The 60,948-nt window shown below is 48.8% G+C and overlaps 2 protein-coding genes across 2 annotated transcripts; one reads left to right on the top strand and one right to left on the bottom strand.

The window, feature by feature from the left end:
- Positions 1-318: 318 nt before the first annotated feature.
- Stard5 (StAR related lipid transfer domain containing 5) lies at positions 319-11,935 on the top strand. Its single transcript, XM_059253287.1, has 6 exons — positions 319-459; positions 1,060-1,109; positions 1,456-1,588; positions 5,507-5,624; positions 6,355-6,448; positions 9,897-11,935. The coding sequence occupies exons 1-6, from the start codon at positions 361-363 to the stop codon at positions 10,042-10,044; spliced, it is 642 nt and encodes a 213-aa protein (XP_059109270.1). The 5' UTR covers positions 319-360; the 3' UTR covers positions 10,045-11,935.
- A 1,104-nt stretch (positions 11,936-13,039) lies between these two features.
- Positions 13,040-32,129, bottom strand: Il16 (interleukin 16). Its single transcript, XM_059253285.1, has 8 exons — positions 31,992-32,129; positions 26,134-26,278; positions 22,767-23,868; positions 21,907-22,075; positions 19,540-19,641; positions 16,679-16,937; positions 16,249-16,371; positions 13,040-13,489 (listed from the first exon to the last, which is right to left on the bottom strand). The coding sequence occupies exons 1-8, from the start codon at positions 32,127-32,129 to the stop codon at positions 13,302-13,304; spliced, it is 2,226 nt and encodes a 741-aa protein (XP_059109268.1). The 3' UTR covers positions 13,040-13,301.
- Positions 32,130-60,948: the final 28,819 nt, after the last annotated feature.

Raw genomic sequence — 60,948 nt, 5'->3', positions numbered from 1 at the left:
CCCAAGGGAGTTGTTTGCTATGAAACCTGCATGGTCTCGGTGGAGGCCAAAAGCCTCCGAGCACTCAGGGAAAACACACCACTCCATACTCCAGCCTGTGAGTGGTTCCTGGCCCTGCTCAGAGCCCGCAGATGCGGCGCAGGGTTCCCGAGACCCGCCCAGAGAAGACGCCTACGGCAGGGCTGGACTCCATCTCCAGACCTGCCAATTTCCAGGAGGGGCGGAATTGTCTGAAAGCAAAGACCAATTCTGAGAGTGGGGAGGCGGAGCCCAGGGGCGGGGCTCCAGGCTCCGCCCAAGGCCCGGTTTTCCGCCTAGCAGAACCGGTGCTGCACAGCTGGGTCACTGCACGCCGGCGCAATGGACGTGTCGTGGGCCACGCAAGAGAGTGAGGCGGTGGCGGAGAAGGTGCTCCGGTACCGGCGGGACGAGTCGGGCTGGAAGAAGTGCCGGGAAGGCGTGAGTGAGGGACTGGGCGGGAAAGCGGGTTTGGAGACTGCTCCTTGGGGCTGGAGTCCTCCGAGCTCCCAGGCTTCTCCTCTCCCTGGGATTTTCTGCACCGCAGACCCCGGAGGAGGATTGAGAGAGCTATTCCACCGAGGGTGGCTGCTCTCTGGGACTCCTGGAAACTCCTACACCTTTCAATGAGAAGCACACTCAAGGTCACCTGACTGGTATGAGGTTAGGATTGGACCTGAAACTCCAGCTGCCAAGTCTTTCCTCCTTACATTATAATACAATCGCTTCTAGGAAGTGCCAGGGAAACAAGTTTTCTTCCTTGACGCTTCTGATTTTATTTAAACAAATACTCCTAAATTTGCTTAAGGAAACAAAAGTTCTTGGTGGCGTTTAAGGCGATTGGAGAACCTCCCACAACTCCTGGAGTCAGCCAGCCAGCCATCTCTTTGCTCATCACCTGCTGTGGGGGACAGCTACATCCATGATGAATCCCAGCTGTGCCAGGAACGGGTTGGGTGACCTTGGAGAATCATGTCTTGAGATCTCATCTCCAAGACTTCCTCTAGCTCTAAAATTCTACGATTCTGTGCCTTTTGACAGAATGGAGTTTCAGTTTCCTGGAGGCCATCTGAGGAGTTTCCAGGGAATCTGTAAGTGCACACTTTCAACAAAGCTTGTCAGAGCCTCCACTCCTTCCTGGTTTCTCTGGGGTTACCTCATGAAAGATTCAAACCCACCCTGGCCCTCTGTGATTACCAGTCATCTTCCAGAAAAGCATTAGGTTGTGTTTTGAATTGTTTCTAGCAAGCTGAGTTTGATGAGGTCTTAGTACCTGTTTGTGCAGCCTGGAGGGGAGGTGGGCTAGCATATTTTAGCTCCTTTTCTGTCAGCCAGCCCTAGAACTAGGACAGACATGTAATAGACTTGAGGTAAAATCCTAAGATAAATGAATTTAATTGATGCCTTGGGTCACATTCCTCTCTCTCTATGTTCCAGGTACCGAGGAGAAGGGGTTCTGTGTGGGACACCGGCAGAGGTGTGGGATTGCATAAAGCCAGTGGCCGGAGGCCTCCGGGAGAAGTGGGATGACAACGTGACCAGCTTTGAAATTGTCCAAAGCATCACGGATGTAAGTTTCTCTGGGTGCGTTATCTGTAGTGTCTTGTCCTGCCGCAGCACCCTGACCCTATCTCCTCCGAAGAGGAATCTGTAACACCTATAGGCAAGAGGAGTGCCCTACACACCATCCCAGCCTTGGCCCTCTGGAAAGAGTGTGACTCTGAGAGGCCAGAAACCCTCAGAGAGCCAGGGGGCTATAGATGAGGAAGTCCCGGGCAAGTCTGGGCTCCCCCAATACTGAGGCAGGCCTGGATTTAGACCACCAGATCTAGTTTGAAGCCTTGTCCCTAGACAGAGCCATTTCAGTCCTTTGCCCATGGTAGGACCACCGCAAGCGGCCACTTCTGAGTTGCAGTGTCTCCTTTAAGAATGTGTACCCGCACACCAGCCCTGCCCGTCAGGAAGCCTTGCTATATGGCAGCATTGTTCTGCAACTGCCCTGTCTAGTGTGGGAGCCTCAAGTTCCCATGGGGCCACAGAGCATGAAAAGGTGGCTGGTTTGAGGAAATGAATTATTCATTTTAACAAATCTAAATGGAAATTTAAATAGCCACATGAGCTAGGGGCTGTTACAGGAGACAGCTCCAGTCTTGATGAGCCTGCCCTGGCGTCATCTATCACTTTAAGATTTTGTTTCATTTTGATCATAGAGGCTCCGAAGAATAGGAAATCATGGTGAAAACACATACACAAGCAACCTTGGGGAGGCCGACCTGTGTGATTTGAATGGCATCTTAGTATTGCTGTCTAGGACCTCTGGCATTGGCTGGGGCTTACATAAGCAGGGAGCATTGTGAACCTCACAGTGTTTTGCAGCTGGCCAAGCTGTGACTCCAGGTGTCTTTGTCCCAACCTCATTTCAGTTCAGTCTGTTCGTGGGAGTTTTTGGTCAGGGTTGTCTGAAGGATGGGGCAGTAATTTGCAGTTGCCTTTAACTTATGACAAATGGCTCATTCTTCTTTCTTTCTCTTTTCATTTCTAAGAGTGAAATAGCTTCCTTTAGAACCATAATAAATAGGTAAGATTTTTCCTGTTCTGGTTTAAGTGACACCCGCCCAAGAAAAGAAGAGAATGCAGTGAGAGAATGCAAAGTATTGTGCACAAATGGGTAGAGTTGAGCAACCCTTGCTTAATGCCTTTTGTGTATAATACAAATGCCATAACAGAAGGACTTGCATATATGTGGGGGGGTGTACATGTGTGTATGCATGCATGTTTATGTGTGTATGGAGCCCCAAAAAGTGTCTCCCACAGTCATTCTCCACTTTATACACTGAGGCAGAATCTCCTGCTGAATCTGGAGCTTGCAGTTCTAGCCAGCTTGTGCCAGGGACTACCTGCCTCTATCTCCCTTCTGGGATTACAGCCTAACTACCACTGCTATCCAGCTTGTATGTGGGTTCTAGGGAATCTAAGTTCCAGTCCTCACGCTTGCACAGCAACATTACCCACTGCACACCGTCTTTTAGAATCAACAGTAGCCCCATCTCTTCAGCATATTCGCACCTCTCCGTCTCAGCACAGTGGCTGGTGGGACTAAGAGAATGAAGGGCTAGGAAAGCCATAGGCTGACAGCTGAGCAGCCATAATGATGGTTAACCCGTCGGTGCTGTCAAGTTATTGGGTGTCTATTCCTAGCTACAAGCTCCTATCCTGAGCCCCGGGGGAAGGGAACGGTCTGGCTGAGGTAAGGCGAAATTGCCAAGTGCACACAGGTAAAGGAGCCAAGCAAGAGTTGGCTCCCAACTGTCACAGTGCCACCTCTCAAAGGGAACCAAAATGACTTTCTGACTCTTCCCCCTTCACCTCAGCTCCAGATCTGGGTCCCAGTGGTGTTATCTCTCAGCTCCTTCCCGGGGGATGTTTTTCTTTTCTCTAGCGCTGCTTTCTAGGCACCTCAAGCTCCCAGCACACCTGGCACGCACACGCACGCACCCACGCACGCATGCAGCACATAGAATTCTCCTCAGTGCGTGTAGTTGTTTCCTTCTTTGTCGCCTCCCCAGCATGGCTGAATGGTTGGTGCTAGCAGGGCTTTCGGACTCCTCTGGGGACCCTGACTTGTCCCTGGCTATGCTGTGTCCCTGTGTGGGACTGATGCTGCAGACAACTCAGAGCTCCTCATCCTGGTGCATCCATTTCCCTCAACGCTGGCTGGGCCAATGTCAGTCCTCAGCAGCCCCATATCCCCTGCCTGAGCCCAGTTAGCCTTCTGGGGCATGAATCTTCCAACTTTTGGGTTGTGTCTCCTCTAACGGATTTTTGAAAAATGATGTCTCATCCCAACACCTGTCGTTATCTGACATTCAGTTCACAGCTTAATTTTCATGCAGTGTGGAGCATCGATTTTTGACATGTACTGTTTGTTAGTTTTGATCAAAGCAATGGCACTATTCTTTTAGTTCCGTCTAAATAATATGGGCTTTTATTTATTACGTCCCATTTTTAAAATGGCACATACCTGTAATCCCAGCATCCAGGAAGTGAAGGCATGGAGATCAAGGGGCTGGGGACAGCCAGACTACTTAGGAGCTCCAGGCTAGGCAGGGTCACATTTCAATTTAATAAACAAAGCAAGCCACCAACTACAAGAAGTAAATGTTTCTTAATCAGAATGTAATTATTTTTCCTTGAACTCTGTTTTACACAGCCCGCTGATTTTTTTATTTTATTTTATTTTTTTAAAAACAAGGTATTTTTCTATAGCCCCAGCGGGCCTGGAACTCGATGTATATAGATCAAGCTGACCTTGAACTCACAGAGATCCACCTGCTTCTGCTTACCAAGTGCTGAGATTGTAGGCTTATACCACGAGGCCCAACATCCCACTCCATTTTATCCCTCACATAATGCATGTGTTTCTTTGGACATCACCAAGTTTTATTAGAGATAGTCATGCATATTGGGAGAAAAAAAAACTTTTTTAATCATGTATTTCTTTTGATAACAAAAACAAAAAAATGAAAGAACTGGACTGAGGTATGAGTGTAATTTATTAAGGCAACATGATTACATTTGGAAATTTGAACGAAGAATGATTAAACACAAAGAGAAAAAGTATTTTTCATCTCTGCATGAAATGTGTGGGAACTCTTTGTTCTCATTAATTCATGTGTCCATGGGAAGATTTGTCTTGTTGCCAGAGAGACACAGCCTTCAGCAGACACTAGACACAGAAGGAGAAAAAGCACAGGCTGCTGGGGAACTTAGGCACCCCGAAAAGCAGAGAAGCCAGTGACAAGTGGGGGTCTTGTTCATTAGGAGAAACTGCCGATAAGGGGCAAAGACCCTTTCAGGTGGCATTCATCAGCATGATTTGGACAGCTCACAAACATCCTGATTCTTAAAAGATAACAGGTAAAGGATGTGTGGATGAGACATGAACCTGGAGTGAACTTGTATCCGTAACAAGTGACTCTGTCTTCAGCATTCTTAAAAATAGACTCTTCCCTCGGGCTCTAGATGGAATCAGAAGCAGATGTTATGGTTGTCAAAAATAACAATTACTTCTAACTGTGCCTGCTACAAGATATGGGAATTCAGAAATGGACTTGTTTCTTGGACTATGCATAGGGGAAACTGACATTCTGAGTCCAATATGGGGCACCATGACCAAATATTGCAGTCAGCATTCCTGCAGTTCTTTAGCACTGCGAGGGATTGTACCCTGGGCAATGCAAGTTAGGATGATACTGGATGGGTGGGGGAAAAAACCCTTTTTGCAGACACACACTGTCCTCATGTGAGGTGTTTTGTTTTGTTTTGTCTTTTAAGACATGGAGATGAAATCATTTGGCCTCGGTGCACGCACTAGAAGTGCCCAAGTGCCCCCAGGCTTCCTTTGGGTTCTCCTGCTTACAGCTCCCCATGCTGCTGTGTCTGAGATGGACTTGTCTTCAGTAGACCTGAGCCCACTTTGTCTCGGCAGATGCTGTGTGTGAGCCGAACCTCCACACCCTCGGCTGCCATGAAGCTTATTTCTCCCCGGGACTTTGTGGACTTGGTGTTAGTGAAGAAATATGAGGATGGCACCATCAGTTCCAATGGTAAGTGACGGTAGGTGTCATCCAGCTGTCATAGATGCACCCCTAAATCTTTGAGGAAGGCTGGGCGATCAGAAACCATTAGCAAGCTCATGCGTTCCATCTTCTTCCCTCGTAGAGTTGAGGAAAATTTGTACCAGAGGGTCTGAAATGGGGAGACCATACACCTGGGCTTTATTATGTCCGATATCTCGTCAGCACTGTGTTTATTCCTGCTGAGCTCAGAGTTCATGCCGTCAATGTGCAGATTGATCTCTTTGTATGTCAGTGTGTAGAGTCCACAGGAGCATCCTAATCATGTGGCTGCTTTCTGCCCCATTCCTGCCCTGTGGGAAACAGAGCCCCACGATTCCTCTGCATCTGCCTCTGGGGAAGATGGGGGGGGCACATCCTCACTTCTGTGGACTGAAATTTGAGAGAGGAATCTTTCTCCTCCTACTCTGAGCCTTATATATTGGAGTGTTCTTTCTTCTGAAATTCTCAAAGGGTTGGAGAAAACTGTGTGTGGGAGTGAATGCAAGTGTGTTTGTGAGTGTGTGTGGTGGGGGGTAAGGACGCATGTGTGTGTGAACTGGAGTGGGTGTAAGCATTAAGGAAGTTGGCTAGTAGCAAACCCTTTGCTGGCCTGCTGGACTTCGGTCATTGGGCCTGTGCAGATGGCGGATCTTCATTGCTGGTGGCGGTGACCCTGCTGCCTCAAGGTGAGTTCACTGACCTCATGAATGTCTTCCAGCTACCCACGTGGAACATCCATCGTGTCCCCCAAAGCCAGGTTTTGTGCGAGGATTTAACCATCCATGCGGGTGCTTCTGTGAACCACTGCCAGGGTAAGGAAAGTGGGTGGAGGACTTTGTCTCAGACCTGACCATGACACCTTCAGGAACTCAAAAAAAGGCACTTTGACTGTATAACCCACAAAAATAATAGTGATGTTACAAAATGCATCGTCACACACAGGTACTCAGCGACATGATGTGCCATTGTAGGTGGCTCCTGGGGAAGCTGTAGGGAGGTGTTACTCGGATTAATTTTGATGCAAGAATTCCTCTCTCCAGCCCCACTGGACAGGTCAGGCAAATGTCCCAGTCACATTGAGCAAATAAGGAAACCGAGGCTTAGCATAGGTCAGAGATGTGTCCATAGCCAAAGGCCAGTGCCGTGCCTGAGCTCTGGATCTCCTATGCTCTCGGAGGATACAGACAAGAGTAGCTACAGGAACCAATTCCCCATCCTATGTTGTATACAGCAACCATCCCTCTTTTACAAGAAATGGGGCAGAGCTCAGGGCCTCAGGGACAGTTCCGAGGCCAGGTTGTAAATCAGGAGCAGGAGAGCCCTGAATGCACCCACAGACACAGCCAGGATCTTGCCAAGAGCTCTCTGGGTAATGAGTTACCTGAAGGGCACAGGTTTATTATGAGTACCACCCAAGTTAACGAGGAAAGGGATTGCACCTGCTGATGCAGCCCTGTGTTTCCCACAGACAGCCGGAGGGAACGGCGTGGGCTTCCCCACGCAGTCCCAGGAGGCAGGTCTCCGTGCCTAGGGTATTACTAAAACCCAGACAGAGCACCCCCGCAGCACCCCCGCAGAACACCGTGTCTGCTAAGCTGGCTCTCCAAACATCTTTTGGAGGCTTTTCTTAAATGTCTCGACATTTTGAGTTTGACAATAGTAAAGCCATGCTTCAGCACGCACACATGCACACAGCTTTAGTCTTAGTACTGAGGAAACCACATCCTCTGGCTTAGGTCTGGAAAACTGCTCTGGACCACTTTCCCCTGCTCTCTTCCCAGCAGTCAGGTGCTGCTGAGGCCTGCCTTGCCTTTCCAGGTTGCCAGGCACATTGCAGCGGAGTGTCCAGAGTAAGAACAGAGCCCTTTCTCCTTGAGGCTGAATCTCAGGGCTGGCTTAGGGAACACACAGTCTGCAAGCTTTAGATCATGTAGCAGTGGTGTGGCCCAGGTTCTATAGAAGGATTAGGTAGGACAGAGAGGTTGTATAACTAGCCCAACATCACAAGCCAAGCAAATGATAAAGCCGCAGCTTAAACCCAGCCATCTGTCTTCTCTGTTGACTGTATTTTTTTTTTCTGTGTTTAAAAAACATCTGTTCACTGAGGGCTTAATTCTGATGGGGCAGGGGAAGATAAACAAGACACAAATGAAAGTAATGATGTTATATGTACACTAGGAATTGCTGCACGTGAAGTCCTGTGTAGAAAACTAAAAGATGATGAACGAACCTGGGCTCGGGTGGGCGTGAGTCACCCAGGAGGTCAGCAAAAGTCTCCTTGATAGGAGCCTCCCATATCACAGTGGCCTGTGTGGGTGCAGGCTTCCTCTGGGTGGAAGCAGGTGTGGGTACAAGGGAAACTGTGGAAGGAAGCCCTGCGCTGGATCAGGGGAGAGGCCAGGAAGTACAGTCATTGTGGAAGCGGCACCAAACACTTGCCTCAGCGACTGGGAGCATTAGAGAGGTCTGAGCGGCCATGCCAGGACGTCAGTGTGAGCTGCTCTGATGTGCCCAGAGTAGATGGAGCTGTGAATCAGAGCAAGAGGCCACACTGGGGAGTGAGGCTGTGTCCGACGGCTCGGACCATGAGAGGGAGAGCCGTCTCAGAGGGCAGGGGGTGTGATTGGAGGAGGCAGCATCAGAGCGGCTTTTGTGGTGCACCTACAGTGTGTGCAGGGAACATTCTCTATGCTGCACGTGTGTTCTGATGAGAGTGTCAGGACACACTCCCGCCTCTGTGAGGACAGTCATGATGCCCCTGAGCCCCCTTCCAGCCACTGTGGCTTTCCCCATGGGTCTCTCCCCGTGTAGCTTGTCCCCTCCTGTGAGGCTGTCCTATCAAGCCCAGGGCTCCCCAGAGAGGAATGTGGTCACTAACTCTGATTTCTTACTTACCTGTTCAAGTTCCCAGAGAGAACACAGCAGAGTGAAGAAGAGGGATAGCCTGAGCTCAGGGGAGGAGGCGCAGAGAAAGGGCCCCAGAATCGGTAGGAGGTGCTGAGGGAAGGGAGAGTGGAATCTTACAGTGCTGAGGATTTGAGATCCAAAGGGAGCCACACCCCCAGAGTGTGCTTGCTCTCTCTCTCTCTCTCTCTCTCTCTCTCTCTCTCTCTCTCTCTCTCTCTCTGCACAGGGGTAAAGAAATGCCAGTCTAGAGCAGTCCATGCTCTCCTACACTGCTCATCTGCTTGCCCTGTCCTCCTGAGGCCTCAGTAGATGTCTATACAGCTGGGGAGGGGGGTTTAGTCTCCAATACCAGAAGTTCCATGTCCGAGAACCTCTGAGGTGCGGTGTTCTGTGGAGTTTCTGATGAGACCAAAGCTGTGGACAGCAATCACTGAAATAAAATGCCACATGGTGGGGGAGGGGAAAACGCCCCATGCTTTCTCCAGACCTGGCCACGGCAGAGTTTGTGACCATGAGGACCCCTCCAGGCTCCTGTTTGGTCATGCCCCACTTCCTCTTCTGTGTGGAATCTGATTTTAGCTTCTGGATTAATCTAACCCCCTGTTGCTGCTTCACCAGCAGACGGGACCCTGCATTTGGGCTTCTGCCACCCCATGCCAGAGTCTCTTCACATACAGAAATTAACCCCCAGTTCTCTAAAATAATCTAAGGTTCCATTTGCCTCCTAAAATATGGTTGAGGGTTTCACAAGACTCTAGTCCATCTAAATTGTAGTTACCATTACGTGGTATGTTTTAAATTAAGATTGAGCAACCTAAAAAAAATTCTGTTCACACAATAGTAGTAAGTGAATTGCATGCTAAGTGACATTATAGAGAATAATCAGCTTTTCTAAATAAAAACTGAGAAGAAAGACACTGTTTTCCAGTTTCACAAACTTCTTTCCTGTCAGACTTAATAAACACATCCGTGACAGGGTGTGTTGTGGGGTCACAAATCACACAGGCTGAAAACTCTACCGTATGTTCATAGGAAGCCTTGGCATGGAAGGAGTTTTAACCTTGCTGACCTCTGGAAAGGGCCATCGGAAACAGCTGTGAATAGCCACAAGGAACATCTGTATGTGTCCAGGGCATGGCCCCAGCTCCCCAGTGTATTTCCAGTGGGCTGGGGAGTGTGTCTCCTAGAAGATACGTTATTATCCAGAACAAGGAGTCTGAGAGGAGCCCTGGGCACTGGGTCTGGAGCAGCAGGGAAATGAACACCCTGCCTGGGCCGCGTCTGCTGGTCGTGACTCTGTGCGAGATGCTTCTGTGGTACATAGCTAACCCACCGCTCCTGTTTCCTTCTCAGGGAGCCCAACAAAACCAATCTGGTCACCTTCTTCCAGACAGACCTGAGCGGCTACCTCCCTCAGAGCGTGGTAGACTCCTTCTTCCCTCGCAGCATGGCTGAGTTCTACCCCAACCTTCAGAAGGCCGTGAGGAAGTTCCATCACTGACACAGTGGCCTGTTGGCAAGAGACGCCCTTCAGGAGCTCCAGCTGGTGATCCTCAAAGACCACGGAAGAACTACTGTGGCCTTTGGAGGTGCCCTGGTGAACAGGAAGTCTCGGGGTGCCAGTCCAGGACAGCAGCCCCTCCCCCTCTCCCCTCTACCCCACACCTCCTTCCTCGTGGGGCTGGTGTGGAAGGAGCTGTCCATCAGCTTGCGGTTGTACACACCTGGCAGGCAGGGCAGATACTGCTGTGGCCACCAGACAAAGACATGGCTCAGGCACCCTTTGATTCCTTGTGGTCCAGGGCCCTGTGCGCTGTTGCCACACACCTGTCTCTGTGCTGGTCTTAGGTAACCGTCTTCTATCATCCTGGTCACTAAGTCCTGCTTCCTCTGGCATCTGGAGTTTCCAGGCTTTTCTCCCAGACTCCTGTGTTGATTTTCTGATGCAGTTTTATATACCAATTTTTAACACAAGACTTCTCCCCGCCCTTACAAAGATGCCCAACTTGGAAAATACGTTTTAAAGCCCAGAATAAGCCTTAAGGAAAAACACTTTCTACCTAATATTTGTTGTATCTTGTGTCAGAATCATCTTTTCCTAAATGTTCGTCCCTTCATGAGTTGATATTAGCTCACGTCCCCATGAAACCAGTTTGAATCTGACCCAGGCCAAATTGTATCTTTGGGAGGGAGTGGGAGTTCTTGTGACTTGTGTACTTGATTCTGTGTGGGGCCAGCCGCCCCCGTGTGCGTGGAGGAGTCTGGAAAGAGCCCCCTGGTGTATACCTCACTATGTCCATAGTCATGGGGGTGAGGCAAGAGTGTTCTGGTCCCCTGGCCCCATCAGGCCTTGCTGCCATTAGGAAGGAAGGAAGCACAAGCCCACGGTGTCTAACAATTGCCACAAAACCTGCCATTCCAATAGGGACAAATGCTGTCTCCTTAGCTTTTCAAATACATTTAGAGTCCTGCTTTTCGTATGAAGAAAGGAGAGATCTCTGGCGGCTGACACTGTGACTGCTTGAAAACTCTTCAGAGACTTGATGCTTCTCCCAGACCAGGCGGCTTCTCCCCTTTAGTAGATTTTAATAATCCCTCTACTCCTCCGTTTGTTCTTCACATCATGGGGGGCGGGCTCTAGTCCAAGGGCTCATTTGGACACATTTGCATTTTGATGAGGCTGGTTCAGACATTCTGCCTAGATCTATCTGGTTTTCTTGCTGCGGCTCTGTTCCCTGGGGTTGGGATACTGACTGTTGATCTCTCTCTCTGTCGTCTCTCTCTGGTTTTGTCTCCGTGTTAAGCCTACTTGCCGTACCGTTCTTTGGGATGTGATCCACCTTGGGTTTTGAGACAGGCTTTCTCATTGACCAAATAGGCTAGGCTGGATGCCCAGCGAGTTCAGGGAGCTGTGTCTTTCAGCTCCCTCGGGTCTGTGATTGCGAGCAAATGCTACCACACCTGGTTCTTTTGTTTCCATGTGTCTGGTTGGCTGTTTGGCTTTATTTGTTTTTATTTCTCTGGTCTCTGGGGATTGAATTCAAGTCACCATACTTGTATGGCAAGCACCTTACTGACCGCTGTCTCCCCAGCCCCACACCTTTTGCTGTTGGATCAAATTTAGCTTCTGTTAGATCTAAAAGGCTGATACAAATGGTGTCTTGGATTCTTCATCTACTTGTCTGCTTATAGGACAAAATTCAAAGTGGGCTGGAGAAATAAGCATGCCAGCTCCAGTAATAGGCTGTCATTTCTCAGAGTAGGTGAGACCAGGATCTGCAAGGGTCACTGAAGGGCTTTGCATGAAGAGCAGAAGTCTTGGCTTCAGATTCTGGAGAGGCCAGCAGGTTACCCTGGCCGGCAAGCTCCCATCGGCAGGGCCCTGAAATAAATGGTCTCTGGTGTCCTGTCTGTGGTCCTTGCCAGGCCTTGCCCATGTCATCCTTATTTCATGGGAACAGAGGACTAGGGATGAGGATCTGAACCCCTGGCCCAGACCTAATAAACCGTACTTGCTGTGGATCATCAAGATTCACACTGAGTTGTCCTGAGCTTGGCTTACAGATATTCAAAACTGACCAAAGCAAATATTCTACTGGCCATACCCATGCTCCGAACAGGCTGGTGGGGGTGGGGTTGTTTTCCCCAGGTGTGCTGTGTTTTAAAGCTCTGGGCCTGCTCATGTCTACCAGGTCACAGAAGCAATGACAGTCTCTGCCCCACCATACCCCAGGCAGACAAGCCAGTCATTGTCCTGAGGCTCAGTACCTCCCAATACACTGTCACAGGACCACCATTGGTGAAGTGGCTGTGATCACAGATGACTGCCATTTAACATCAAGCAGAATGCCTGACGTGACAGGTGGGACATCGGTAGTCATTTCTATTTTATGCTCATATCCATGCTGGTTCATCCTGTGAGCACATCTGTCCACATCTTAACTCACACTACACTCCTCTATCGTGGTCCCACCCTTTCTAGGATCGCTTCTCAACCCAACCAAAAGCGGTCTTTTAAGTGTTTGAAAGTGTTCTTGATGACAGGCTACATCTTACAAAAATGTTCCTGACAACATATCCCCTTTCCTTGAACCCAGGCAGATTTTTGCCTGCTCTCAGTGGGAGTATAGTGCAAGCAATGCTATGCGTCTTCAAAGGCAGAACATTAAAAAGATGCAGCTCCTGCCTGGCTGTGGTGTGTGTACCAGGCAGCCTGGCTTCGTGGTGCAGAAGTCCAGGCCATGAAAAGACTTCTCAGTCATCACTTAGCACCAGCAACCAGAGGCACAAGCAGTGACCCTTCATAGGACACCAGCCTAGCCTTGAGTTGCTCTCTATGATGCTTCATGGGGCCCAAAGGTGCTGTCCTGCAAGACCTGCCTGTCCTGCAGATTCCTAAGAGAAAACTTGCTGCCGTGGGGCGGCTTTCATTGTACTTGGGTGATGTTCAAATCAGGCCATGGGTTTCATAGCAAACTGCAACACATCCACTTTATTATGGCACCAGAATATTATCACTAAGCTGTTTATATACATACACTCTACGCTTTGTATCGGCCACCTCTGTGTGACTCTGTCCTGACATTTAGAACAACCCTCCTGATGGGCAGTGTCCCAGAAGGTCCAAACCTGAGCAGCAGCTACCAGAAGCACACCCGGGCTTTCCCCAGCCTGGGTGAGGTGGGTAGCAGAGACCCTGAGAATCGGCAGTGACGGGAGCTTCATGCTCCTGCCTTGTCTTAGCGTCGGCATCCTGTCTTAGGAGTCTCCAGACGCTGTCATCTGCTGGCATTGGAGGCCTTTCCTTCTGATGACTACAGTGACAGGTCCGTCAGGCAATGCCTTGATGACATTCCAAGCTTCAAACCGAGAAAGACCTTGCACGGCAGTGCCAGCAAGCTGCAGGATTTCGTCTCCTGGCTGGACTGTCTCACTCTGTTCAGTCCCTGTGAAGAAGAAGACGACAGGTGATCCTGGGCTTCGCAGGCAACAGAAAGAATAAAAGGTGCTTTCTGAGGAACCAGGACAGCTCAGATGTGGATTGCCACCCACCTCTGGGAGCTTGTCAGTGGTTCTAAAGTGAGCTGTTTCACAGCGTGGTAGCTCAGAGCTTGGACACCAGACTCAGCTCTGTTTTCAAGTGAAGAGATGGCAGTCAGCCCCAAGCCAGAGCCCAGGTAGAGACTTCCACAATTTCTAGAGAGCCCCTGGGGCTCTGGGTCCTTCCTAACAACCCCTATCTATCCTACTTTGTATTGACTCCCTTCTTCTGGTAATACTACCAGCCATGGGTCGGAAAGGGTGTGAGCTGGAGAAACATTCCCGAAGTGATCTTCAAAGGGCTGCTGGCTTGGTTGGCTTGGGAAGAGCTCTGTGTCTACTCAGAAAGACATATCCCTGCATGGCACCCACTCAGTCAAAGATGCATACAGAAACCATGACATCTTTTACTGCTTATACCGAAGGTAACCCTCTCATTCATCTGACACCACGGCCTTTACCAACAGTGAGTAAGAGTATAGAATAGTAATGAAAATACAAGGAGGGATATTGAGCAAGCCCAACAGGCTTGTGCTGGTGCTCTGCACTCCTGGCAGCGTCCCCTGGGGGTACACACCAGTAGATTCCCTTTTACAGGAGTGGAAACCAAAGATGGAGAACTTCACTCAGAGCTTGAAAGTGGCTCAGTTTTAGGGTCTAGGCTTGAACTCTGACCTTCAGGCTCTAGCATCCACATCCCATGGTACCACACCTGCCCATGGCTGGAGGCTTATTCCCATGTGTGCACATGAGCCCAGAATAGTGAAGTGACTTGCCCAAGGTCATGCCACTGTACATGGCGAAATTAACATTAGAACCCAGGTCTCTCAGGTTTGGTTTCCTTGAAAGCTAAAGGCATCTTTTCCCAGAACTGCAGTTAACATGGAAACTTGGGTTTAATTACCACACATGACTCAGTCTACCCACTTAGTTTCCACGATGCTGCAGAACTTAAAATCTGCTAGCTATAAAGGCTCATAAGGACAGATAATAGGGATTGGATGCCTTTGGGATTCCAGTTCTAAAAGTTCCCAGACACACACCCATACTTTTTACATCTTCTTGTGGATAAGGAACCTCTAGGGTGGTAAAGAATGGTCACCTGGTGAGTTAGCGACAGGGCTGGACTACACCCAGAGCCTGGCATCTAACCAATGTTTTTTCCCTCCACATCCCTTGTTCCCTTGCCCAAGGCTTCCACCTAAGAAGTGACAAGGAGTTGAGGATAGATTTGCATGGTAGCGACAAGGTGTTCACAGTTTTCTCAGGAAAATCCATATCCAGCAGATCCACATGTCAGATTGCCTGGCAACCCGATTCATAATGAATAAGACATCCAATGAAAAATGAACACAAGAATCAATGAATCCAAGGCTAGAGTAAAGCTAGCTAGGCTGTGAGACAAGTGCCAGCCTCTGGCTTTACTCAAAATGCTCCCATCTGGGGCTGGAGAGATGGCTCAGTGGTAGGAGCACTTGACTGCTCTTCCAGAGGCCCTGAGTTCAATTCCCGGCAACCACATGGTGGCTTACAACCATCTGTAATGGGATCAGATTCCTTCTCCTGGTACGCATGGAGATGGAACACTCATGTACATAAAATACATGAATAAATGTGTCTTTTAAAAAATGTTGCCATCTTATGCATCATGGATTGTTTGGCTGGTTGGTTGGAGACAGACTCACATAACCCAGGCTGACCTTTTAGTCGCTATGTAGCAAGGATGACCTTGAATTCCTGAGTGTCTTGCCTTCACCTCAATGCTATCACAGCTGTTTGCTTTTAAGGTTAACGTTTGTTTCTAAGTACATTGCACAGAAATAGTATTGATCTTTCTCAATGCATCTTTTGGCGCCCCTCAACTCTGTGCCTCAAGCCAGAGCCTTACTTGCCTCTTTCTATCCCTGGTCCTGCCAAGCTGAGCAAAGCCTGTTGTGGGATATTTGTACACTGTGTGAACAGCCAATAGCTAGGCAGGACGTATAGGCGGGACTTCCAGGCAGAGCGAGGAAATAGGAGGAGATAATCGAGGCACAGGGGAGATACCAGGAGACATGGAGAGGAAACAGAGATGCAAGATGGAAGAGCAGAAGCCGGGCAGTGGTGGCGCATGCCTTTAATCTCAGCACTTGGGAGGAAAAGGCAGGCGGATCTCTGTGAGTTCGAGGCCAGCCTGGTCTACAGAGCGAGATCCAGGACAGGCACCAAAACTACACAGAGAAACCCTGTCTCAAAAAACCAAAAAAAAAAAAAAAAAAAAAAGATGGAAGAGCGGTAATGCCATGTGATAGAACATAGATTATATAAATGGGTTAATTTAAGTTATAAGAGCTAGTTAGGAACAAGCCTAAGCAATAGGCCGAGCTTTCATAATTAATAGTAAGTCTCTGTGTCGTTATTTGGGAGTTGGCTGGTGGGACAGAAAAAGACTCGTTACACAAGCCTAGGGCTCAGTCACGTGAGAGGACCCAGCAAAAGGAGAAGTAAGGGCATGGCTGAGCAAGGGCACTAGGCCAGAAAAGCAGAACTGAGCACACAGGGGTCAACACGTGACTCAAAGGGCGTGGGAATCCACGGGGGCCCAGAGGGGTCTCGGGAGTTTGGGGTTTGAGGTGCCTCCTGCATGCCCACAACTGGAGAGGATGTAGAGGGAAAAGGGACCCACCTTTGAAAATCCTGTTGATGGTGAGAGGCTTGTCTCCATGAAGGGAGCCCTTTCCTCCCTCCAGGCTGAAGCCTAGCCCTGCAGAGGTCTTCTCCAGAGTCACTGTGCAGACAGTGGCCTCCACTGCAGGGGAAAGCACGTGGGCGTGGTCAGCGATCTGCTCTTCTCCCAGGCCCAGCTGCCCAGGCTGATGCCAGCCGTTTAAACACACACACACACACACACACACACACACACACACACACACACAGGGAAACACAGACTCACATCTCTGCAGCACACCAGGCAAGCTGGAAAGGTGTGGGGCGGTCACACATTCCCACACAGTGCCACCAAGGGTGGATCTAATTGGCCAAAGGCAGGCAGTATGTGGCTCACAAGGGGCCTTTCCCCACACCAGTCCCCATCCCACTGCACTGGGAACACTTACTAGATTCCGTCGAAATGTCGCTGGCTGCTGAAGCCGATGCTGCAGAGTCAGTAGAGGAGTTCAAGTCGTGAGTGGCCTCCACAGTGGCTCTCCTGGTGACAATGACAGCTTGCCTGGGGTCCCGAGCTTGCCGGAGGATAGCCAGGGCATCATTGTGGGTAGCCCCCTTGAGAGATTTGCCATTGATGGAAAGGACCTCATTGCCCTTTTGAATTGTGCCTTCCTGGGAAGCCAGGCCATTTGGAAACACTCTGTGGACCTAAAGAAGCCAAAGGAATCACAACCCACACACCACCCAAATCAGATCCCCGTTTGTGCTGACAGAGGACTCCAAGCCAAAGGAATCACAACCCACACACCACCCAAATCAGATCCCCGTTTGTGCTGACAGAGGACAAACCAGGTATCCAACCAACCCCGGAGGAGGTTAGGGCAAAGACAACATCAATTGACTCTATCTCAGGTCAGAGCAACAGGCCCGGGCCAGCTTCTAGTCAAGGCAGAAACCACCAAAGGGGATGGCCAGAGAGTCCCCAGCACTCTTCCCACACGATACCCTTGACTGATCACTCCAGCCCCGTCCACTCCCAGAGAACGTCTTCTGCCTTATCTACCCCAGATCACATTTCTAAGAATGCTTTCCTGGCAAAAAAACTGGGTCTCTGGCTTATGGAGGGGTATTTATAAGAACAGGTTTCTAAGATCAAAGAAATTTGGAGACACCAGGTTAAACAAAATCTCCCAAAATGTTCATTGTTTAAAGATCCCAGCAACCCTCCGATGCCAGTTTACATCTCGGTTCTCTGAGTAAGCAATGTAATAACATGGTAGCTCTCTAAACACATTTTAAGGGAGCTTATCCCTTCTGGAGATACACTCAGGTCCCATTTCTACAGGAAGAACTTGAGGTGCACTATCCTAGGCTGTCTAGACATTGTCATTCTTTATCTGGCCCCTTTCTTCTTTCTGCATGATATGCAGGAAAAAAGAAAAACCTATCTTACGGCCAGAAAGAAAGATGACTCAGTGGGTAAAGGTCCTTTCCACCACACCCAGAGGCCCGAGTTTGAGCCCCAGATCCCATGCCACACAGCCTGGATCATGAAGTTAGGGGGTCTGAGAATATTCGAGTTGGCAACTGGTGACTTGAACTTGTGGGTGAGGACATGCTGGTCAGATCAACAAGACCAGGATTGACTGCGGGTCCACAGGGAAAGATGCCTAGAATGCAGACCTGCTGCTCTCCCCATGCTGTTCCAGACTTTAGGTCCCACAAAACAGGAGGCTCGCCACAGGCTCTGCAGCCTGGGTGAACACTGTGGTGTGTGTGGCCTGTGCACAGCACAGGAATCACCCCACCCTTCGGCTGGATCCCACTGAGCTCAGCCACCCAACAGGTCATCTTCACAACTGTCCACTTGAACATTTGCCTTTCACAAGTGGATGAAAGCAGGGTGGCCCCTTCCTTTGCAAGGATTTGCCTTCCATGGGCTCCTCTTTACACGATATGGAAAAGTCTACAGTCCTAGTCCAGAAATTTTTTAAAATGCTCTGTGGCTATAAGTGGTACCTATCTAAATCCTAGTGACCATCATAATCTACATTTCCAAAGGAAATTATGTGATAAAGTTGGCCCCAATTCATGTGTGCATAAGCACACACACACATGTGTATGCACATTTGTATGTGTTTGCAGCAGCGTATGTGTGCACATATATTTGGAGACCACAGGACAACCTCAGCTGTCACACCTTAGGCATCATTCTCTTTGTTTTTTTAAGACAGGGTCTCTCAGTAGCCTGGAATTCACTGAGTAGCCTAGGCTGGTTGAGCAGCTGGGAATCTGCTTGTCTTAGCTTCCCCGGCTCTGGAATTAGAAATGCACCTCTGTTCCCACCTTTCCTTTAACATGAGTTCTGGGAATCAAGCCAAGCTTCCCATGCTTGCAAGGCAAGTGATTTGTTGACTGAGATATCTCCCTGATTCTGGTCTCCATTTTTAATGTATCTTCCACATATTTTCAAAAATTTGAGTATTGGGGCTTTAAACCATGCAAACTTTCCATTCAGATGTTCTGGTGTAGAACATATGCATGCATACACATGTGTGCATGTATGCACATATACTTACACATACACACAGTATATTGTTATGCTCCACGTGTCTTTAGTGTTTGTTTGTTTTTTGTTTTGTTTTGTTTTGTTTTGTTTTGTTTTGTTTTTGGTGTACTGGTGCTGTGGGATGGTCTGTATGTCAAGTGTGTTGCTGATTGGTCAGTAAATAAATCACTGATTGGCCATTGGCTAGGCAGGAAGTATAGGCGGGACAAGGAGAAGAATTCTGGGAAGTGGAAGGCTGGGGGAGAGACACTGCCAGCCGCCATCATGACAAGCCGCATGGGAAGATCCCGGTAAGCCACGAGCCATGTGGCAAAGTAAAGATTAATAGAAATGGGCTAAATATAAGAGTAAGAGCTAGACAATGACAGGTCTGAGCTAATGGCCAAGCAGTTTAAATAATGTAAGAATTTATATGTTTATTTTATAAGTGGGCTCTGGGACTGGCGGGACTTGGTGGCGGGAGCTGGAGAGAAATTCTCCAGCTACATACTGGGGCTGTTTAGGGTGCACAGAGACCTTCTTCATTGAAAGGGATATAATGTCAAAGAGTTAAATCTGCATCAGACAGGAGCCCACACTGTGCCTCTTGAGAAGAACGGTCCCAATGACTTTCCTTTAAAACCCCTGTTCTTACCCTGCCCAGTGGCCTGGTGTTTCCCAGCACAAGACCCTTTCCAGGCAAGTCTTCTCACCCCCAGCAACCCACTCTGGCTCTGGCATGCCGATTCCTGGGCCACTCACCGTGATCACCTTGTTTTCCAGATCCGCCCCTCCTGCCAAGCTGAACCCAAGGCCAGCACCTTCTTCCTTGTGTAAGATGGTGACGTGAATGCTGTCTAATTGCTGTGGATGAAAATACATACATTCACAACACTGTACTGCCGCAGCGTGAACAATTTAACACATGCTTCAGCACCATGCTGGTTTGTTTTATTAAACACCAGCTGGGCCAGGACTGCCACCTCCTCAGACTTCGGTTTCATCCCACAGGAATTACAGGAAGCTGAGGAGGGGAAACGAATATATGTAAAGCAGCAAGCCCAGCCTTTTCACTCTCGTACCCATCCACACCCAACTCCCACAGACTGGCTGCATATCGCTAAGTCAGCTAGAAATCTGTCTAGGCTGGAAGATGCTGCTTTATTGTGACATTTGGGACAACGGCAGGTGGTAGGATTTGGGTCAGACTCTCAGAGGCCAGTGCTGGTTCACAATTGCTAGCTGCTCCTTCTCCCACAGGCACAGCAGCAGGAAGGGGCCCAGCTGACATCACGCTCCATCATACATGCATGTACACATATGTACACACACACACAGGCACACACAGAAACTCCCAGTCAGGAGCCAAGACAGCCTTACGGCACTATCCAGAAGCAGGGAATCCCATTCTAGTCTAGAGCTGGAACCTGGCGCTCCAGTGCCCACAAGAGCCATAAAGGTGGCAGACATGGGCATGAGTGACAGGCACAGAGGGAGAGCCAATCACATCTAATTCGAAGGGAGGCAGATCCAGTGCTACTGGCTTATTCCTTTAAACAAAACAGTCAGCAGGCTCAGGACTTACGACCTCTGGAATCTGATAACTTTAAAACATCAAGTAAAAGTTAGTCTCAAGGCCATGGTTCCTGGGCCACTAGTTTGTACATGGTACTAGGAAAGAAAAACCTGACAAAGCAGTCCCTTGGTCATGGGCTACCGGAGCCCCTGACTTGCAGGTCTTCTAATGGGGAGTCCCCAGGACAGAGGAGTAACCTAAGTGTAAAAGCCCCATTGACCCAAGCTGTCGCACACCTTTGGGATTATTTGCAGGCTTTATTTCTTGGTCCTGTGGGTGCCTGCCATGCTAGGGAAAAAAAAGTCTTCTGGTAACACTTAGATAGTCAGCTCTGAAGTTGAAGTTTTACTTCCAGCATATTATTTGCATTAAACCAGGCTCCGGGGACGGGTGGCTCATGCAGGCTACAAGTGATTGGTGAGAACCAAAGAGGAGAAACCACAGCCCAGAGGCATCTCGGAACCACCGGTCTTAACTGCACCCTTGACCTCAGAAGGGCAGCTATGACTCTTCCAATAGCAAAGGAGAGTCCTTCCTTCCCAGTCTGCAGGATCTCAGTGCAGGGATGGGCATGGGCCCTCACAAGCTTGCAGAGGGTGAGAGCCATGAGCCTGGCTCCTGACTGCTGGCTCCAGCTCTGGCTGGGCCACTTCCTCTCTACACACCATCAACTGTGTTCAGCACCTACGGAGGGTGGGGGGTGGGGTGGGGGGGAGCGGGGCTTTCAGAATGACGTGGCTAGGTGCGGAGGCCCTCCTGAGCTCGCCTTGATGTGTGCAGCGGAAACAATGAAAGCATCGAGGCGAGAGCTTACCTCACCTATGCTGTTTCCCACTGACAGTGCTATGCCATGACGCTTCTCTCTGGACTCTGATGCCAGGTCAGCAGCCCATGGCATGTTGGCACAGCACTGGACTTGAGCTCAGAGACAGAGCACCCTGGCTCTGTGATCACGAACCTCTCTTCTCATTCATAAAATGGTAAAAAAGATGCCAGGACAAGGGACCTGGTCACATTTCCCCTCCACCTCCAAACACACACACACACACCTACACACACACACACACACACACCCCTACACACACACACACACACACACACACACACCCCTACACACACACACACACCCCTACACACACACACACACACACCCCTACATACACACACACACACCCCTACACACACACACACACACCCCTACACACACACACACACCCCTACACACACACACATACACACACACCCCTACACACACACACACACACCCCTACACACACACACACACACACACCTACACACACACACACAAACACACAAACACACACACACACACACACACACTTCCCATGCCAGCTAAGGTCAGGTCTTGACACTTGTTTGTGTCTTGTGTCACAGGTTGTCCCTCTAACACAGACAGGACAAAACCTGGACCTGATGCCAGCACCATGACAAGCCTTGAGCTTCTTTAGCTACTTCTCCCCGGCCCAGCTGAGGTGACCACAACAGCCCACAGGGAGTTCTTGTCACTGCAGATGTGCACATAGGAAACCCACCTTCAATGTCGCCTCGTCTAGAACTCTCACTTCCTCGATGAGCTTTTTCAGTTCTTCTGAGCTCAGCAGGGAGATGACTGACTGGCCTGGCTGAGAAGAACAGTGGTCCCTGTCCTCAGTTTCCCCGGGGTTGGCGAGGCCTTCTGAATATTCTCTGAGCTCTGAAAGGCTTTCACAAACAGAGATAACACAGTGTGTGATTCTTGAATTACTCCATCCTGCAAGGGGCGCAGTGCTTTGGGAACTCTATTGTTTGATGTAACATATCCTTTCTCTGCAGCATGAACAATAAATAAATCACAGCTGACTCAAGAGGGATAGACCCAGACCCAGGCCTGCAGGAGAAGGCCTCAGATCCCCCTAGTAAGCCACACATCTGTGAAGCAGGTCTCATCCACCCCCGAGTTCCAGCTAAAGAGAGTGCACAGGACAGGACTCTGCTCATGGCCAGAGTAAGGCCTGGAGGGAAACAGGACTAAATGTCCATACTCCCTGTCTAGGTCCTGGGCTCAAGTGAAAAGCAAAATGGGTCCTTGTTGGAGAGTATCTCCTAGCCTCACCCACAGCTCCTTAAGTTGAGAGTGGACCTTTCAGTATGCATCAGCCTTGTGTGTGTTTGTGGGCAGTTTCCTAGGGGTCTGGTCGGTCCCCCCACTTCCTATCCCAGCTGAGGTCAGGTGTGTGTAAACTACTCCTTAACATGGAAGACAGAGCTACAGTGCACATCTGTACACACACTGACAGGAGGTGAGATGATTTTTTTTGACTGGTATAACTGAGAAACGTTTAACTGCTATATAACGTTAAAAAAAAAAAGAAGGATGGGGACAGTGGAGAGGAAGCAGGGTGCACACACTCACTTGAGGGAGAACCCTGTGTCCGAGGCAACGGCTTCACCAAGACCTTCTGTAGCTGTGTTGTTGCTGTTGTTGGGAGACAGCTTTGGAGAAACCCTTTCCCTGGGGACACAGGTGACCTGGCCACAGGAGCCTGAACACGGAAGGCACAGCAGGGACTTCATGACAGCTGACGACAACTGGCTGCTGATGGAGTAAAGCTTACTGGCCTTTTCATCCAGCAGCTTGGTCTCACAGGACTGGGTCCTGGTCAGGGGGAAGCTCCGGGCCCGCTGACTTGGCATCTTGAGGCCTGGGCCTTGAGTGTCCTCAGTCTGTGTCGTCAGAAGTCTCAGGAGAGGGTCTGGGGAGAGAGCTTTTGGGCTGGGTCGCTGCCCTGGGGGTGGGGACTCAGACATACCTGGGTCCCTGACCTCCGAGGTGTTAGGAAGGCCTGTGGCTATGGGCTCTGTTTCCACCTGCCTGTGCTTAACAGAGACTGTAGCCCCTCGCCCCAGGAGACCAGAAAATCGTCCTCCGTCCTGTTTTCCTGGAAGTTTGGTGGTCTCCCCGGAGCTGGGCTGCAGGCTCAGTCTCTGGACTCCTCTCTCTGGCAGTTGTGAGGAGCCAAAGTTTTCAAAGGAGCTGATTCTCTGCCTGATGGAGGAGGAGGAGGAGGAGGAGGAGGAGGAGGCCTGTGAGTGTGGCCCTGATGACTCCCTGGAAACAGGTGCTGGCTGAGAGGCTGAGGCTACTTCCGAGGGTCTTCTGGGGTCTGGGACACGATTTCTCAGACCCTTCAGGCTCTGACGAAACCAGGCTGGCTTGGGGGCCACTGGGGGCCCTTTCTTCACAGTACAGCCATCGGCTGGCTTGTGAACTCTGGGAGCACCGTTGGCCGTGTCCACTTTTGACAGGACCCCCTCTGGGTGGCCCTGCGTCCCATCCTCTTCACCTAGGCTGGCGTTGGGCTGTAGTGGCATGTGGCTGTGGTTCTCGCTCATGATAGGGCTAAATAAGTTTTTGATGCAGTCGGAAATTCTAACCCAAGGGTCTTCAGTGGTGGTATCAAAGCTATAGTCCATCCGCGCCTGCCTCTTCAGCAGCGGGTGTTTTCCCGGTGACGCTGGCGGGCAGAAACAGAGCCAGACCTGAGCATGACACCTCATTGGGGATTTTCTTTCTAAATTCAAGTTACACTGTTGAAGGGCTCTGGAGCAGAAACAATGAGCACACTGGGGACCAGCTCCAAGGGCTGCCACCTAACTGGGGTGCCAGCAGGCAGAACTGAAGAACCGGAGGAGAGTACCTTCTATCAAGTAGATGTGTGCTAGGGAAATAATCTGCTCTGTCGTTTGACGAGAGAGGACTCTAGATGGGTGAGGGGCCAGGGCTGTTAGAGTCAGGCCAGACCCCATGTCGCCTCACCGCCCACTCAAATGTCCTCTCCACGGTCTAAAGCAGTCACATAGGAAACTTACGAGAAGTGTGAAGTGAGAGCAATTCTTGTGCCTCGTAAACTTTCACTCCCCACGTCTCATGTTGGTCCACGTATTTGATTTGGACTCTCCGTGTCATTCAAAAGCAAGAAGAATGAGTGTGCCTACCAGTGGGGTGTGTACAGCTTGCTGAGGCGCTCTCATTTCGAAGGCATATTGCATACCCATGTGCCCACCCGAAGCCGTGAAGTCACGTGAGTGTGATACTCTGCCCACACGCACACAGGTCGTTGACCAGCTTGCTTGGGAAATGGGTTTTTCTCAGTCAAAACAATTGATGAAACTGTTTGCAGGTAGAGAAAAGCTATGTGTCATTGATTTTGAATTGTGGCTATACATTGGAATCTGAAGGGGCCCTTTCTCACTTCTGAGGTGGTATATCTGGGCTATAGTCTGGGCATTCGGGATGTGGGAAGCCCCACAAGATATTTCACTGTATCATCCACTTTATGCTCATTATATGTCCTCAGGCTGCCATGTCCAAGGGGCAGCATAGCAAAAGCTTTCTCAGAATAAGATAACATTAAAGTGACGTCTACCTGCGTGGGCGGGGGAGACTCTGCACGCGACTCCCTTCCCTAGGGACAAAGGAGGTTGGCATCAAAAGGGATGCCACTGTCAGTCTTCTGTGTTTCCCACGCCTCATCCTTCTCTGCAGAAGACTAGGCCGCTCGGGGTGCACGTTCCAGGAAGAGTCTTCATATAAGGGTGCACCCTCGTTTGAGGAACACTGTTTCCTCCCATCTCTTACCACAGTGCCCAGCCTCAAGGGAAGCAGAGCCCTGAACTCTGATGACACCAAAGAAGAGCCATGAGTGATCGTGAAGGCCTGCGTGGGTACTAGAGACTACAGGACTTTAGCAAGTAAGTCTGGCCCTTAGGCTGTTTCTGCATTTATAAATTGTCCAGCTCTAAGGGCTGGGATGGTAAGAATTAGGAGTCCAAAGTTCTACAGGGAAGTCGTCTGCAAGCTAGGGTGTGTCCTCACCTAGGATGACCAAGCGAAGGGAGGGGAGGGAGGTGGAGTCTCCCTGGTGGGGCACCTCTCTGGGTGAGATCATTTCACTCATATTGTCCTTGACTCTCCAGAGGCCTTCATGTGCTTAGAGAATATGGTTTGTAGCCTCCTTATTTACTTACTTCCCCTGCCATACTGGGAGCTCCTCGGGCAGGAAACCATCTGGAGCATCCCTTCCTCCCTCACCCCTGGCACCAAACACAGCCTCACACACCTACCAGTCACTGTATGCTAGCTGCAGTGAGTCACATATCGGGATTCCATGTGGTCTTTAATACTTGCTGACCGGTGAAGGAGCCCACAAAGGCAAAGGAAATTGCCCAGAATCACAGTTAATGAAGGGTGAGCCCAGGATCCTCTGTTCTTTCTAGTAAGCCAATAAACACTCAGGCTATGGCCTTGTATTGGCAGGTGTACCACTTGGACTTCCCGTGGCTATCCACCTCCTGGATGTGGTTCAGACCATCAGCAAGCACTGATCACGCTTTTCCCACACTGCGCTCTCAGATTTGAGCATAAATGAATCAAGTATGCTGTCTTGCTGACACCCATATGATGCAGCTGCTCGGGGTAGCTGGGTTAGCAATAATCGTTGGACATCTTTCCATGTAGACCCTCAAGAACGGCCTGCACCCACACCATCACCTCCCTGGAATTGCTGCTTCAACCAGGAAGCTTATCTCTCCAAAGAGCGCTTCCCCTGTCCTCCTGCCCCAGCATCCCGGAAGCCTCCCTGTCCATCAACCCCGGCCACTGCCTGCGTCCGCTGTGCCCATGCAAGGCACTGATCTCAGACCAGACTCCAGCTCCTACTTGATCCGTGGCACTTTCTCCAGAAAGACTTTCCTTCTGGAAGATCCCCATGGTGGCTCACCTGGACTGGCACTCCTCCTTGGCTCTCCCTCTGTGGAGGACGAAGTCGGTGTGCTGACTGCAGGTCCTGGGCAGCAGGCAGGGATGCAAGGGCTTTTCCCTGCAGTGTCTTCCTGTGGCAGCAGAGGCAGCAGCTCTCTGGTTTCCTGTGGTGTAAACAGGAAGCCAGAGCGTGTCAAAACTGCAGTCTCCAGCTGTGAGAAGGCAAGGCACTCTTTGGTTAGGACTTGAACATGAATATTGAGACACCTCTAGAGGTGTCCCCACATGACTCCCTCAGCAGCCATGGGGAGAGGTTCCTTCCCCCGTAACACTGGGCTGTTGCTGCTGCACAGTTAACCCCGCTTAGATGCTCCAGGTATCCCTAACCTTCCAACAACCTTCTGTGCCCGATGTGGGCACGCATCATAGACATGGGAAGTTACTGGCTGTCTGTGATGGACACAAGAGGTGGGGATAAGAAAAAGCCTGGCACTACTTTGCTTACAACAGAATGTTGGTCAACTACCTAGGCAGGGGCCAAAGAGACCTCGCTTAGGAGCCCTCAAGAGAAAAGCATGTCAGTTGCTCCCCTCATTGGTTTTAAGTGTTTAAAATGACATTGTTTATTTGTTTATTTATTGTGTTCATGGCACACCCATGACGATCAGAAGACAATGTGTGGGAATCACTTCTCTCCTTCTACCACGTGAGTCCCGAGGACTGAACTCAGGTCATCAAGCTTGGTGACAAGCACCTTTACCCACTGGGCCTTCTTGCCAGTTCCAACTTTGTTTTCTTTTGTTTGAGGCAAGGCCTTACATGTCCTAAGCTAGCCTCGAGCTCTCTGTGTAGTCAAGGATGACCCAATGCTCCTGCACCCATGCCCCAAGTGCATGGACTCAAGGCCTGCACCACCACACTGGCTCTATATGGTGTTGGAGGTCAAACCCAGGCTTACGAGGAAAGCCCTCTATCAACTGAGCTCCACGCCGAGATTCCCGGGGTAATTAGTACTCGGTCAGCCCCGTGTTCTGGCTCCCCTCTGCAGCACTTGGGATGAATGACACCACCAAGCTACTGCAGAATGTTGTCTCCATGGAGAAGGCTGCTGCCTCGGGAATCCTCCTTAAAACAACCTTGGGAGGAGCTGGACCAGGTACCAAGTAGCCGTCGACTAGTTAGGTAGAGCTACCATAAAGCCTGCGTGAGACTCAGGGTCCAGAGGCAGCAGCAGCCAAGGGCACGTTGGATCTGGGTAGCACAGGAGGCTTGCTAGGGAAACGTTTTGCATCTGCTTCTGGAATGAAACTGAGACTTTCCCAGGCAACCAAGCATGGTAGCAAGCACAGTGCCCTCTAGAAGAAAAGGCAATGCCAGGACCCATCTAAATGATGCTTCTGACACAGGTTTGTGCGGAAGAGAAACAGTTTTCTGTGCTGGGGTGGCTCCCAAGCCCTGTTCATTCGGGACTCAGGTCACCATGGGCCAGGTGACAAGGCTATAGGCCTTCTTGCAGAGGAAGGATGGTGGCAGGGGCACTTGCCTCATTTAGGATTGAAAAAAGACATGTCAAATGCCCAGGGTCTCAGACTTAGCGTCTATGCTGTCCACAAACATTCTTTGGGAAAGAAAGAACTGGAACAATTGGAAAGTGGTCACAGTCATTGGCCAGCCCAAGGTCCCTGCTCTAGGGTGGAGACTTAAGAGAGTGTTCTGAATTACGGAGGGTCAGAGCATCCAAGGAGGCCCTCCTGAACTAGTTCCATTAGCATTTAACAGTAAACCAGTAATAACATCCGGTCTTCTCCAAGATGTTCACCACACAGGAAAACACACTGTACACTGTTAGGGGCTCTGTGAGGTGACAGCCATCCATAGCCACAGACTGTTGGGTGCTTTTACAGACAGACATAGCCAGTGCCAGCAAGTCATCTTGGAAAGGACCCTGATGTATGTCTGTGGTGGTTTGAATGAGAATGGCCCCCACAGGCTCTGTATTTAAATGCTTGGTCCCCAGTTGATGGAACTGTCTGGGCAGGATTAGGAGGTGTGGCCTTGTTGGTGAGGTGTGTCACTGGGGGTGGGCTTTGAGGTCTCAAAAGCTATACCATTCTAGTTCTCTCTCTCTCTCTCTCTCTCTCTCTCTCTCTCTCTCTCTCTTCTCCATTGTAGTCTCAACATGTAAGCACTCAGCTACTGCTCAGGCACCATGCCTGCATGGTCATGAACTTATGGTCATGAACTCTAACCTCTGGAACCATAAGCCTAATAAATTCTTCTATAAGCTACCTTGGTCATGGTATCTCTTCACAACAATAGAAAAATAACTAAGACAAAGGCTGTATGTCTTACTTTCCTTTTTAAAAATTTCTTATTTTAAAAAAACTTACAAATAAACAAAAATTTCTCACACCAAAATTAACCAGACCCAAAGTCTATACAATTTAATGAACTTATATACAGTTAGAATTGGACTTTGAAATAGAAGTTGTGAAGGTTCACGTTAAATTTCACACTTTCAGTATCATACATATTTTCTGTACTTATCTGCCACCAAAGGCAAAAAAAAATTTCTATGATCAAATGATCACTGGAAAAATAATTATCTTTCCATCCTCCTTCACAACTCCTTCCCATCACCTGCACTCAGTCCTTCCTCAGGCCCTTGGGTCCACGTTTTCTTGTTCTTTCTTCATGTTAGACTGCACCCATGTGTACATTTGTTTACATGTACACACATACTATTGGCTAGATACCATTTATTGTCAGATGAACCCATGGTTTGTTTCTGAAACTGTATGACCTCACTTAACACTATACATCCTAAGCCCATCCATTTTTCTGAAAAATAATTTCCTGAATTTTTTAATTTAATTTTTCTTTAGAGTTGAGAAGTGTGCCATTTTATGTAAATCCATTTCTCCTCTTTCTGTCTCTCTGTCTCTCCCTCCCTCTCTCCCTTCCTTCCTTCCTTCCTTCCTTCCTTCCTTCCTTCCTTCCTTCCTTTCTTTCCTGTGTGTGTACATACATACATGTAAGTATACATACAAGTAGGTACTTACATGTATGTGTGCTCGTGCCTGTGTGTATATGGGTGTGGAGGCCAGAGGGACAACTTCAGGTGTCCTCAGGAGCTGTCTGTCTGTTTTTTGAGAAAGTCTCTCCCTGGTCTGGAGTGCCCCAAATAGGCTAGACTGACTGGCAGCGAGCACCAGAGATCTGCCTGCCTCTGCCTCCCCGTGCTGGCTTGCTGCTGCTGTTTCTGATGTGGGTTCTGGGACTTTGCTCAGGCCCTTATGCTTCACTGCAGGCCTTTTATCAATAAGCTATTTCCTAGACCTCCATGTTTTATCTTTTAATCAACACTTCTGGTGTTGCATTCTCTCTGGAAGAAGTCTTTAAAGTTAATCCTAAAATTATTTTGACTCTAAACAAAATTTTCTCAGGCAAATGTTTTCTGGCTCAGCGCTTTGTGAATGAGAGGGAGGGGAGGAAAGAAGACAAGAGGGTGAGAGACAGGGATTCAGCAAAGAAGACAAAGTAGTTTTCTTCAGTGTGCGTGGTATTTTGAGACAGTGTGGGTGCAGTGCCCACAGATGCCAGAAGGGGGCATCAGATCCCCCGAGAACCAGAGTTGCTGGCAATTATTAGCTACCATGTAGGTGCTGGGAATGGAGCATGGATCCTTTAGAAAAGCAGCTCTTGCATCATCTCTCCAGCCCCATGGGAAATATCTTGAAGGTCCTTTTGGTAGAGAAAACTGGATTTCCTTAAGTTACATTAAATGGGAAACATGCACAGACTGTCATACGTACCGGCTTGAGAAGGGTATTAGGACCCTAGAGAGAAAAAGACGACAGAGAGGAATAGGAGACGAATGTAGGAGGAAAAGAAGAAGAAGAGAGAGGGAGGAAGTGGAGAGAGGGTAAGAGGAATTGAACATGGAACCACAGGCAATAAGATCCACTTGGAAAGGCCAAGGATGTATTTGTTAAGAATGGTGCATAAAGTCAGTTGCTTCCTGTTTTCTGCCAGCCTAGGATCCTGTCTTTGTGATGTCATTCACAACAATGCTCTGTTGGTTGTGTGAATAAGTCACAGAAGGGTCTGCTGGCCATGGGAGATGTCCAGAGAGGACAGAAAAAAGCAGCCACAGAATGGCCTTTGTGTTACTGGGGACCGGGTTGCTGGTGAGGACAGGGAAGGAAGCCAAAGACAGGGTAGGGCGAATTGCTCAAGATGTGGGATGCTGAATCTGAGGAAGCGGTGTGTGTGTGTGTGTGTGTGTGTGTGTGTGTGTGTGTGCACGAGAGCTCACGCACGTGTGTTTATATGTGTCTATGTGCTATCTTTAACATCTTGGCGCCTTGCCTGCCCTTCCCTGCAGAAAACCTGCTTCCTCCCCTGGCTGCCTAACTTGGCAATGCTCCCAGCCCTACACAGGGCCCCACCCAATCAGGCAGCCCAAGGCCATCATCAGGGCAGGTGTTCTCCTTTCCTGCATCTTCAGGAGGAAAGCGAAACGTCTACCTTCTCACCTGCCTGTTTCTGATTTGCCTTCTAGATTCATTCTTGGAGTCAGAAGCAATGGCATATTTGCTGGAAGCGGGAGTCAGGGAAGCAGACCCCCGGGATAGCCCAGCCCTGGTTACTAGTCTGCCCGCCCTGAAAGTCTGCACTTCCTGTTTGGTAACACGGCTCCTCCTTCCTTCACTGTGCCTTGGCCAGGGAACTCAAGACCTTCCTCCCCCAACCACCTCACCGAAGTTTGTCAGTCTGCAATTTGGCTTCTTCTAGGGGATTCCCAGAGGCCTTACTTTACATGCTACCCCTAGCAATGTGAACTTAGTAAGTTCCTTTTCTGGTAACGGGGACCCTCGCCCTCAGACCCTTGCAAGGACAAACTGAGACAATATGCATAAACATGTCTAGCCTGGTGCCCTATGTTAAACGTTTCAGCAGCAGCCGCCGCCTTCCTGTCTACCTGCCTTCACTGAGGAGTGGGGCTGGAGGAAGAAGGTCTTGAGAGGGTGGTGCTGTATACTGAAGGAGGATGTAATGCTCCCAACAGCCGGTAGAGGGAGGCATTCAAGGAAGCCCCAAGTAGCAGCTAAGGACACCTAGACTTAGTCTGGTTCCTCCATTCTCCCCACCTACAAGAGGCAAAGTTAAGAATAAGCAATGGGGCCAGTTTCTCACATTATTCCCACAGGCAATTAGTTCTCCCTCTCTTTTAGTTATTTAGGTGACAATTTGTGGGTAAGCTGAGCACCTGAGATTCCCGGGCTCAGCCTCCCCATCGTGGAGCAACCCTGCTCCTGATCCACTACTGTGTGAGACCAATGACTCATGCAGAGAGAACTCTGAATGTTAGTGCCAACAGCTGGCAGGCCTGGAACTTCCACGTGGGTCCTGCGAAGCTTCGCGTGCCTCTCCCCAGTGGGCCTAAAGAGCGCGATTCTCTAGGCAACACTGCAACCTGCAGATAGATACCTCTAATGCTCAAGGGCAGCTGTGCACGATGCAGGGGACACGCGTCCCACTACGCACACCCTCCTACCTGGCTGCATGTGGGCAAGCTGTGCCCGGAAGGGTCTGTGACCTTCTCTTCCAGTTTCTTCTGAGGCTCGCTGTCATTTTTAAAGTATTTTCTGGGTGGAGGCTTGGGTTTGGAGGATGTCGGCTTTCTCACCAAAATCTCAAAAGATTTCTTCAGTCTCAGTGGTGGGTGGCTGTCTCTTTCCAGGCCCTCAGGAAGGGGCGGGCTCTCCTGATGAGGCCTGGATGGGACCCCGGGACACGGCTCTTGCTCCTGCCCTGGGGGCAGGCTGGGGCTGTGTGCGCAGCCTCCCCTCTCAGAAGGTTGTGGCTCCGCACCTGCACTGCAGGGACTGCCCCCTGGCGACCCAGACATGTAGCTGCTGTCGCTGCTGGAGCGGACCATGATCTTCTGGGCCCTTCGATGCGGGGGTGCCGAGTGCTTCTCACGTTCCTTCTCCAAGGTGGGCCGCCCATGCCAGCTGCTCTCCAGCCTTTTGACACCTGCATGGGAAGCACAAGGAAACGTCCTAGCTAAGCCCCCAGAAGACCAGACATCCCTACGGCTGCAGGCGGCACTCTGAACATCCCACTGCTCGGTGGCGGGCACCTCGGACTTGGAGCCTGGCAGCCTTGGGTTTGGACTCCAATACGTTTTCTAACTTGGAGTTGAGAAAATCATTCAACCTTTCTGAGCCTGCCTGGGACTGGACACAGAGATGCACTATTCAGTCCACTCAACATCACTCATGTGCAAGAGCCCGGTGTCCCGGCTGCACGGAAACTGGTGGCTGGTTTAGCTGTGAGCCTTTCCAGGGCTTTGAACCTGCAGAGAGATGCCATACCAACATGGGAGCAGCCCAGCCTCGGTGGGTGTCTGGTGGAAGGGAGGGTGGCCTATACAGAGCTAGCCATTGCTGCCAACTCGGGGTAACCTGAATGAACCATGCTGAGTGCAGGGTCCCCGGGCTAGCTGATTTCAGTTCCACCCAGCTCCACTCCTCTATTCCACTTCCTTGCAGAGGAGCCGACCCCCAGCTAACCTAAAAGACATCTTACACACTACACTCTGCCTCAGCATCCTCTTCCTGGGAGGAGACTAACACTCCACTTCTGCGTGTGTGAAAGGGATGCAATTCTAGTGTTGCTAGGCTTGCCTTGAAGTTCACTAGCAAAGACGGAAAACATGTGGCGGTGCTTTGAACCCCACATTTGAAGGGGTACCCTCTTTTTCCAACAAAAGAAGTGAAGTGAAGCCACAGCCCCACCCCCATCCCCCCACCTCCCACCCTGCATCTCCGCTCCTTTTCCTTCCCATCACATACACCATGGTTTTCTGAACTGTGGCATCTACGTATCTCCAAGACATTGTTCTTTCTAGTGGCAAATGGTCACTGATACCTCTTTCCTGAAACTACAACTCAAGGGACTGTGAGCCATGGAGACCTCGTCATTTGTGGGTTCATTTGGTGCAGTTAGGAGAGCCAAGAGGACCCTCATGAGAAAGCAGCAAAGCCAGCAGGATGTGATCCAAAACACACGTTAAAGGAGGAGCTTTTTGCTCTACCTTGGTCAGAGGATAGCACGACTCTATTTGAGAAACCTAAAACACTAAAGGAAGGTATGAAAGCTAACTTTCCCCTGCATCTAACCACCCCACCACTACCACTGTAAACAGTGTGCTCGTGAAGGTGGGGGGCGGGGGCTCCCTGTCAACTCCCCTGTGCTTCGGTACATCTGGGGTGGGTGGTACCCTAAGTAGGACCCAGTGGAAATAAAATGTGGTCCTGCCATTTCCTCTGAACGTTTTCCCACACACTTCAGCCTCCTTGCCAACATCAGCGTTAACTCTTCAGGTTGGCCTAGCACATGAGTGTCTTCAAGTGACCCGGCTAATGCCCACAGGTAAACACAGGAACTACCAGAGAGCCAGGTCTGTGACCCCCTGGCCAGTTTCTTCATGTACTGGTCATGTGTCTTTGGCAAGGAGCCTCTCTTCCAGGGCCTCGCTTATTCCAGGGATGTAGTGGAATAATACATTAAGATTAATGAGGAATTTTCAGTGTCTATATACAGATTAGGAATTGCAAGCTCAGGGCCTGCAGGGCCATTATGTGGGCAAGGCATTCTGGCAGATGAGGAGAGGAAGTGAAATGACTGCAGAGCACCTGCCACATTTAAAACAATACCAACCTTGTGCTTTGAACACAACGCAAAAATGAGAGCCAAATTTAACTGGCGAGCTCCTGTCTTTCAACCATCATCAGATGCCATGCATGTGTGCCATGACGGTTCTCATGCTGCTGAGGGTGAGTTAATGGCTGAACCCCAAGCTTTCTAAGGAGACAAAGATATTTCGAGTGAAGCCTCCCCACTCCCCTTACCTTCCAAGCTCCACTGGTGCCTGTCCTTTCCGAACTTGACGCCTTCCACAGCCTGAGCCACGGCTTCCTTGAGCTGCTGCTCAGAAACCTGGAAAAGATCCATCACTGATTCAAGCAAGAAGTGGAGGCAGGTGCCGCAGACTCGAAAGACTGTACCTACCATGCCCATGGCTTCTACTTTCCACTCTGCAAAGAGCTGACGAATTCAGCTTCCGAAAACACCCTGGGCACTAATCCTCCCCCAGAGTCTTCCGGGTGTCGTGTCGTGTCCATCAATAAAGACATTTCCATTGATCCCCCCTGGTTCTCCTTCTCCTCACTACTGCAAAACTCTAGGCAAAGTCGCCATTTCATAGTCTACTTTGAAATCTATTCCCTTAGCAATGATGTCACCATCATTGTCATGGTCATCACCATGACCATTATAGGGCCTGTGCTATGCCTCACAAGCCACTAGTCCCTTCACAGTAATAGTTAAATGTGAGGGGTTGGCTCAGCACTTGAGAGCACTGGCTGCTCTTCCAGAAGACCAGGGTTGGACTCCCAACCCTCACATGGTGGCTAACAATTATTTGTAATTCCAGCCTCAGGGATATGACACCCTCTTCTGGCTTCCTTGTATATTGCATGGATGTATGTAGTACACAGAAGCAGGCAAGCACCCATATGCATAAAAATAATACATAGATAGATGATAGCTAGATAGTAGATAGATAGATAGATAGATAGATAGATAGATAGAAGGTAGATAGCACCCATATGCATAAAAATAATACATAGATAGATGATAGATAGATAGATAGATAGATAGATAGATAGATAGATAGATAGTAGATAGATAGATGATAGATAGATAGATAGATAGATAGATAGATAGATAGATAGATGGTAGATAGATAGATAGATAGATAGTAGATAGATAGATGGATAGATAGATGGTAGATAGATAGATAGATAGATAGAAGATAGATAGATAGATAGATAGATAGATAGATAGATAGATAGAAGATAGATAGATAGACAGACAGACAGATAGAGTGTAAGTCTAGGAATCAAGCAGACTTACACCCCATAGTAGTTTCTCCATCATCTACACTTAGACACAGCTTAACCTTCTAAGCCTCAGTTTCTTGTTCTATAAACTATAACAGTAAAAATATTCACAGTGTGTAAAGAGAGTATTTTACAAAATAAATTATTGCTAACCTTTTGAGAAACAAAAGAGGAAAACAATAAAAAAAATTTCTAGGCTGGAGAGATGGCTCAGAAGTTAAGAGCCATCATTTAAAGTAAAGGACCAGAATTCAATTTCCAGCAGCCATGCTGGGCATTTCACAACTGCCTACAGGGAATCCATTGCTTCTGGCCTCTGAGGGTACCTGCACTCACATGCACATACCCACACACAGACACATATACATACACATAATTTTAAACAGTAAAAATAAATTATAAAAAAAACTAACACCAAAATTTTCAAGCATGCATTCTCAGACACAGTCAATAGACTGAAACAACAACTCTCAAGATGGGAAAGAATACTTGCAAATCTATCTAGTGACAAGTCAAAATCCAGAAGATAAAGAACAAAAGCAAAAGTCAAAATTTAAGACATAAGTAAAAGACTTGGGTGGACATTTCTCTCAAGAAGATATATAAATGGCCAACAAACATGTGAAAAGATATTCAAGGCCGCTAACTACTGGATGAAAATCTCAATCACAGAGAAATATCACTTGACACTCATTAAGACAGCTACTCAAACAAACAAACAAACAAACAAGAACAAGTCTTGGGGCTGAAGAAAGGTCTCTGTGCTTAAGAGAGATGCTTGCTGCTCTTTCAGAGGACCAGAGTTTGGTTCCCAAACCACATTGAACAGATCCAGGGCATCCAATGTCCTCTTCTGGCCTCTCCAGGTACTGCACTCATACACACACACACACACACACACACACACACACACACACACACCCCACATAAAAATATAACAAGTCTTGGCAAGGGCATGGAGAAATTGGAACTCTTGTGCACTGTTGAATGGACTGTAAAGCAGTTTAGTGTCTATAGAAGACAGTATGAGAGTCCTTAAATAATTAAAAATAGAATTAGTAGATGACCACATCTGGGAATAGACACAAAAGAATAAGAGATAGATAGATAGATAGATAGATAGATAGATAGATAGATAGATAGATAGATAGATAGATAGATAGACAGACGGACAGACAAACAAATAAGACCAGTGTGGTGGCTCATGCCTGCAATCTCAGCACTCAGGAGCATGAAGCAGGAGGATTGCTTCAAGTTTGAGGTCAGCTTGAGCCACATGGTGAGTGTCAGGCCAGCTTGAACTGCAGTATGAGACTCCATCTCAAACAAACAAGAAATTAAAAAGTGTCTCAAAGCCATGTGTATGCCTCATGATCTTTCTTCCATTACTGCAATAGTCAAAGGCAGAAACAAGTAGCTACCCATTGAAAGCTGGGTGCATAAACAAAATGCAGCGTATGCACACAAGAGGGGGGATTAGTCAGCCTTAGAAAGGAAGGCAAATGGCACGGGTTATGACATGGATAAACTTTAAGAGTGTAATGTAAATGACAAAAGGGCAAAACAAAATGTGTCATGGTTCTGCTTCTGTGGGATGTAGGGGGGATGTAGGCAACACAGAAAACAGAAGAGTGCTTACTAAGACCTATGGGGAGGGAACTGTTTAATGGGTAGAGTTCAGGTTCTCAAGACAAAACTTGGCAGTGGTTGCACAACAGTGTGGGTGGCCTTCATACCACTGAACTATAGCCCCGACTGCCTGTCCCTCTGTGACTCATAGGGTGTGTTCATTTTCCTTTCAAGCCTTGGTTTCCTCATTTGCGAATTGGAGCTTGACAAACATGACTGACACACATGGAGGAAAGATTAAATAATAGTGGGAGTGGCTATCCCTACATTCTCCAAGGTGATCTCACCTATCTGTCGCCATGGCATCAAGTCTCGAGTCTAGGTCCAACCTGAATCTCACAGCAGCATCAGCCCTCGGTATAGCTACCTACAGAGTGTCTCCATATGGACATCCCACAGACACCTAAGCCCCATCATGTGACCCCCCAACTCCTAGGCCATTGTCTCCTGTGCCAATCCCATAGTCATGTTCTGTCTCTTAGCCCAAGGCTAAGTATCTAGGAGCTACTGCTGATTCTTCCCAATGAAGAATAGCTTCGAATTCCTTCTTCTCCAGTCTCTTTCCAGGCCTTCTGTGTAGACCAGGGCCTCACCATCCATTGCTTTCTACACTCCTCCCACTCTACTCTGTTCAAAGGTTGGAACAATAAAATATGAACCTGTTACATCTATAGCTACTGGCCTATAGCTCCTAATCAGTTGGATCCCGAAAGCACACGGATACATCAGCAGTGTGCAGACACTTCAATCCCAGCCAACATCGGTTCTCACTCTTGCCTGGCCCACAAAACCTGCCATCCTCTCTCCAGCTATGGCTGGTCCCTTCATACTCTGGCTTTGAACATGCTGGAATGATTTTCTACAGCCCCTGTCTAGAGAAATCTAAGCTCTAGCAAGCTCTGCTTTATTAAGCCCTCCTCTTCCATGTGTCAGTCTCTTTATTGAGGCCACCTGCTTATTCAGAACTCTGCACTATAAGTTTACTTTGTCTCTGAATCCTCATTGCTGAGCTCCGGATATTCCCATTGTGAGTGTCCATCAGATACACACACAAATAGATCTCTTCTGTTTGCTATATGGGACTCTAGGATTCTGTCTTCCTACTACAAAACTTGTGACTTAGCTATAAGATTTTCCTATGTGGATAACAATTGTTTCTGTTGTCTAGGAGTTTGTCAGTGGGCCTCTGCTACAGAAACTTGTTCCCACAGATAGTCTGGACAGGTTTGGGGGAGTAGGGTTCAAATCCTAGCCAGGAACATCTCTGTTTCCATCCAGTTCTCGCCTTGATTTTCATACTGAAAGAGAGAGCCTGGGCAGAGAAAAGCCCAGCAGCACATTACCTGTGGGTCTGGATGTCGGCTAACGATGATGGGAACTGGGCCAGGGTCACAGTGGCTCAGGATTGTGTAGACTTCATTGAGGGTCATGCAGTGCACTGGAGAATCGTTGATTTCCACAATCTCATCACCACACCTGCAAAAACACCCACAGGAGCCTCAAAAAAAAAAAAAAGAAGAAGAAAAAAACTAATACTGTAACAGAAAGAGGGCCACCTCTCAGTAACCCACTCCTTGCCAGGCTGTTCATAACATCTCAGTGAGACTTTCTTTATCATTTAACCAAAGCTCAGAATATGGTGGAACAAAGCAGCCATCTACTCCTGTCCCTGGACCATAGAGTGGCCAGTGTTTCCCACCTGGAGCCGTCCAACATAGACAGAAGTTCACCTGTCACTTCCCTCTCCTTCTCCCATTGACCTGGTCAAGATTGAGGTTGTGGTTTACCCTCTCTAGCTGATTAGCCAGGATGTAACTCATCACATTCTGGGCCTCAGTTTCCCCAGAAGTAGAGTGGCTAGCAGGAAGGACTGGGCAGGGCGTGCTAAAGGTAAAGAAATGACGGAGGAGGGGCGCAGCAGAGGTCCTTGCAAAGGGAAACAAGGACAGCAGCCAAGGGAGCTTATGTTAGTTCCAAGAGAGAGCATCAGCTACTGTCAGCTGCTGTGGTTTAGATGGGTATCCTTCAAAGGCCCTGAGAAGCAGTGAAAACTTTAGGCGCTGGGGCCCAGGGAGAGCCTTCTGGTTACTGGGGATGTGCCTTTGCAGGGGACAGTGTGACTGTGCCCTCTCTTTCAGAGTTCCAGCCTGATGGTGAACACTAGAAAAGATAGTATTGGATTAGATTATGGATAAAAATGATTCCAGCTAGTTTTATGTCAACTTGGCACAGGCTAAAATCATCCAAAAGGAGGGAGCCTCAATTGAGAAAATACCTCCAGAATATCAGGCTGTAGGCAAGCCTGAAGAGCATTTTCTTAATGATTGAGATTGAAATTGTTGGTAGGGCCATCCCTGGGCTAGAGGTCTTGGGTTCTATAAGAAAGCAGGCTGAGCAAGCCATGAGAAACAAGCCAGTAAGCAGCACCCCTCCACGACCTCTGCACCAGCTCCTGCCTCCAGGTTCCTGCCCTGTTTGAGTTCCTGTCCTGACTTCCTTCAGTGATGTGGAAGCATAAGCAGAATAAACCCTTTCCTCCCCAAGTTACTTCTGGTCATGGTGTTTCAACACAACAATAGAAACCCTAACTGAGACATGCACAACTCCTTCCCCGCTTCCCCTCTTCACAGATGGAGAAACTGAGGCATGAAAGATGAAACGACTTTCCTACTGCAACCCATATTGGAGACGGACACTTTTCTGTAATGGGCCAATGGTAAATGCTTTATGTTTTGCAGGACATGCTATCTGTGTCACAAAGGCTCAACTCTGCCCTTGTGGGTGACAGCTGTAGCCACAGACAGCAAACAAGAACAGGTGCATGGCTTTGTTCAAATCAAACTTCAGTGGAAACAAGGGTGAAGGGCAGTCGTTTTCAGGGTGTCAGCAGGGTCAGAATGAGTCTCCTAATTCTGCATCCCCTGCTGTGGTCCCTTACTTCCTTCTGTGTTTCTGCTAAGCTGACCCCCTATCTTGCCAAGATGATTCACGTTCTCTGGATGTAATTGAAGACCCCTGCCACACAGCACAGAACAGTCCCCACCCCACTGTGGGCCTCTGGGAGAGGGCAGAAGAGATCAAGCAATCACCCCAACCCTGCAGCTGGGTGCCCTGACCCTGAAGCCAGATCTCCCAGCCCTGCAACTGGGCCCCTATCCTGCAGCGGTGTTGCAAGCACAGTAGCATTGGTTCTCCTGCAGGGGACAGCACAGATCTGTTTCCAGCTCAGAACTTATCTTCAGACACCACCTGAAGTGGGCTTGTCTTCCTACACTGCAATCACAAGGGAAAAAATTAAAACTGGGGCAAAACCTTCCTGCTTAGCAAAAGGGTCCTTGTGGAAGATTCATTTGTACCACTGGCAGATGTTAGAATGATTGTGAAAGTATTCTAACAGGTTAACTGAGGTAACAATCTCTACCCAATCAGACCACTTACTGAATAAAGGCAGACATGCTTTGTAGAGAGGTGTGGCTGCAGTAGCTATTCTGAAATTATTTTGCTTCTCTTGGCAAGGACATGCATGCACACAGCTGACTTACTTAAAACACTTGGGTTTGCACAAAGAGCTCACAGGTAAACCTCATGGAGACGGTCATCCGTGACACCATGAATTCTGTGTCAGTCAAGTCTGAACTAAAGTTAGCTTCCTTCCTGTTTTCTGTTGCACTCTGATGTTCTCAGAGGCCATGCTTCTTAAACTGCAACCTGCACACACATTTCTGGGGACTCGGTAACATTGGACTTAGTCGGCAGCTCTGGTGTGGGGCGGCTGAGATTTTTGTATCCCGCCCTCTTTCCCTATGCCTGGGTGATTGGCATGGCCGCTGCTGTGGCACAACTGAGTCAAGCCTGAATCATTCACCATTTCTCCCGAGGTCAACCTCAGCTACTCCTAAAGGATGTCGTCTCTGCTCTACACCGGGGTTCTATTCAGAAAGAGAAAGGAGGACCCACCGCAACCGTCCATCCAGATGCGCCACAGATCCCGGTGACAGCGTGTGGACGAAGATGCCCGAGATGCACTGGAAGTACGGGATGCTGCACAGGCCAATCCCCAGGCCAACACCAGCCTCTGCAATGCAGAATAGGGGGAAGGGGGAGATGTGAGCTTTCCTGGGGGTGGGGGTAGGAGCCTATTAGATGCCTCTGACACCTGGCATCCTGGGCTAGGCAAGTGTCCCAGTCATGACACTCCTCCCGCCCCTGTGTGTGGAGTGTCACTGTGCACAGGGGCCATTTAGGGGCCAAGTGATGGCCAACGCAGGCAGTGATGAGAGTGTGTAGTACGGTCAAGTGGAGAAACACTAGGAAATGAGAGAGGGGAGGCTGCCAGAAGGAGGAAAGAGGAAGTGGGTAGAAGGGAGGAGACAGTGATGAGTATTATGCAGGAAGCAAATGAGAAATGTGCTGGAAAGTGGCAGGATGCCCCTTCAGGCCTCATTTGACAATTAGTACAAATTAGGACAATTAGTACAAATGACTACATTTGGTGTAAACCACAGATGACAAAGAAGAGCCAGGGTGAGGAGATGGGGCAGGGCACTGGGCAGCAGAACCAGCCCAGGCAGAGGCTGGAGGCTGGGAGGAGTGTGCCTTGCTGTTGTAGGTCCAGAAAGGCCAGTGTGGGCAGAACACCGGCAAGCATGGGGAGAGTGGGATGAGATGGCACAGGGCAGGGATCAAGGGCCAGACATAATAGGTGTTGTATGCACAGGCGTACAGAAGCAAAACTCAGAGGAAATGCCATGGGACAGTCAGGATGAGGAAGCGGCACAATTTAACATCTGTCTCTATATGGAGAAATACCTATGGATGATTAAGAATAAAGGCTCAAAGGTCATTGGAAAGGTCCAGTTGGTAAAGAGGGTGGTGGAGGGAGAAACGGAAGTGCATGGAATATATTCCAAAGGGATGAAATAAAAGGATTGGATCAATAAAATATCTCAAAGGTCGTCTTGAATTGAGTGACTGGTGGGTAACAACCCTGCTATCAAACAGGAAAGTCTGGGCAGGACCAGACCTGTGAAGTCCTGCCCTGCAGGCACCCATGATGCCCTTGAAGGTGACTTGGGAAGGTGTGAGAAGAAGAGGGTTGCATGGGGAGCCTGGGTCCAGATAAACAGGAATGATGTCAGGGCTGTGGGGACCTCCAGCATGGGAGGGGAGACAGAGGGTTTACTAGATTGGAAAGGCCCTGGAAACAAGAATTGGCAGCTAAGAAGGACCAACTAGGGGTCCGGGGAGTAGAAAGGAGAAAGCCTCCTTTGGGTTTTCTTTAGGCATAGACAGCTTACAAAAGACTCTGTGTCTTCACCTTTCAATGTTGGGAGACCAACAGCTCCATAGAGATGGATGTTGTGGGTCATCATTATCAAGGTAAAAAAGGTGGGCTGTGACATGCACTGTGCAGAGGTCAGAGTCAATCCTGGCATGCAGGTCTCCTAACCAGAGCAAGGCTCTTTGGCCTCATGGGCATCTGCCATGCATAGATCCTTGAGATTTACCCCCAAACAATGCTGAAATGATCTGGGGGCAGAGGCTAAGACTCTGCTATTTAAAGTGAGTCAGCGCTGTTTCTTGTGTAAGCTGTCAGCAGGGGCAGCACGGTGAGGCCATGCCTCCCTCCCCCACACACCGTGCCAGGCCTGCTCCGTGGACTTCAGCGCAGGAGCCCTACTGGCAACAGCCACTGAGTATTTGCACCAGTGATGCCTGAAGACTCAACAAGCTCATGGTCCAGTAGAGGGGCTAAGATGTACATCAGGCAAGGGACGCATTGCATCCCCTGCGCCTCTTCTCCACACACGTTGCTCCACACACATCCCTTCCTATGGTTTCCCAGCCTCTGCCTGAAACCCCTTTCTTCCTCCCCCTCTTCCATTTGCCTGCCTTGCACCAGCCATGCTGGCCTTCCTTTCGTTCCCAGAACACTTGCTTGTCACTGTGCTGGGAGCCCAGCTCTGCCCATGACAGTGTCCCTTGTCCTTCCAGTCTCAGCTCAGCTGCACTTTGGCAGAGGCGGCCTCCAGAGCCTTCTAGAATTAGCCATCCACCTAGGGTCACAGAGGGAACGGCTGTGGATCCCTGAATGTCAGCTTGATTAAAAACCAACCAAACAAACAAACAAAATGGCTGTTCTCTTGCAGAAACAAGAAAATGGGCCCAGAGAGGGTCAATGAGCTGCTCCGAGGTCTCAGGATATTAGCTGCAGAGTTCAGGGTCTGGTCCTTCTCTCTCTCTCTCTCTCTCTCTCTCTCTCTCTCTCTCTCTCTCTCTCTCTCTGTGTGTGTGTGTGTGTGTGTGTGTGTGTGTGTGTGTGCACGCACATGTGTATGCATGTGTAGTTCCCTGTTATGTGCTTGCCAACTGTCTCATCAAAAAACATTGTCTGGGCTTGGACGACACAAATAAGCTAGAAACATGATGTGTGGCAGTGAGATGCGGCTCAGCTAGTGACGGTAACTATCCCTAAGCCTCAAGAACTGAGTTCAATTGTCAGAACCCATGTTGAGACAGATAGAATCTCAACCCCCACTGGGTTGTTCTCTGTGTGGTGTGCGCATATACACAAACACACGCTAAGCAAGAGGAAAGGAAGAGGGGGTGGGGGCAGGGAGGGGAGGAAGGAGGGGGAGCCCTGATGTCAGGCCCGGCTGGACAGACAGAACAAGTGCTAGTCAGCCTCTTCTGTGCTGCCTGCCTAGGACGGCAGTGGGCAAAGGCTGGCACAGTGCTCACACCTTTCTTCAGAGACACCTCCACCATGATTCTGTAGTTGGGCTTGGCGGTGCTGGCAGGGGAGGCTGGGCTCTCCAGGGAGAAGGGGCTGCTGTCCTGGGCACCGCACGTGCTGGAGCTCAGGGAGCGGCACAGAGGCGGTGACACGTGGCTGCAGAGTGGCGGGGGCGCCGTCAGGCGGGTCCTCACGGTCAGGGTCAGCAGCCCCTTCTTGGCTTGCTGGAAAAGAGCGACAGCATTTGGAGCAGTTCTCGGACAGGTGACAAAACAGATGGCCAGTAACAATGACCGATGTCCCCCAAGGAAACGCAGGTGTGTGTGCGTGTGTACTGTACAAACATGTGACTACTTACACAGGACACATACGTACACATACACCCAGAGCATACGTGTGATGTGACATGTGACATGGGTGCTTAGCCCAGGCAGACTCTTGAATTGAACTAACTGGATGGAGATGCAAAATGGCTTCAGTGATGTCTTTAAAAACTCAAAGCATGCTGGGCATGGTGGTGCACACCTTTAATCCAGTACCTGGGAGGCAGAGGCAGGAGGATCTCTGAATTCAAGGCTAGCCTGGTCTACAGAACAAGTTCCAAGACAGCCTGAGCTACTTGGCTGTATCCTGTCTCTATCCCCGCCTCTAAAAAAAAAAAAAAAACAAAAAAAAAAAAAAAAAAAAAAAAACCTCAAACCTCAAAACATATGATAAACTACTATTATAAATACATGGAGTGTTTTGAGACAGCTTTGTAAGTCTTTAGTAGTTCAAATGTTCTGATTCTACTAACATTTGTAGAGGAATTTCCTTAATGTGCCCGAGGGCAGCATCAGCTAGGCAAAGGTTAGGCCCCTGCAAAGGACCAATTTTTCATTGTGTGGGCTCGGAGGAAGCAGTTGATGCTGGGTTGGGTTTCATTGCCCGAAGGCCCCAGACCGTGGACAGAGGCTGAAAAGTCACCTTGAACTTCTGCAAAGCCTCCTGGTGTGTTAGGCCAGCCATTGATTCACCATTGAGCTCCAGAATTTCATCGCCTGTTGAGAGACAGAAAAACAGTAGCTGACAAGCTCTATTTGGGCTTGTGGAATATACTTGGGGCCTTTTGCCCTGTCCCTATTTGCCTTCCAAGGCTAGCCCGTGGCCTTTAGGGGTTCACCATGCTTGAGCAGTGCCTGGGCCACCAATCATCAAGTACCAACTTTGCCACTCGGATTTAACAGTGTTTCCTGGCAGCTTGGCATAACTGTTCCTTTTGAGCTCAGATACTGTTTTATCCAATGTGTGTATGTGTTAGAAACTGAGACTGCGGAGCAGCTCAGAATGGTGGGCCTCAGCAACCAAAGGGACCGACAACAGAGCTCAACCCCGGTCACCAGAAGACTCCATGGGACTGAGAACACACACACAGTAAAAGTATTTAAAACTACTCCAGGCATGGAATCTCAATATTCAGGGAGCACAGGCCACAGAATCATCAGAAGTTGGAGGCCAGCCTGGGCTACCTGTCTGGTCCAAGGCTAGCCAGGGCTACAAAACAAACAGAATCAAAACGTAATTAAATGTGTTCTGGGAAAGGGATAGGCAAAAATCAAAACTGCAGAATGCCCACTCTTAATTCCACTGGGGCTGGCTCTAAGTGATTACGATATCTGTCCCCAAAGGCCAAATAAGCCAGTTCTGGGCCTGTCTGTCGTGTCCTCATTTGGCCGTATCTGGTGAACATTGATGAGCCTAGGTTGTGCCAAATCTATTTTGCACAATCGTTGTTGGGAAGGAGAAGAAAAACAAATCATTAGTAGTGTTGATCTGTACAGCAAGCCTGTCATAACCAGCATATTCCCCCAGAGTCGGCTTGAGAAAGCCACTTTTGAAAACAATTAGGCCAATTATTTGAGGCTCAAGCCAGGAATTGACTGGTTGGAATTCTCTGTTTTTATTATTGTTATTAACTAAGGGAGACAAATCCCCTGCCCCCCTCAAAAAAATCGAAGGTTTCCAAAAAAGTACAAAAGTAACAAAACACCAAAGCACACATTCTGGGTTCTGGCCCACTTCCCTTCTCTGGTTCCTGTTCTTCGTCTTGACTCGGCTGTTCCTCTAGACCTGCTCTCGGTCCCTTTCCCTCCTCTTCCTCTTCTTCCTCTACACCTTTCTTGTTCTTTAATTCACCCGGTCACCTCTTTGCCCAAATCTCCCTTGAAGGGCAAGCACGGTTCAGTGGCCTGCCAGACAGCGCCATCTAGTGCTCATCCGGGCACATCGCCCTCCTGCAGTTAACTTTCTCAGCCATTTCCTCTTCTCTTCTTCCTCCTTGGCCTCCTCTTCCTTTCCTCCAGTGGACGGGAAACTGGAAACCTTCACGTGTCCCCATTATTCACGTACTGCCTCTTCCCAGGCTTTGTCCATTCTCATTGACTCTAGTCCTCTGGAAGGGTTCCTGTTCCAGACGGCCTTAAGAACAGGCCTCCCGCGCCAGGCTCCCGTGCCAGCCTCTGAACGTCTCCTCTGCTTCCTGCCAGCCCACTGTATCTATACACCGCTTCCTCACTCACCCAAGACCTCTCTATCCAGTGCCTCGCCAAGGATAAATGCAAAAGCTCCCACTGCCCAAAGCTGCATAGTGCTTGGGTTGGCAGTGTTTTCTGTAAAGAGCCGGATAGTAAATATTTAAGTCTTTGCAAGTCATACCGTTTCTGTTATGATGACTCAACGCAGGGCTGAAACATCAAGGCAGCCATGGCCTCATATGAAAGAACATGGCTGAAATTTGAGCCCTATCATAATTTGCACATATCACAAAAAATCAAAATAGAATGCTTTTCAAATTACATTTTATTAATTTGGGGGGCATTGTTTGAGGGTCTTGTTTTGTTTTGTTTTATTTGTTTTTCTTTTCTGAGAAAGGGTGTCTGTGTGTAGCTCTGGCTGTCCTGGAACTTGCTCTATAGACAGACTGGCCTCAAACTCACAGAAATCCACCTGCTTCTGCCTCCCGAGTTTAAAGACATTTGCCACAACCACACAAAAGTACATGTTTTTTTATGTACTTTTAAAAAATTAATTGATTGAAGATTGATGATTGATTGATTGATTGATTGATTGATGCGTATAGGTGTTTTGCTTGCATGTATATCGGTGTGCCACATGTGTGCCTGGTACCCTCAGAGGCCAGAAGAGGGCATCAGATCCCCTGGAACTGGAGTTACAGATGGATGTGAGCCACTGTGTGGGTGCTGGGAATCAAACTCCAGTGTTCTGGAAGAGCAGCCAGTGCTCTGAATCACAGAGCCATCTCTCCAGCCCCTGATAGAACTGTTTCAATCATTCCTTCCTTTGTTGTGATACAGGCCTGACCTCTGGGATTATAGTGTCCTCACTGTCCCCTAGATAATTCAGGATGCCACAGTGGGTGGACTTCCAGCCTGGCTTACAGACATTGCTCTGACAAGGAAGAAATCCCTCCCCTCCCCTCCCCTCCCCTCCCCTCTCCTCTCTTCTCTTCTCTTCTCCTCTCCTCTCCTCTCCTCTCCTCTTCTCTTCTCTTCACTACTTGTCCTTGAACTTTGTCCCCTGACTGAAATCCGGAGATCCCTTTGGACCAGGCTGGTTGCCCAATAATCCCAACACAGACTTGAGGTGAGGTGGAGTAGGGCTCTGGCAGCTCTGTCCCCAGGCCTCTCCTCACTCAGAGGGAGCTTCTGTCCACTGAAGATATGAAGAGAACTGAGAGGAAGGGGCTGGAAAAAGAGGGAAGACACAGGGGAAGGCCAGTGGGGAAGCCATTCACAGTTCAAAAGAGGGGTTCTCTCTGGTTTCCTGTGTATAAAGTCCCCCCAAAAAGATGCCTCTTTGTTGAAGATGCTACAGAATGGCTGGCTGTTTAGAACAGTCTCTCTGTGGAGAGTAGGGATGTTGCAGGTCATTATTTTAGGCTGTCTTTGGTTGCCTTAATAGCCATGTATCTATCACTCAGCACCTTCGTACCTGACCTATCATCTTTCAGACTACCAGATAAAATCTTTTCTAATGTATTAACTCAGCAGATCACTACCGCCCACCAACCTAAAAGCTAGGAATGCTGTTGTATGTCCTCTATAACCTAGAGCAGAATTTACCCATTTCACCATAACCCACCTGCCTGGTGTTCCCACTACTCCATGTGAAGAGGCCTTGACTTCTGACTTCCTCTCATTCTGTGACCAGAAAAGACTTCACAGGACCCCTTTTACAAACTGCTGTGGCCATCTAGATGTGTGTTCCTAGGCCGTGGTCACTCATATAAGGCTCAGAATAAACTTTGTCTTATTCCCACGGGTGTAAGAACTGTGGTTTGTGCCAGTGTACCTGTATTTCCAGAGCCCAGAACAGCAGTTCTCAACTGTGGGCTGCAACCTCTTGGGGGAGGCAAAGGACTCTTTTACCAAGGTCACTGAAGACCATCGGGAAACACAGACATTTACATTACAGTTCAGAACAGTAGCAAGATTACAGTTATGAAGTAGCCACAAAATAACTTTATGGTTGGGGTCACCACAACATGGGGAACTGTATTAGAGGGTCTCAGCATTAGGAAGGTTGAGAACCACTGGCCTAGAGCTTCCTGGAACTCTGAGAATTGTACCCACTCATCTGTCAGAAGTGCTGGACCTGGTGTGCCATGGTTTCATGTGGAGTAGGGCAGGGGTATCAGTGAGTCCTAGAAACTGAACAGGGACACTGGAAATGAAGGAATGGAGTCCGCCAAGAACAAAGGCTTCATCCCAGGCTAACAAAAGAACCAGGGGGAGCTGTTGCTGCCAGGGAATGATGATCTGGTCATCACTGTGATGGCACCCTTGAGGGGAGAAGTTTCCCTCAGAGAAGTACACCTCCCTCCCCCCCTCCCCCCGCACCACCACCACCACCACCACCACCACAGAAGTGTCCTCTGAAAGCCCAAGATATACTTTAAACTTTCAGCATCTTCTGTGCCCTGGCAGCTCTGGACTGTGCTTTTGCCCTCTCAGCCACACCCCAAGGGATGGAAACCTACCTTCCTGTAGCCGTCCATCAGCAGCAGCTGCGCCCCCTGCAAAAATGCTCTTCACGTAAATCCCAATGGGGCCGTAAATGCTGTCCTTTCCCCCAACAATGCTGAAGCCCAGGCCCTGGGGAGAAAAGAGAGGGCTAGATGTAGAATATTCCAGCTGTTTTGGGGACTGATACTTATCTAAGGACCTGCCCAAGTCCTGAAGAAAGGAATCAGGGAGTAGACAAAATCCCTAGAGTCCCAGGGGTCTCAGAGATTAACCAAGCAAAGCCAGGAAAGCAGTTTGTGACCAGTTTGGGCTGTGGAGTATTGGAGGTTGGCCCACAAAGCTGACAGATGGAAGTTGGGTAGAGACTAGTACCTCATTTTCTCCACTTGATTATTTTCATCCAGTCACCTCCTCCTTCTGAACCTCAAACATTGTTGTAAATAAAAATATTGTAAAATAAGGTTATATAATTCACAGGCTGTACTTGAAAATAAAATACAATACCCAGAAACATCAAGGAGACATTAATGGCATTAATAGTAACAGCTTATGCCATGGAAAGCGTCCTTTCTGTTACCAGAGGCCCCTTGTCGCCCTCCATTCTGTGTCTATCCTGTCCCCTGCCTAAAGACACAAGTTGCCTGCCCTTCCGACAGGTGCTGTTCTCCCTGTAATCATTTCTAGATCATTCTCAGGAGCTGACCAGCGCATCCTAGGACTATGTTGGTGGCACCAGGAGAAGCTGGGGCTCAGCAGACAGCCTCAGCAGTGGGAACAGCTACAAGGCAGTCGAGGTAGGTCCGAGGCAGAACTGCCCCGTGGAAGGAAGGTAAGAATGACATCTACAGCAAGAAGAGAGAGAGGGAAGAGGGGGTCTGGCTTCTCCTGCAGACTTGCCAGGGGATTAAAGGGACAATCTGGACTGGCTTAGGTAGCAGCAAAGGGAACATCTACAGCTCCATTCACTTTGTTGAAGACAGAGGATCTCTGTAACTCCCAGATAAACTGAGTTTGGCCTCAGGGAACTCCCTTTTTGACTGTGAGCTACTAGAAGTTAGTGAATCTCATTTTTCAGTGACTAGCCTTAGACAAGTGCTCAAGACACAAACGGTGTAGACTCACGCAGGTCTTTTGGTTCAACTCAGAAGCATCTAAGTGGGCCTGGGAGCTCGGCTCCTCCACAAACCCTTAAAGTGGCGTTGCTACTGGTGATGGCGTCACTATTTATCGATTGTTCATCTCAGACCCACAGCCCAGGAGCCCACACGGAAACAAAAGGATCAGTGGTGAGAGAGCACCCCAGTGTCTCTTGTGTTCACCTCAAAACCTGCTACCTTATTCCTGGAACTTTGTATTGGGTACCTTTTTGGTCGCTGTGACCAAATGCCTGGCTTGTTAGTCAGAAAGTGGAATTGTCCAGAGAGAGCCTCACTGCCCATGATTCTCCCTTTGGCTTGAGAGGCCTTCTTTGTATTCCCTGCTTGTCCTCCAGGAGTGAGAAGGAACAGATGACAGATGGAAAGACAACTCCAGGTATGTGGTGAGTACCCTCCTTAGAACACAGTGGCCTTTAAACCCTTACCTCACCTCAACTGAGATGTATTTGGGTAGGTTAAATAAGCCCACTGTTCATCTGGACAGCTGGGTGGTTTAAACTGGTTTGAAAATGTGGCAGCAGCTGCCTGTGTCTGTCCTAGTTATTTTAGGCACGGGCAAGTCTGTTCCAGTTTGGATGTGAAATGTCTGAGTGCTTTGTCCTCAACTGGTGGGGTTGTTTGGGGAGATGGTGGTACATTTAGGAAGCAAGGCCTACCTGGAGGAAGTAGGTCATTGGAAGGTAGGCAATAGAATGTATAGCCTGATCCCACTTCCTACTCAGCCTCTGTTTCCAGAACCACTGAGATATGAGCAAGGAGCCTCGTGCTCCTGACAACATGGGGAGAGCAGCTTCTGCTGTAGTGCCCTACCTATGGTAATGGACCAGGCACTCAAACAGTCTGCCTGACACTTCCTCCCTTAAGCCATTTCTGGTCAGGCATTTTGGTCAAGGCCACCGGAAAGGTGTCCAATACAAAGCCCCAAGCCTGGGGTGAGCACAGGGGATCCTGGGGATTGTTCTCTCACTGCTCACACTTTGGTTTCCTCTATTGATGCTTCACAGCCCCCTGGGGTGGACACAGTATGCTGTGCCATCATCTAGACAAAGCAGAGTCCATTCGGACTTTTCAGGATGCTCCAACAGAGGCCAGAACGTCTGTGGCCGTCAAATGACCTGTACGGAACAGGGTGCACAGAGGTTGGAAAATTTGTGTTTGAGTCCAACTTTCTTCTACCTGAATGTGGGGTGAAATTCAGCCCCATAAATCTACATAAGGGATTTTAATTTATGTATCAGGTGAGATGATGTTGTAGGGAATATCATGTCAAGACGGAATAGGAAACAAGCTTGGAGAGTACTCAAGCAGTCTGGAAACACTGTGGTGTCCTCAGAGAGGAAATGATCACTTGGTGGAATTGGAAGAATCGGTGTGGCTTGAACTCAGTGAGTGCCCGTGAGCTTGTGTTTGGCCCTCTACTGCACTCTGTGTTCCACATCCCTGTTCCCACTCCACCTCGGAGCAACAGCTCCTGGAGGAGAACGTTGCGCCAGGGCTTCCTGTTGGTAATGATCTGTGCTCACCTTTGCTTGGCCCTTCATCAGCACGATGTTGGAGATGACTGAAGCCTGCAGACTCCCAGACAGCTGCCCGAGTTGAGCTGTGCTCAGTGACCGAGTTGGTCTGGCAGTGCCCTGTAATGAAGAACCCGAGAGGGCAGGAATGAGCCATCTGTGACGTCAGCCAAGCAGAAGAGCCCCACCCTCTATCTCCTAGGGTCAGCAGGATAAGCATTGGAAGGTGATTGCTGGGATGTCATTCAGATTCTGGCGGCAGAGCAGCAAGCCAAGGCTCACACAGGCTTGTGAAGGCTGTAAGCCAGGGGTAATAATACACAGACCACACTGCCCCCGGAAAAAAACCCTGGAGGCCAGGCAAGGCCTTCAGCTGAGTTTGAGACATCACTGTAAACTGTTCCACTCAAAGCACGTTTACCAAAAGCTCTGCTTGTCCCAGGCCTGGTGCGTAGGCAAGAAGTCTAAACCCCAAAGACTCAAAAGGAGACCATGAATTCCAGAGGAGACAGACGGAGGCTAGGCAACTGCATCAAAGAACAGAGGGTGTCAACCAAGAGCAGTTTTGTGTCCCAGAGCCCCAGGGGCGAGCAGCGTGGCTTAGTGGTGATGCTGACACTTTGGAAGCCACATCCGTGTCCCAGATTGTTCTCCTGGCTCTGCCGGTTATCAACTGATGATCTTGGAGAAGTGACTTGGTCCCTCTGTGCCTCCGTTTCCTCCAGTAGAAGATGCGTGGGTTCAAGGAATAGTTAACTGTGCTAACCATGGAGGTGCTTAGGGCAGGGCGTCACCTCCAGGAAGTGCCTATATATCCTTCCTTTGCTATGTGTCTTCTGCCCGGGAACACCCTAGCACTTCCTGTCTGGCCACCAAGCCAACATGTGAGCCGAGAGTGTGTAAGAGGGCTGCAGGATCCCTGCTCACGAAGATCTGATGTTGCAAGGTGAGGCACATACATAACTAGCCTGTAGGGAACCTAGAGTAGCTTTGGGCTTCAGGACCATCACTCTCTAAAGAAACAGCTCCCCCTCCCTCTCCCCCCTCCCTACTTCCTTTTCCCTCCTCCCTGCCCTCTTCATGCATGGTTAGGTGATCTACCCGAAGTTACCACAATATCCCAGGCTTTGCATCCATAAGCTCCACCCAAGGCTGTCTCTCCTCCTACCCCAGAAACAACCCTTCTGGAATCCTGCCTTGGAAGCCTCTATGCAGTTAACTTATCGATGTCACTGGCCATGAGATGGTGTCCAGCAAACATTATTCTCTCTCTCTCTCTCTCTCTCTCTCTCTCTCTCTCTCTCTCAGAACTTGTCCTCTGACCGCCACACGCATGCTGCTGCACTCCCCCCCCCACCCCCACAAAAATACACATACACTCACAAATTGTAAATAAATGTACTGAATGTTAAAAAAAAAAGATGCAATTTCGAGTGCCGAATCTGTAACATACCAGTATTATGAATAATCATAAATTCTTCAGTTTATCAAAGCCATTTCCCTAGTCTTCTCACTTCAGAGTTATTGTGCAGGTGAAATAGAGGGATGCTTGCAAAGCTTTAGTTGAGAGCTTGGGAACAGGATGTGTGTGTGTATTGGGGAGTGTTCTTTATTGGCTCCTAACAGCGCAGAAGTGACATGTACCTGGCACAAGGGGGCGCTTGACAGGTAGACCTTCCTAAGTGATTCTTGCCTAGCGGGGTGCTTTAGCCGTCTAAGCAAGCTCTCTGAGGTCTGTGGGCAGAAAAGCACCACTGTGGCCATTTCACAGCCCCCTGTCCTCCCACAGCTCCGGCCCCTCCCCTCCATTTTACCGAAGCTGGGTAGTCCAGTTGTTGAGAGAGAGACTTCCTGTTGCTACAGAGAGAGTATGGCTGCCTGTCGGTGGGAGCTGCAGATTTCTTTGTCACTGGAAAATCGATTTCTCCGGTGCAATAGGGATTCACACCTAAACAGAGAGGGAAGTGGGAAAGAAGCAGGAAGAAATCATTTGTGTGCACTCAGGCATCAAGCTTAACAAAGAACAAAATCAGCCTTGACCATCAACCACCAGCCCTTCCTTAGGCAAGGGCCAGAAACCATCCAGCACCCAGGATGGTTGGTGAGGCCCTCGAGGCTGTGGAAGACACAGCATCATTCTAACTCTCTTCATCCATAAATTTGGTGCTGCAGGGTGCAACAGAATTCTTCACCACACTGGGCTCCCATTGCACCCCTGTCCAACTCATCAAGAGGTGACAGAGGGCTGGAGAGATGGCTCAGAGGTTAAGAGCACTGACTGCTCTTCCAGAGGTCCTGAGTTCAATTCCCAGCAACCACATGGTGGCTCACAACCATCTGTAACGAGATCTGACGCCCTCTTCTGTATACATAATAAATAAATCTTAAAAAAAAAAAAAAAAGAGGTGACAGAGGTCTTCTGCATGCCACATGGTATGCCACATCATGCTTGTAGTCCAGACTGCCAGAGTTTTCAATCCCAACCACAGGGGGAGGAGGCAGCACAAAGATTCCTGGGATAGGAACTGAGCCAGAGGCCAAGCAGGGAGCCAACAAGTGACCACATGGGGAGACTTGGCAGGGAGAGGGTGGGCCTGTGGGGTCCTCTTGTCTTCCATGCAGACCCCTTACTGCCTCTTACACAGCCCTCATACAGGCAGAGGGCCCAGGAGTACTTCCGTCTCCCATGTAGACCCCTCACACAGGTGAACAACTTGAATCTTTGGGGATTTGTGGAAATACAAACTATTAGCTCCCTGGTCTGTGTGGCATCCCAGCCTTCCTGTCTTTCACACAGCTCCACCACCACTCACTACCCACCTGCCACACACTACCCACCACTCACCACCCACCACTCACCACCCACCACTCACCACCTGCCACTCACCACCCGCCACTCACTACCTACCCATCACTCACCACCCACCATTCACCACCTACCAATCATCACCCACCACTCACCACCCACCACTCACTCCCACCACTCACTCCCACCACTCACTACCCACCACTCACCACCCACCACTGGACTCTCACAGTCAATTTGAAAACCTTTACAGTTGACAGACTTAACCCCCGATGTCTAGAGCTGCCCAGCTGAGACGCAAAGTTAGCTGCTCGGGCCATTTAAATCTGTCTAGTAGCCACACTGAAAAAGTAAGAGGAGGACCAGGCATAGTGGTGCACACCTGTCATCCCAGCCCTCACAAAGGTAGGGACGGTAGGCTCAGGAGTTCAAGAACATCCTCTGCCACATAGTAAGTTGGAAAAAGAACCTGGGGTATCTGAGGTCCTGTCTCAAAGAAAACAAAAATCTAAATAAAACAAAAGAAAGAAAAGAGAGTTCCAGGCTAGCCTGGCCTACACGGTGTGAGCCTGTCTCAAAGAACCAAAGCAAAATAGGTAAATAATAATAATAATTAATAAGAGGAAGAAGAAGAAGAACTAAAATGAAATGATTGCAATTGGTTTAATTCTATTAATATATTTTACTCTGTCCACTATGTCTAAGCTGTGTCCATTCAACAAATAATATGTAAAAACATTAACAAGACATTCATGTTCTATTTTTCCTCATACTTAGTCTTCATCTGGGCATGCCCTCTAAAAATTTCTGTGTTCTCCACAGAGAGCAGCCATGTGCTCAGGAGCCATGTGTGGCCAGTGCACGTGCACGGGCAGCAGGGTTCCAGAGGCCCATCAAGGAACAAGGTTTTCCCAGCATCCTTCAGCTTGAGTAAGTGGACAGACATTTGTGCGGAGCCCAACCCTCCACCCCAAGGAAAGAGTGAAATTGTTGGTGGCTCACAGGATGTGAAAGACGGATCAAAGTTGAGATTTCCTTTCTGTAGCGGCAGAGAATGGGAAAGACCTGTCTATAGACTAAAGAGAGGAAGCGACTAGCGAGGGCGGGTTCAGAATGAGACTCCCCGAGGAGGATGTAAGATGTAAAGAAGATAAGGGACAGAGGTCGAGGCACCATGGAAACGGGGAGATTTAGGTTCTTCAGTGCTCCGAAGTAGCTGGGAAAACTCCCTGCAATGGCAATTGCTTCCAGAAGTCTCTTCAGAAGGAGTCACTGGTCCTCTGTAACTTGCAGGGACCAATTGCTCCCAGATGGGCCAGGAGGGAGCAGTGTGGGGAAGCCAGGAGGCAGGGCTTCGGATCAGAGCTGGTAGGAAGCCAGAGGTCACCTGTTCCTAACCTGCCCAGGCACCACATTTATGTGAGTGTTCAACAGGAATGCAGATCACACATCGCTCCTGACCCACTGATGGGGACTAAGACAACCCTCCTGGTGATGCAGCCATCCTATCATAGGCTTCGGGAGCCCCAATCTACTCCTTACTTACAAGTGGGCAAACAGAGGATCAAGGGCTTCACAACAATAAGTCTAGAGCGTAACCCAGACCTCTCTGGGTCCTGTGGCGTCTGCCTATGGTGATGCCCTCTACTGGATGAAAGAGAGGAAGAGAGATAAGGACAAATAAATAGGCTGCCATTTGGAATGAGTGAGAGCAGATAGAGGACAGAGTCCTGGGCAAGTCCAGTGCAAGGTGCTGAGGCCATGCTGAGCTGGGCTCTGCCCTGCCTGACCTGGCACTGTGCTTTGGGAGTGCTCTGTCTCATCTATGGAGTCAGATCTGTATAAACAGAGGCCAGAGCAGGACTTGGTTCATTCTCCAAAGCTCTGGCTGGTCTGGGTCCTCCTTCTCTCTGCCTGAAAATCACCTGCGGATGTACACCAGCCAACAGAGAAGTGTATCAAAATTATCGTCTCCAGTGAAAGGGAGTTAAAACCGGCCGTACCTGCAGCACTGGCTGGGTGTGTAGTGGGTAGCCATTCCAGCTTTGATCTGGAAGTTCCAACCCCCATTGAGACTTCGGCAACTGTCACGCCTACAAGGCGGGGCCAAGGGAGGCGCCTGGAGACCCGAGATCTGGATGGGCCAGCGTTCTGTCTGTTCCAGGACCCTGGACGGTGGAGGTGGGCGAAGCAGAGCTCCAGAGAACACCGCTGGACTGCGATACACCTTCCCCAGACCCCGCGACCTACCTATCCCTTAATTTGTAAGTTACGCCACTAAATAAATCTCCTTTTAACTACGTGGAGTGGCCTTAATAATTTCACCAATATGGGTTGATAGTAAATGTAATTAGAAACCCAGCTCAGAGGCCCACACAGTTTTAGAAAGAGATGCTATATGTTGAGATGAATATGTAACAATAGTAATGAGTTCATACTTTGAAGCTAAGTTGAATAATGAACTGGAAATGGAAAAGGTAGTTGGCAAAGGAACTAAAAATGAATGTCTTTAGTCTCTCATAAAAGGAATGACTTAGAAGTTTTATTTTGAATTATTTATTAATTAAGTTCAATAAATTAACTAGTTAATTTAAATGAAAAGACAAGCTGAAGTAGAAATGGAATTGAACAGATCTTAGAAGCTGAAACAAGGTACGGCAAGAGGCAGAAAACCAACCAATAGCAAGTTACTATGGAAACGATGCACAATGAACCAAGAAAGGTATTTACAAAAGGACGGGGTCTGGCAGGATGGCTCAGTGGGTGAAGGCCCTTGCTGCTGACCCTGACCATCTGAGTTCCAGCTCTAGGTCCCACATTGTGGAAGGAGAGAGCAGACCCCCTCAAGTTATCTTCTGACCTCCACATGAACACATACTCTGTGGCACATGCTCCCCATTCCCCCACCCCCACTAATGTTTTTTAAGGGCATGGGCAAGAACTGATCATCAATAGTGATGCTAGTCCTCAGTTCATCATCCAGGGGGGAAAAACAATGCTTCTTACTTCATATAAAGTGCCAAAAAATATAAATATAACACATCTGATATGGAGAGAAATGATTTATAAAATAGGAGAAATATATAAACACACAATGCTGGTTGGTTTTTGTCAGCTTGACACAAGCCAGAGTCTCCTGGGAAGAGGGAATATCAGTTGGGGAACTGCCTCCATCAGATTGGACTGTGGGTAAGTCTGTAGGGTGTTTTAATGCTTACTGACTAGTATGGGAGGGTCCAGCCCACTGTTGGACAGTGCTACCCCTGGGCAGGTGGGCCCAGGTTATGGAAGAAAGCAAGCCTGTAGACAGCATTCCTCCATGTTTCCTGCCTCTGGTCCTGCCTGAGTTCCTGCCCTGACTTCCTCAGTGATGGATTGTGGCTGTTAAGTAAGCCAGATGAACCCTTCCTCCTCATGCTGTTTTTGGTCATAGTGTCCATCACAGCAACAGAAAGCCAACTAAGATGCACACATATTTAATATTCTCCCAACATGGGAGAAATTTCATGGTAAAAGGAAAAAAGATCAAGTTTGATAGTATAAAAATTAAAACATCTTCAAGGTAAAAACTAAATAACTAAAGTAAGTGTGTGTGTGTGTGTGTGTGTGTGTGTGTGTGTGTGTGTGTGTGTCTGTGTTTGAGAAATCCAATGTTCAACTATTAATTTAACCAAGAGTTTTGTAAATTAATAAGACAATGATGACCCCAATAGAAAACTAGTAAGAGTCACCAAAAAAAAATGTACTAAATAATAAATGAAGAAATCTTTCAGCCTGCCTAAAGAGGTCTGTTTTCCATTTTGGAAGCCAGTGTGCAAGTCAGGGTTTGCATAAAAAAAGCAAAGGTATACTTAAAGAAACAGCCAGATGTTCTGGGGTCCTGGAGGCCATTACCTCCCAGGACCTAAAGGGCACAGGAAAGAAAGAGTGTCAGGGGACCCAGTGAGCCATGGTCAGGGAAGACAGGCCACTAGGATGACAGACAGTCACGAGACCAGGGGGGACAGCACCCCATCGCTCCATCCTACAGTCAGTCACTGATTCTCTCAATAACTGAACTCAGTTTGGATCCAGAAGGTTGAGGTGGCATTGTCTGAGGGATCAGTTCCCAGGACACCAGCATGGTTGACTTTGCAGACATGTGGCCTGAGCCGTCAGCAGGGCCTGTGGTCAGAAGACTCCCAGCTTGGTTTAATGCTGGGCTATTACCACTTTGAAATTCTTACTAATTTTGGACAGGCTCCCTTTATTTCATTTCAGACAGAGCCCCACGAAGTGTGTAACTGGTCCCAGGTGTGAAGCAAGGCAGAGAAGCAGAGACAGGCAAGAGGTAGAAAGCCTGTGCCACAAATATTCCAAAACAAAAACAACAAACAAACATACAAAAGAACCAGTGTGAAGTAGGTGATCATGTCTGCTGCTGAAGGAAGGGCAGGCTAGCTTGGCAGTGCGCCAAAGTCCTTAAGCTGCATCTACCTACCATTTAAACCAAAATTCAACCCCTAGGCAATTACATTAACAAGAAACCAAGTTATACAAGCCTCCAAACAGGCCATTCATAAGGATGGCTCATAATGCCACAGAGTAATGAGGCTCAGAGAGTCAAGAAATGTCCACAAAGTCACACAAATAATCACTTCCAAAGAAGCTGGATCCCAGTCCAAGCACAGTGGCCCTCAAATATGGTGTCTTTCATTTTGCTTTGGTTTGAGGGGTGGGGTTGGTTTTGAGACAGGATCTGCTGTAGCCCAGCCTGGCCACACACTCAATGCATATGCTTCAGGCAGGCTTTGAACTCCTCATCATCCAACCTGTATGGCCCACATGATGGGACTACAGAAACCAGCACACTCAGTTTTCAAGCATTCTTAGTCATTCACCAGCCACTCTCTCCTATGTGGTTGTCACTCAGTATTCACAGGGACCAGTTGCTTCCAGGAACCCCCATCAATACCAGAATATGTGGGTGCTTTTCCATGTTTTGTATAAACCCACTGCATTATTAGCACATAATAGATGCATGTGAGTGTACTGTTTATGCTGGATTGTTTAGAAGACAATGAAAAGAGAAAAGGATCCACACATTTTCTGTAAAAATGTTATTTCTTTCAAGTATTTCCCATTCACAGACATGGAGGCTAACTGGGTTCCCTTCAGGAATCAACATAGATGCAGAAAACAATTTCATGTGTAAAGTAAGCAATGTGGATGATGCCATTGAAAGACTGAAAATAATGCAAATTCTAATGAGAGGGAGTGGGTTAACTAAACTGTAAATGTTCATACAATGAAATGTTGTATTTCCACTTTTTAAAAAAATGGTGTTTAGAATGGAATTTCCAATGACTCATGCATGCAAGTTTTCTGTAGTCACGTGGGAAGGGCGTGGAATTAACTGAAAATGGTAGCACAGCTTTGTGTTGGCATCTCTAGCTCAGTCTTAATTTCTTCATGCCTTTCTTCATCCTTCTGTTTACAGTAATCAAGAGCCCTGAGCTCTTCCGACCTCAGCCTCTGTCATATCACAGGCGAGGCAAAAGAGGTTGGGGTTGGGGGGAGGTTTGCTCAGCACAGGAAGCATGCCAGCACTCAGGGTAGGAGCCAAAGTTTTTCTCTTCTCCCCAGACCGGATCTCCCCAGCCTGACACCCCCGCCAGAGATGCTGCCCACAGAGACATGGCCAGTTGTCTGGGAAGCACACCCATGAAGCATGCTCTCTAACAGACAGCTGTCACCCTGGTTTACCTTTCATAACCCAGGAAGGACCCAGCCCCCTAGACTCCCCCACAGCAGTGACAGTCCTGATATTTAGGAACAGTTAAAGCCCTTGTGGTGATTTCAATGATAACATCCTCTGGAGGTTCATGTATTTGAACATTTGGTCCCTGGTTGGTAGTGCTGCTTGAGGAGGCTTAGGAGATGTGGTCTTGTTGGAGGAAGTATGAGAGGCAGGCTTGAGAGTTTAAAGACTCCCATTTCCAGTTCTCTCCCTGCTCTGCGCTTGTGGTTCAAGATGTGTGAGCTCTCAGTAGGCTGTTCCTGCCGCCATGACTATTTGCTGTCTCCTTCTGCCATAGTGAACTCTAACCCCTGGAACTATAAGCCAGAATAAACACATTCTTTAAGTAGCCTTGGTCATGGTGTTTTGTCATAGCAACAGAAAAGGAACTAATACAACCCTGTTCCAGAAGATATTTTGATAAGGTACTCACTGGTGGAGTTGCTGCGTGTCCTTTGGTGGCAGGCTTTAGGGAACAGGAAGCTGCTACTTTGTGCTTCTGGTTTTCCAGTCTTTTCTTTAGAGGAGGTTGCAGAAGGTTCCTGTGAAAACAATTTCCATCTTTTTTATCCAGCAGATTAAGAGTCGAAATGTAGGCTTAGCATAATGGGGCCTTGGCATGGACCAGAGGAATATCTGTTGATTTGCCTGTATCTCTACTGAAATAGACACTTTGAGGACTGCGATTTAGGACCATTATTCACAGATAACCACTTATTCAGAGATAAACATTTACTTAATTAAAAGGTACTTAAATAGAAATGTCATGGCTATTAAATGCATCAAATGTTGAGTGCATATGTCAGGGTCGCGATTACACACAGGGAATCCAGCCCTAATCAGGACAGACAAGGACCTGACGTCGGATAACCGGCATTCTAGTAAAGAAAAGCTAACAGGAAACACAGGTGAAAGATCATCACTACAGAGAATGGCAAGTGTTCCGTCTAAAGGATTAGAGAGTGGCCTGAACAGAGAGCCTTGGAGACCTGTACTGGAGATGATGGCGGTGCTCCACTGTCCTGAGACAGGACTCACAAAATTACTGTTGAACTAGTATAGTTTTCAAATATTGAATCATTCGTGTATTCTTCTGGGCATTGTGATTTTATTATATTGCTGATTTCTATTTGCCAGCACTTAATTTAGAACCTTAAAAGTCAATACCAAGTCAAATTGTTTACGATTCTCTTTTATTTCTGCCTTACCATATT

This window comes from Peromyscus eremicus, chromosome 1 (assembly GCF_949786415.1).
Source record: "Peromyscus eremicus chromosome 1, PerEre_H2_v1, whole genome shotgun sequence".
NCBI lineage: Eukaryota > Metazoa > Chordata > Mammalia > Rodentia > Cricetidae > Peromyscus > Peromyscus eremicus.
Note: the sequence above shows the minus strand (reverse complement) of the source record. Positions and strands in the feature narration are given on the sequence as shown.

What these genes read in the sequence shown, in the direction of transcription:
- Il16 (XM_059253285.1), bottom strand. Translation starts at nt 32,129, where the DNA reads ATGGGCGGCCCACCTTGGAGAAGGAACGTGAGAAGCACTCGGCACCCC. An exon ending in TAGACGAGGCGACATTGAAG is followed by an intron (nt 19,642 to 21,906) that starts GTGGGTTTCCTA and finishes TTTCATCCACAG; the next exon opens with CAATTAGACAGCATTCACGT. An exon ending in CGACATTTCGACGGAATCTA is followed by an intron (nt 16,372 to 16,678) that starts GTAAGTGTTCCC and finishes TTTCCCCTGCAG; the next exon opens with TGGAGGCCACTGTCTGCACA.
- Stard5 (XM_059253287.1), top strand. Translation starts at nt 361, where the DNA reads ATGGACGTGTCGTGGGCCACGCAAGAGAGTGAGGCGGTGGCGGAGAAG. An exon ending in TTGTCCAAAGCATCACGGAT is followed by an intron (nt 1,589 to 5,506) that starts GTAAGTTTCTCT and finishes TTGTCTCGGCAG; the next exon opens with ATGCTGTGTGTGAGCCGAAC. An exon ending in TTCTGTGAACCACTGCCAGG is followed by an intron (nt 6,449 to 9,896) that starts GTAAGGAAAGTG and finishes TTTCCTTCTCAG; the next exon opens with GGAGCCCAACAAAACCAATC.